We start from the raw sequence: 72,089 nt of genomic DNA on the forward strand, positions 1-72,089 counted from the left end.
TCAAGTTGCTCAATTAAGCCTTTCAAACTGCTTGTTTTTAGTTGGCATCTTATTTTCTTTTTTTTTTCCTCCAATAGATGACGGTACGTTTAATACTGAATGAAAATAATATATTATATAAAGATATTATAAAATAATATTAGACTAAACTATAAAACTAAAAAATATCAAGGTCAATTTTGGTTCAAATAAATATTTTACGGACAGAGGATGAAAATCTTACATTAATGGCGCACGTTAAGTCTTCTCTCTTGGTGCATGTTAGCTGGGTTAATAGCGGTTGAAGTCGAGGCCATTTTTTCTTTGTTCTTGCTTCTCTTCTTTACTGATTCTGGAAAATTTCTTGGGGGGTTTCGTTGGGCTATGTATGGCGAGGGACTTACTGATTGGAGAAAGCTCTTTGCGGCAGGGATCGATCAGGAATTGGATTTCTTTCCATCGACGGTGGTCGAGGGTTCTTGTGTAGTGAAACCGCCGCGAGATGTGTTTGAGGAAGGGATTTTGGAATGGAGATACGCATTAGTTGGGCAATTCATAGGTTCGGCTCTGAATTTTGGCTCCCTTCATAAGATTGTTGCACTGATGTGGGGTGAAGCTTCTTCGGTTAAGGTGAGTCTAGCTGGATCGAACCTGTTTTTTTTTCATTTGTTGATTCATCTACTAGGGACTGGTTTTTAGAGAACGGTTCGTGGCATGTTCAGCATAAACCAATTTTTCTTAGGAAATTGGAACCAAACTTGAAAGAATTACAATTTGATTTGTTTCGAATGCATGTTTGGATACAATTATACAATGTTCCTTTGGAACTATTCTCGAAGAAGGGGCTTAGTTATATTGCAAGTGCAGTTGGTAAACCTCTTCACATGGACTCGATTACAGCTGCTAGAGAAAGGCTCGAATATGCTCGAGTTTGCGTAAAGATTTATGATGGGTCAAATATCCCAGATCATATTGATTTTTTTTTTTTGTGATGAGTAGCTAGAATTAAGGTTTTTGTACCTTGGATGCCTAATTCCTATGTAGATTGTGGTCAGTTTGGACATTCAGAGAAGCTTTGTCCTCAAGGGAAAAAAGTCGAACAAATTGGGAGTGTTAAAGGGTCGCAGGATGTTAAAAAGGATGATTCTGCCACTAATGGTGAGATTATAAAAGATATGGGTTCTAGAATGGTTATGGTTGGAAATATGTTTGCTGCTACAATCTCTAATACAATATCAATGGGGTCTAGTCCTGGTAAAGAAAGTGGTTATTCTGCTAATGTGAATGCTCAGGTAGCTAATCAGAATGTTCAGGAGAATGTAAGTGTTGTTATTGTTGATAGTAATCCTACCGCTAACACAATGTCAGTTGGGACTTGCCTTGGGAATGATAAAGGTTGTCCTGTTATGGTGGATGTTCAGGTGATTAAGCAGACTGAACAAGAGAGAAGTAGCATTCCAAATCCAGAGCAAGAAAGCAATCCCCCTATTAAGAGAGGTAGAGGAAGACCAGCTAAAGAGGGTAAGGTTATTGGGGGAGGATCAAGAAATAAGTTTGAAGTCCTTAATGCTATTGACCCTGATAGTTTGATGGAAGTACCTACTGAAGATTCTGGTAAAAAACAGAGGGGTGCTTCTCTGGGTGTGGCAAAAATAGTTCAGGAGTTGAAGCTGAAGAAAAAAGAACATGTTGATAAAGTTAAAAGAGCTGAGGAAAGAGGTGGTGCTTCTTGCTCTTCTACTGTGTCATGCTAATATGTTTATGGAATGTAAGGGGATTTAACAATCCCCTCAAGCAAGGTAAGGTGTTGAATTGGGCTTTTAGAAGCCAAATTAATATCTTGTGTCTTCTTGAAACAAGAGTTAAGGATAGCAAATCTAGAGATATTTTGAATAAAAAGTTTGGTGATTGGAAGTTTTGCTGTAATTACAGCCATGCTGAAAATGGTCGAATTTGGGTTCTTTGGCAGAAGAATTTAGATTGCTCTATTAGTTATGTTTTTGAACAAAGTATTACTATAAATGATAATTTTGGTGGAAATTGTTTTTATATTATTGCAGTGTATGGATCTAATGATAGTACAACCCACAGGCAACTTTGGACCCAGCTTAGCTCTATGGAAATTACAGTGGGAAATACGGCCTAGTTGATAGGAGATGACTTCAATGTTATTTTAAGAGCTGAGGAAAGCTCGACTCCAGTAAATTCTGGTATTAATGCTGATATTTATGAGTTTCAGAGTTGTGTGGAGGAGTTGGGTTATTTGACCACCCTTTTATTGGTCATTTATTTACTTGGTCGAACAAACAACAGGATACATATCTGACACGTAAACTGGACTGTATTCTTGTTAGCCCAAGCTGGATTGAAGCATTTACTGCCTCTGATGTTGAATTTCAAGCTCTTGGTGATTCAGATCACTGCCCTGCTTTAGTTTGGCTACACAAATAAGCCCTTGTTACTAAACCAAAGCCATTTAAGTTTTTCAATTTTTGGGTAATGCATCCATATTTTATGAATCTTGTTCAGGATTCTTGGCAAACCCCAGTTGCTGGGAACCAGCTCAGATACTTTTTCTAAAGCTTAAGAGGTTGAAGAGTTGTCTTAAAGACCTTAATAGAACCCAATTTAATGATATTTTGGGTCAAGTACAGAGAAAAAAGAGAGGAATTGATGAATATCTAACTTGCCAATTTGGATCCTACTAATGTTGGAAATTATATTAATATTGAGTTGGAAGTAGAAAGGGAATTAAAAGTCCTTGAGGAGGCTGAACTACTTTTCTACAAGCAAAAGGCAAAAGTAGATTGGATTAAAGATGGTGACCAAGGAACCCGATTCTTTCATTCTATAGTGACTAGCAAGAGGAAAAGTGGCACAATTAGAGTCTTATATGACCATAATGGTGCTAGGCTTGATAATTTTGAAGACATGTCAAATGAAGTGATCAGATTCTTCAAGAATCAATTGGGGGTGGCTGACCCTGAGGTTAAATGATGTAGTGTCAGAATTATCAAGGATTTGCTTGATTATTCCTTACCTAAGGGTGCTGCAGATGCTTTATGTAAGGATGTCTCTAGGGCAAGAGAATAACAAGTACCCTGGTCCTGATGGTTATAATTCTTATTTCTTCAAAAGAACTTGGCCTATAGTTGGGGAAGATTTTCTGGTAGCTATCAGGTATTGTTTTGACAACTCATTTATGCTCCATTCTTTCAATGCAACTACTGTTGTTCTTGTACCTAAGGTTCCTAATCCGAATATAGTAAAGGAGTTTAGACCCATTTCTTGCTGCTCTGTGATATATAAGACCATTACTACAATTTTAGTGGGTTGGTTGTCTACTGTTTTTCCTAGTATGGTCTTTTTGAACCCGTCTGCTTTTGTGAAGGGAAGAAACATAGTAGATAATACCCTACTAGCTCAGGAGCTTGTTAGGGGTTATACAAGGAAAAAATCTCCCCAAGATGTGCTCTTAAAATCGATATACAAAAAGTTTTCGATTCTTTAAACTGGAGTTTGTGGGTGTTATTTTGCATGCTTTGGGGCTACCTGAGAAATTCATTGGATGCATTTGGGCATGTTTTACAAATCCTAGCTACTCTATTGTTTTCAATGGCAGCCTTGTTGGATATTTTAGGGGTGCTCGGGGTGTAAGACAGGTGATCCCCTATCACCATACATTTTTGTCCTTGTTATGAATGTTCTATTAAATCTTCTGAATGTGGCTGCTTCGAAGGGAGTTTTTAACTTCCATCCTAAATGCAAGAGGATAGGTCTCACCCACCTTTGCTTTACGAACGACCTTCTTATTTTCTACAAGGGTTCTATTGATTCTGCCATTGGAGTGCAAGCTGTGTTAGATGTATTTTACTCCATGTTAGGGTTGAAGTTAAATGCTAGTAAGTGTGAGATGTATTCTGCTGGGATTTCTGCTGAGCAGTGTGCTGTTATCAAAGAGATTATTGGTTTTAATCTGGGAAACCTCCCGGTAAGATCTGGGAGTTCCATTGGTTACTAGTAAGCTTGCTGTGAAGGACTGTCACTGCCTCATTGATAAAAATAAGGGTAAAATTGAATGTATGGGCTAATAGACACCTTAGTTTTGCTGGAAGACTTCAACTTGTTCGTTCTGTTTTATTCAGCATGGCAAATTACTGGTGTAGACAGCTTATTCTATCACAAGCGATTATTAGGAAAATTGAACAGTTGTGTTTTTGATTTTTCTGGAAGGGGTCTGACTTGCCTGTTAAAGGTGCTAGAGTTAGCTGGAAGAAAATCTGTTTAACGAAATCTGAAGGGGGTTGGGAGTGCAAGATGTAGGAGGATGGAATAAAGCTTGTATTGTGTATTTAATCAGGAAATTACTGGTTAATGAGGGCTCTCTCTGGGTGGCTTGGATGTGTTCTTATGTGATTAGGAATGCTGATTTTTGGCATATGAATATCCCCACAAATATCAGTTGGAGTTTCAAATGTCTTCTAAAAATTAGGCATCATGTTGCTCATCTCTTTGCTAGTTCGGTCTGTGAACTTAATGCGAGGCGAATTTGGGATGATCTGCGCATTACAGCTCCTAAGGTCTCTTGGCATCAATTGGTCTGGTTCCCTGGGTGTATCCCTAAGCATAGCATCATTGTGTGGATGGCTATATTAAACATACTTCCTACTCGGGTAAGACTTTTAAAAATGGGTTTAAATATTAAAAATGATAAATGTCTACTATGTGGTATTGAGGCTGAGTCTAGAAAACATTGATTCTTCGAATGTAGTTTTGCTAGAGAGTTATGGGGTTCTATTCTTGCTTTATGTGGTGTGTTCCGTAGAGTAAGTAGTTGGGATGGGGAATTGGTATGGGCTACTCATTGTTTTAAAGGAAGGTCTCTCATTGTGAAAGTTCTTAAACTTGCTTGGGCCGGTAATGTGTATGTCATTTGGAAGGAGAGAAACAATAGGTTGTTTGGGAGTAGAGCAAGATCGATGGATGATGTGCTAAAAGATGTTAAAGAAGTTTTTCGGATCCGGCTGGAGGATTGGACTTTTAGCAAAACTGACCCGAGAAACGTCGCCCTCTGTGTAAACTGGGGTATAGCTTAAGTTGGGTGTTTTGTTCCATTGTTCATTCACTATTGTGTTGGTTGGTTAGCTTTTACTGGCTTCTCAGCTTATGCTAATTTGTTGTTTTATTGAACTCTGTATTTTGTAGCAGGTTTCTTGTTTTTTTGGGAAATGAAATGGAATTATCTAAAAAAATATTTTAGGGACTAAATTGAACTTAAATAAAATCTTAAAGACTTTACATATTATTTTCTTTTTTTTATTAAATTCAATAAATAAAAAATTATCATGTGACGTATTCTGATTGACTATAATATTTCAAACGATCTTGAAAAATAAGACGCATATTTTTATTTTTATAATTTTAGAGTAATGTTTACTTCAAAATGATTAAGCGCTGAATGATTCAAATGCTGAATGATTCAGAGGCTCTGTAAGAATTAGCTCTGAATGTGACATGTTGTTTGATAATAGCTCTGAATCATTCAGAATGTACTTTGATGTTGAATCATTCAACATTGTTTTGCTGAATCAATCAGCACTGAATCATTCAGAGGTGAAAAACAAACACGCTGAATGCTGAACGCTGAACGGTTCAGCATTCAACGCTGAATGATTCCATTAAGAGCCAAACAAACAACCCCTAAAACATCTCAAAAAATAGTTTTGGAAACAAAATAAAAAAAGTACCCTTAAGAACAAAGAAGCTTTTATAATGAACGTTGAAAAATAGAATAACTAAATAATATCTTAAAATTAAGAATATTTTAAAAAATATAATGTACTGAATAAATTTTTATAAACTTTTTTATATAAATATTTTATTTAAACAAGACAACAACGTTAAATATAATAAAATCTTATATATTAGAAAGTAGCAATGCTCAAATAGAGAGATTAAAAAGTAGCAGTGCTCAAAACAGACATTAAAAAGTAGCAATGCAGAAATAGAGACAAGCTTCTTCAATGTCCAGAAATCACCCAAAAACATTAATAGCTTATACAAATTTCAGATGCAAAATTGATCAAACACAATACAGCTTTATAACCTGCTCGATCTTCGCACGACAAACAGGGCAACCCCATTTCTTGGCTTTGATCTCGTTCAAGCATGACATACATCCGGCAACATGGCCGCAGGGAACACAAGCCGCCTCCGATGGAGCATCCAAACATATCGTGCATGAAGAAGGGCCTCCATCTTCTTTTGTTTGACCAGCACTAGCAGGTAAGTTTTCAGCTGTGATGGGCGTTGAATCAATTGATGGATATTTAATTGGACCATCAGCTACAATTTCGTCTGTGGCCGGTGGTGCTGTTGGGACTGAATCTGCAGATTTTACCCCCGTAAGGTTGGACGACATGTTACTATCAAGGATGTTGGTGCTTGCGGTTGTGTTGCTACTGGAGCCAGCTTCGGTCATTTTCCATTCACTACTACTTGCTTTTGAAGGAGGAACCACTATCGGTCCTGCTGAGCCACCTAACCCGCTAGTACTTGCAGCGGCCCAAACCATGGATGAACTAGCTTCATTGCCGGAGTGAAAATCAAAATTGGGCGTCTCTGCAATAGCTGACTGGATGGAGGCATTGATTGCCATTGCTAATTCTAAATCTTCTTCATCTGCTGGTGCAACTGCCGGAGCAGTCGGAGACTGAGAAACATGCAGAAATGCAGGACCCCTGGCCTGCATATTTCCGATGTCATAATAAACATGGAGACTGTGTGAAAAGGTATTATAAATAAAATGTTTCATATTTCTAAAAGTTGGGTGAATGGACAACAAAGTACACTGTTTTTACTCATTACTGCATATAAGCTGGCTGCAACTCGACAGTCCACCCGAAAAACAAAACAAAACAGTACCCTTGTAGAAGTTGATATGTAATTTCAATGAAAATTTTATTCATGTGTATAAGATTATGTGACAATTCCATATCTGTTAAGATACAGTAACTTCTTTTCGAAAACCCAACAATCTCCAACAAAAAATTCTTAGTACTATTTAAAAAAAATTAAAGTAAATGTAATCCTGATGGTAAAGGAATTGCTCCTTTCGTTGAAGTATAATATACTTTATGCAAGGGCGAGTAAAGTACCTGAGGAATCCCTTTGCATGCATCACAAAACCACTGCAGCTGCTGTCGGTCATTTTCATTGCCTGGTGCAAGTTTAATGCGTATTTCTGGAAAAGAAACAGATCATGTTGAGGTGAATTGTAACATAGGAAAAAACATTTATCATCAAAAAATGGAACGCATAATTATTTGTAGTACTATCCGGACATCAAAGCAAATAAACAATGTTCATCTAATTATAGGCATAGTTGTCATAAGGTGAAAAGAAACCCAGATATCTAAAGAAAGTCTACCGAACTGGGGTACGGTGAAGCTGCAATTTGAAGTCCTAATGATTTCCAGTACAAAATACTCTGGTTTTATCCTCTTACATGCAACTTGAGTATATTTCAGGGTTTTATCTAACAACTGGAAATGATTGAAAATTACCATGCTTACGCCTAACTATTCCAGCTTTACACCTCGCCTCTCGGGAGGTGTAAATAGTTCGTCTCCGCCTCCCGCGTCTTGAGACTATGCATAATGATGAAAACAATCAAAGCATGTTGATTCAGAAATCAATCTGATCTCAAACTCCATAATATAGCCAGAAAAGATTGACAACTAGAAGTATTGGCAAGAGAAATTACTGCTGGAATTATCGACAATTGCCACAGAAGGATCAGGCTGGTTGAGCTTCGGCTCCTCCAAATTAGCTTTCCACAATGAAATAACTGTACGTGGTTGGGCTTCCTGTTAAGTCACCAATTACCCAGTAAGTGATGGAAAAGCATTTAAGGAGAATAAAAAGTTTAAACAGGACAATCTAAAGCAGCGCGCTGCCTCCATATATTTTATATCCAATACCATAGTAATCAATTGAAAGTAAAATCCTTCAATATATACAAATAGGACATGTATGGGTATAATAGCATTATAAGCATTTAAAAAAGCCGAAACTTGATTAATAAATCGGATACTGGTGGTTATAACAAAAAAAGCCAAAACTAACTTAATGATCAGATTCAAGCCAGTTTAAGTCAAGCTTGAGGATTTTATCTTATGATTTATTTCAGCTATCATTCTAGTAAGAATTCAAGTTGATAAAAGGCATAAGCCTGATTTAGCTAGCTTGAAGAGCATATTATTTGGCTCATTTTACCTCCTTTTGCATCCTTAGACTTGCATTGCCATACTCATAAAGAGACAAATTATACTTGCAATACCTGCAAACTAGAATATATGGCCAGCTCCAACTTGAAGGGTTTGCCATTATTTCGGGAACCAGTAGGTAGAACAACAGCCCAACTGCATTAAAAGCATTAATGAGATGATACACAAATTATTAGGAAAGAGAAAATGCTATTTCTTGCAAAAATGAATTGAAATTAAAAGGTATTGTAAACAATAATACTCACACTTTTCTTGAAAGCAATTGAGGAACAAACATTTCAATGAACCCTGGCCCATAGCACTCCCTCATCCAACCAGAGAATAAACATGTGTGATCCTGCACGGCATCAGAGAAAAAAAATCTCACTAAAGGCAGCACGTAGTTATACAAGAAAATGTAAAAGTTTTGAATAGATAATAAAATTATGATATTGGAATGGACTTCGATTTATACCTCAATTGCTCGCACAACATTGACGTTTCCTTTCACCCTAGCAACCTCTAGAGGTGTTTGACAATCATCATTCATCACCAATGGATTAGCTGAAAATTCAAAAAAGTCACTTATCTACTCTAGAAATTTAAAATCAAACGTATTCCTTCTGTAACAACTAATCACTTGGTTTTAGCATAGTATGTAACAGAATTCAATAAAACATGAACCTCCATGGGAAAGAAGTAATTTGACTGTATTTTCAAGGCCTCTCTTTGCTGCATGGTGCAAGGGTGTCCCGCCAAGCCTACCTAAGCACAGAAAAAAAAATCAGCTAATATACAAATCATTTTGATTAAGCCTCCAAAGCTTTTTTTCTATGAAAACCTTATAGCTGCAATTTGGTTAACGTCCATGAGAAAACTACCAGAAATGTTTTCTGCTTCAGCAGGCAAAATGGGAAACTTAAAGAAACAAAGGTCCTTGACAATCATATCTTGCTACTAGAAATTACTATTATTATTTTCTTAAACCCCGAATTAAACAAAACCCAATTTTTTTCCTCATAGAAATGAATATATTACATAAACTCCCTAGGAAAATAATAATAAAATCGACAAGAATAGAAACCTGGACGATAAGCGTTAACGTTAGCACCGAGTTCGATCAAAGTTTTGGCTACACCAAAAAGCTGTGGATTCAAACACGCTAATATCAACGGCGTTTTCCCCTCTCTATCAATCCACTGTCAATCCAAACCCAGAGAACAGATTAATTGATCGATGAAAGCCTAATAATCAGTGATTAGTGAAGGGGGAAAATCAAATGAATTAGTAGCTACCTCAAGGCCCGCGCCTTCACGTGCAAGAGATTTGATCCCTTCTGAATTACCATAATTGACTTGATTGTATAGCAATTCGTCTTTCGATTGTTGTTGCCCCATTCAACAACAAAAAAGCTTCTTGTTCTATTTTTTGTTCGGTACGATGGAAAATTGGGCTCGTTATTTTCCCAGGAAAAAACTGTTTCCTGGAAAACGAAGTGAAAAACAAGTTCCAAAGTTAGGATCGAGAAACTGAGAAAGATTGTGAGCTTTTTAAAAGGGAAAACTATATTGTTATTAAATTTCCTTATGAGATTCTTAACAGAGAAGAAATTTCGAAGTCATGGAACAATAAATATTAGGATTAAATACATCATTGCCCCCTAAACTATACCATTTATACCTAGTTGTCCCCTAAAGTGTTTTTCGAGACCTTTTGCCCCCTAAAAACACATAGGTAAATTACAAACATAGTCACTCAGATATTATTTTGATTCTATTTTAGTCAGTAAACTATTTTATTTTAAAATCATCACTAAACTTAAGTTTTTATTTCGATTTAGTCACTCAATTCAATTAGATTTATTTTTTAAATTTACAATATATAAAAATTCATCTATATCACAGATTTTTTACTCAACCCATAAATTTAATGTATAATAATAAATAATATTATAACGTAAATAATATACAATATATTTAATTGTTTGTACTTAAATTTTTAATAAAAAATATTAAATTAAAATATTACACTCCTAACTTTAACCTTTCCGAATGTATGTAGTAAATAAATTAGAAGCTGTATTCTTCCATTTTGTAAATATACATGTTGAGTAATGTTCAAGCTTCCATTTTGATTGGAAAAATATATTTAGTTTAAACATATACATTTTTATTTAGTTTAACTATGACTTTTTATTAATGGGTAAAATATATCAAAGGTCTGTAAACTATGCTTAAATAATATTTGAGTTATTACAAAATAATCATTATGAAATTATAATAATTATAATATTTTAATGATCAATTTTATAACAATTAGACAAATTTAATGATAAAATCGTAATATTTAAAAGTTTAATGACTAAAGGAATTACCTGTGCATAGATCAGTTACGTTTGGCTCGATTTACCCTTTATTTATTAGTTTTATAGGAACCGCTGGCCTAAAACGCGGTTGATTTAATGAGAATTTTTGGAAATGTTTCGTATGTTACGAAAAGAATAGAATTGTTGATTATATAATTACTACAGGGAAATTCTATAACAAAAATTATATTCACCTTTAATTTTATAGAATGAAATTTATCAGGGTAATCGTTTAGTTTCTCAACTCACTTTTTGTTTTATTTTTATCACCTAACTATTATTTTTTTCTCTAAACCATATATAATATTACGTTTTGGTTTCATTTTGGTCACTAATCGTTAAAAAATAATAAATTTTTTAAAAAGATATTGTATTATAAAATTAACTCGTACACACCGGGACACGAACATGAACCTCGTTAAAAAACCTCCATACATTCAAATTCTAACCAAACACATGACTTCCTTTTGGTTCCATCTGCATCAAATATGCGGTCCTACTCAAGATTAAAGGCAATATAACCCTCTTGAATACTCTCAACTAACCCCTCTGAGCAACCATAAACAAAGCGATAATGTTAATCACATCATAACACACTTGAAATATGGCAATTCCAATACAAGCTTGCTTACTCAACAATCAGATTGAAAGAGGTTCAGGAATCGAATCTTCAATTCTTGATCTATGCTATGAAAGAAAAAAAGACACATAAGAGTAACGACAGCAATATTGGAAAACGTATAAACTGAAAGAATAGATTTGAATTCATTGATTTCTCACTTACAAGCACACCATTTTATAGCTAATGAAACTAGTTTGTTAAACTAACAATATATGCTAACAGACTAAAAACTTTGGCGCCTAAGCTAACTAACTATACTATAGTGCAAGCACGTACACAACAGTTCTGTTATAGCCTAATATTCCCCCTACTTTCTCAACCTTCTTGATGAAAAGATGAACAATTGAATCAAAAGTGCTTATACTTCCTCCCGTTCACTTAAATCAAAAGTGTCGATGTTTCCTTTCATTCTTTTTGAATCGAAAGTGTCGATGCTTCCTTTCGTTCTTCTTATTCACCTTCATTTCTTTCTTCTTCATCCTTTTATACAAGGACAAGGACCTTTTTGTTGGGACATACAAAAGACAAGTGTTATAAACTACATGGTTACCCTCGAGAGTATGGTTCTCATTCTAAGACTTCTCATGTTGCGTCTATTGATGTAGTTTATGAATCTTCAGGCTATGTTTGTACTAGTAATGCTGGTAATGTCAATGGTACTAGCAATAACAAAAGTACTGCAACTGATTACTTACCACACAGCAATGTCAACAACTTATTGCCATGCTTAGCACAAAATTGTAAACTGCTTCAGTTTCTGATATACCCTCCGCATCCATTAATCTCTCCATGCAAGGGACTTACGGGCAGCTTCCTCGATTGTAACTCTAACAGGCTTTCCATCGAATAGTTTCTAGGCAGTTACATTGGGTGCACAAGAAGACAGTAAAGGAAGCGAGCCATCAAGAGCTTGGCGATAAGGGATTGTACGTGCATCTTCTTTACAAAGTAAGACTTCATTTACCTCTGAAAAAGTGACGGCGTGGAGAGGAATTGAAACTCGGGTCTTTTCGCGCCAACGGGAAAGAAGAAAATAAACTACGGAGAAGAAAAGTGTGAGGAACACCACATTCGTTAGATACAAAGGAAGGGGTAATGCATCAGAAGCTTGGGCGGTATCTTCCACTACAGGAATCCCCTTCGTTTGCCTGACAGTATGAACTGGTTTAGTCTCCGTACGCCGACGGCCTTCCGTTTTAAGCGGCGCTGGAAACAGAAGCCGGCAGTAACAGAGGAGGATGCAGCGGACGAACAAAAAGGGCATGACCGTTTGGCGAATGATACCATATTGAAAAATGTATAAGCTGAAAGAATAGACTGAATTCATTGATTTGTCACTTACAAGCACGCCATTTTATAGCTAATGAAACTAGTCTGTTAAACTAACAATATATGCTAACAGACTAACAACTTTGGCGCCTAAGCTAACTAACTATACTATAGTGCAGGCACGTACACAACAGTTCTGTTATAGCCTAACAAGCAGCTCAATAGTTTCACTGAGGAACTACTCTCTGTCTCCTACCAAGGGAAAAAACAGGGGTAGACCTGCAACACATCAAACTAGAACGAACCCAATCTACACCCCTCAAGCCTTCATCCATATGTACGGATGGACTCCTCGGACACCTTGTTGAGCCAACTCATGGGCCTCTACATTACTTTCTCTATGCGCAAATCTTGCCTTCTAGTGATGCATAGCACAAATCTTATTGCACTTTCAAACAATTTCTTCAAAAGCCATGGACACGTTATTCAGCTTCTCAATCCATTTAACAGCCATCAAATAATTTGATTCTATTGTCAAAACGTTATCCTCTACCCATCTAGAGGAGAAAAAACTTGGCATGTTTCTAAAATGGCAGCTAGCTCCGCCCCAATAGGGTCCGACATTCCGATATGTCTCGAAAACCAGATGAGGGTCTTACCTTTATGGTCTCGAAGAATGGCTTCGATTCCAGCTGCACCTACGCTGCCTTGCACTGCCGCGTCTACATTGAACTTTAGATTGCCTTAAGAAGGAGCAGACCAAGAACCTACAATCGACCTCGAATGTTGCTTCGTTTCTAATGATAATGTCGATAGACGCCTTATGAAATCACTGATGGAAAACATCACTTCTGGCCACTAATTGCTTCTTACCCAAAATCCAATTCGCACTAACACTAAATCAAAGATGCTTGTCACATCGAAGGTTTCATTCTTGAAAATTACCTCATTACGTGCCAACCAAATGGTCCAGACAATAGCAAAAAAAGTGAGCTTTCACTACGCTTTAAGAGACGGTTTTACCAACAAATCTTCCCACGATATAAATAAGCTTCTCAGGGAACCCGGTATAACAAAGCTGATGCTCCAAGAAGAACACCACTCCTGCCATATTTCCCAAGACAGTTCACATTGGCAAAGGAGATGGTTCACCGTTTCTTCTATTTTACCGCACAATGCACATTTTCCAGAATCTTGAGAAATCACTCCCCTTTTTAAGAGTTCAAATTTAACCGGAATCCACACGAAGGCTTCCACGATTGGTGGAGCAAAACCTGCCCAGATAGACTTCATGTACGATCAACATTAACCCCTTCGCATGTAATTTTCTCGTAGTAGCCTTTTGGAGCATAGGAGCCCGAAGAATTACCCACCCATTTTAGACAATCAATACTTGTTGAATTACCAACGTCGGAATTAACAATATCCATAAACCGATGCCATTGATCTACTTCCCAATCAAACAACTTCCTACGAAGCTCTATTGACCATTCTCATGAACTATTTGATTTGAATCCAAAACCCCACACTTTGTCATCTTTCTTCAGAGTTAATGCTAAAATTCGCGTAAACATGTCATTGAGAGACAGAGCTTCTGTAACACCCCAAACTCATATTCGACCTGAATACAAGTCCAAGATGTCACATTGACTTTTCAAACTTTAATTCTTAAAGAAAAATCCCAGGAATTTAAAACTTTCATTAAAACAAAATACTTTAATTTACATAAAAGAGACCACTTAATACAAAATCGATCAGAGCATTCGTAATTAACCACTTATTACATACCAACACTTTATATACAACAAAATACCTACTTTGTCAATTACTTCTGATCTGATTTCATAGTAATGTTGTTGTCCGTGCCACTGCTATTCTGAATCTTCTTATTTCTTGGTACCTACGTGTAAATCACTTACACGCTAAGTCATAGACTTAGTGAGGCAATAAATGAATATGCAACAATATCTTCATGAATATGCATTCTTACCATTTCCTTCATGACATTTCAATATACATGTATCTATTACATAATAACATATATAATCATATCATGCATGTACAAAACTTACCTTCTTGTACCACTTTCACTTTACTTTGTATTTCAATTGCTCATGTATATTATTGAGAATAGAGGTATGTGAGTGCATTGAGGTTGTGCACTAATGCTGTCACCACAGCTCGTATCAATTCCCTCATGGGGCACCAAACCCTAGTTCAGTATTCGTCCCGAAGGACTATCATATATATCCCGTAGAACCACTACATCCCGAAGGACTACGTCCCGAAGAACTATTATACCCTCGACTCTTGGCATACTAATTACACCTATAGCTCTCATATCGTATACTATGGGCATTATTCTTATATTTTATATGTTCATGTACTCATTTCATTTCTCTTGTGATCATGTAGCTCATGTCATTTCTCTTGTGATCATGTAGCTCATGTCATTTCTCTTGTGATCATGTAGCTCATGCCATGTTCTCATATCACATATCATATCATATGTGTATTTGCATTTATTCATATATATACATCATTTATCCAATCACATGAACATATATATGCCTTATGCATGTATTACAATAATTATCATGTATGCATGTTCACAACTACTGTACTATGAAAATCAATATAGAAATTAGACTTATCACAAGTCTTATTCCATTATACTATACATATAATATGCACTCACCTTAGCTTTGCTTTGATTCGATTCTAATCCTTTGATTGTTCCGGAATAAGCTTACTTTTAGTATATACATAATCACACATGGATCTATATCAGTATTATAGCTAATATACTATAATGGTTCACTCTTTAGATTAAGATAAATGTCAATTTCCTCTTTTAATGAAGGTATGCATCGATGCACTACTTGTGCATCGGTGCATAAAATGCATTCGATGTTTTATTATTAATAGGATGCATCGATGCATGCCTTATGCATCGTTGCACTAATTGCATTCAATCTTTTTATTTTAAAAAAGTGCATCGATGCACTACCTGTGCATCGATACACCTTCAACCAATTTCTGGGTTTTAACCTTGATGCATCGATGCACTATGAATATGCATCGATGCACTATGAACTCTGCCTAGAATCCTCTTTTTGAACCCGAAAATTCATTCATTTTGGATTAAATCCTTCATGTTTAATCCTCTTTTTCATTCCTAACTATAGTACACATCCTTAAACCAATTTATACTCATTTATTTCATCTTAAACCTCCAAATTCTATCATTCATATATAATTCAAGAATTACATTAATAAATCAACATGTTTGAATTCCACTTTTAACACTTCGTATATCTTAACTAGATTGATGACAAGTCAAATTTAACTTTCAATTCTAGTTATGAACTCTATTCCAAGATTTCATTTAAGAACTTCAAATCTTAAATCTCTCCTAACTCAATCATCCTTTAATGTTAAGATAACTTAAGCTTTCCTTAAGCTTAGTTATCATCTAATAATCAAAACCCAATATTAAATTTAACGAGAAACTCAATAATCAGAAATCTTACATTTGCTTTTGTTCACACACACAATGAAGAAAGAAGAAGAAGAGAACTCTAGAAGTCTTGGGTGTTTTCTCCCCTTCCACCCACGTGTATCCTTATATATACATAATTATCCTTTCTTTAATTATTTTTCCTTGCAATTACTCTATTGTCCTTCCATTCCTTCTTCCTATCAATTCCATCCTACACAATAATTTACATGTAAATCTTTATACTATTCATTCATTTTATTCTAACCACCAAATTCTAAGACTTTACAATTTAGTCACTAACCCGGTATTGAGGATGTTACAACTCTCCCCTTAAGAAAATTCGTCCTTGAATTTTCATTATGCAAAGAGGTAAGGGTACTTAATCCTCATGTCCTCTTCACGTTCCCATGTTGCTTCCTCTACTTTGTGATTCCTCCACAAGACCTTAACCAATGGAATAGTCTTGTTCCTTAGTTGCTTGACTTCGTGAGCTAATATTTGAACAGGTTCTTCCTCATAAGTTAAATCTGGTCGAACTTCAATTTCTTCAGTAGTCACAATGTGGGATGGATCATATCGATATTTCCTAAGCATTGAGACATGAAATACATTGTGTATCTTTTCCATTTCAGGTGGCAAAATTAACTGATATGCTACTGGTCCTACTCTCTTAGTAATCTCGTAAGGTCCAATGAATCGAGGACTCAACTTTCCTTTCCGTCCAAACCTCAATACTTTCTTCCACAGAGACACTTTCAAGAACACTTTATCTCCGACTTGAAATTCAATCTCTTTCCTTTTTAAATCAGCATATGATTTCTGTCTATCAGCTGCAGCTTTCAGATTATTCTGAATTACTTGAACTTTTTCTTCCGTAATCTGAATCAACTCAGGACCAATAACTTCTCGATCCTTAAGTTCATACCAGTTCAAGGGTGTACGACATCTTCTTCCGTATAGAGCTTCACAGGGAGCCATTTTGATGCTTGACTGATAACTATTGTTGTACGCAAATTCAGCAAGTGGTAAATACCTTTCCCACGATCCTTTGAATTCAATGACACAAGCTCTTAGCATATCCTCCAGAATCTGAATAGTTCGCTCGGATTGACCATCGGTTTGAGGATGAAACATTGTACTGAAGTTCAACCGAGTTCCCAGTGCTCCATGTAATGACTTCCAAAATCGTGATGTGAATCTAGGATCTCGATAAGAAACTATGGAAATAGGTACACCATGTAAACGTATAATCTCTCTAATATACAGTTTTGCATACTTATCTATGGAGAAATCAGTTCGTACCGAAATAAAATAGGCTGACTTAGTCAATCTATCTACGATCACCCAGATTGAATCCTTTTTGTTCGGAGTTAAAGGCAACCCCGTGACAAAATACATCATTATGTTTTCCCATTTCCATTGAGGAATTGAAATTGGTTGTAACAATCCTGACGGAACCTGATGCTCAGCTTTGACTTGTGGACAAGTCAAACACTTTGATACAAATTTCGTAATGTCTTTCTTCGTTCCCGGCCACCAATATCGACTCTTGAGATCCATATACATTTTATTCCCTCTCGGATGCATTGTCAATGGACTACAATGAGCTTCCGTTAACAAATCATTCTTTAATTCATCATCATCCGAAATTACCAATCTTTCTCGATAATACAAATTCTCATCAGACTTAATCTCATAATCCGTACCCTCTCCATTTCTTATCTGTTGTATCTTCTTTAAACACTTTCCATCTTTAGCTTGCAATTCTTTAATTCGATTTAGCCATGCTAGCTTGACAGTCAATTCTGCACAAATTGCACCATCTTCTCTTAACGATAATCTAGCATCAAGAGTTCGCAAAGCTGCAAACGTCTTTCTACTCAAGGCATCAGCTACCACATTTGCCTTTCCGGGATAGAAATCAATCACAACATCATAATCCTTGAGAAATTCCACCCATCTTCTTTGTCTTAAATTCAAGTCTTTCTGAGTCATCAAGTATTTTAAGCTCTTGTGATCCGTATACAAGTAGCACTTTTCACCATACAAGTAGTGACGCCAGATCTTTAAAGCAAACACTACTGCCGCCATCTCTAGGTCGTGTGTTGGAAAATTCTTCTCGTGCGGTTTTAGTTGTCTCGTAAAATCTGTAAAACAATCTATAAGTGTGAACTATGATCTTCTTATGACTTTGAATCTATTAAAATATCATCAATAAACACCACAGCAAACTGATCCAAATAAGGTTGGAATATATTGTTTATTAGATCCATAAAAGCAGCTGGTGCATTCGTAACTCCAAACGGCATCACGATAAACTCATAATGACCATATCTTGTTCTAAACGCCGTTTTTGAAATGTCTTTCTCTTGAATCTTTAATTGATGATAACCCGAACGTAGATCAACTTTTGAGAACACTGAAGCTTCCTTTAATTGGTCAAATAAATCGTCAATTCGGGGAAGTGGATACTTGTTCTTGATGGTCACTTTATTGAGCTGTCTGTAATCGATACAAAGACGCATTGATCCATCTTTCTTTTTAACAAATAGAACAGGAGCTCCCCAAGGTGATACACTTGGTCTAATAAACCCTTTGTCTAGTAACTCTTGTAATTGAATCTTTAATTCTTGCAACTCTTTTGGAGCCATCATGTATGGTGTCATTGCAATGGGCGTTGTTCCCGGTATTATCTCAATCTAGAATTCTACCTCTCTGTCCGGGAGGTAAACCTGGCAACTCTGCAGGAAATACATCGAGAAATTCTCTGACTATAGGAATTCCTTCAATCCCTTTCTCCTTGGTTCTAACATCCAGCACATTAGCAATGAACCCTTGACATCCTTGTAGCAATAACTTCTTCGTCGACATTACTGAAATTACATTTGCCAATGGATTCCATCCTTCACTAAATACCACCACATCTACCCCTTCTGGACTTCTCATCGTTACTCTTTTCAATCTACAATCGACATTAGCGTAATAACGATATAACCAATCCATTCCCAGTATCACTTCAAATTCGTCGAAAGGTAATTTCATCAGATTAGCAGGAAATTCAATTCCCTGAATTTGTATGGGACACCCTCGGCTCACCAAATTTATCCGGGCACTGTGCCCTAATGGGTTCGTCACTATCACCTCATTGCTAGTAGTTTCTAACGGAATATTCAATTCTTTCACTAACTTACTAGTAATGTATGAATATATAGACCCCGTATCAATTAATACAATTACACCTTTATCAAACAATAGAAAGGTACATTTTATAATATCTGGGTCATCACAATCCTCATTGGTCTTGAGGTTGTACACTCGAGCAGTAGAGTGTATCTCCTGTTGAGCAGAGGATTCCGATTAGCTTCTTCCTCTGCCTCTACCTCTTCCTCTCTGGCCTACAGAAATAGATCTCTCTAGCTGTGTAGCTTCACTGGTTAACATTGGACAATCGCGAAAGAAATGCCCAGCGTCCCCATATCTAAAGCAAACTCCAAAAATCATCTGGTATAACCCTAAATGATTCTTTCCACAATATAAGCATTGTTTGGCTTGACTCTGATTAGATCTCCCAGCTTCAGATCCCACTGACTGAGTTTGTTTACCTCTTATCTGATTTGATCCTCTAGCGGAGGATGCCACTGACTCTGATCTAACTTGGGGTCGAAAACCAGCATCTCTGCCCCTTTTTGATGGTGCGGAACTTAAAGAAGCAACCGTTCTTTTGACTGTCTGAGCTTTCAAATTTTCAAACCTCTCGTTCTGAGCTCTTTCCAGAGCCTTGGCACGGTTGACTACCTCTTGAAACGAGGATAAATTCAATATAATTAATATTTCCTTCAACCGAGGACGTAACCCCTCTACAAACCACTCACAAGTATCCTTCTCCGTAGGAATTAACTCGGCAGCAAAGCAGCTCAACTTATTGAATTCACACTCGTACTCATATACAGTGTGATTCCATTGCTTCAAATTCATGAACTCTTGCTTCATTTGACGAACAAATTGATCTCCGATGTACTTATGCTTGAATTCTTCTAAAAATAATGACCAAGTTACTTGGGCGTTAGACATCCTCAATGTAACATTGGTCCACCAGATCCTTGTTTGTCCTCTCAACAAGGAAATTACTCCATCCAACTTCTCAGTATCGAAACAATGAAGTCCCGTAAGCATGACCTTCACGTCATTAAGCCAAAGGTCCGCAGTAACAGGACCTTCATCGGCTTCCCCTCTAAACTCTGGAGCTCCTAATCCCTTCAACTCTTTCGCAACATTCATTTTTGGAGTTGAAGTAACAGGAGGTTGGAAACGCTCAATACCGCATCTAACGTTCTAAAGAATACATCTTGATCATTTACAGGCATTCCAGAGGATGTCTGTTCTTCACTCTGCCTGGCCAGGGCAGGTGAATTACTAGTTTCAGCGGGTCTATCATCTCTCGCTTCATTCCTAGAACTACCTCGTCCGGACATCTATAAAAATACTACCATATAGTTCTATTAGCAAAACAACATACTTACTATTCCATCAGATCAGAAGTTTCCACTATTTTGTTGGTATGTATACATTATCAGACACTCTAGACTCCGGTTTATGCCGAGAATCGACTAAACCGTAGCTTTGATACCATTAAATGTAACACCCCTAACTCATATTCAACCTGAATACAAGTCCAAGATGTCACGTTAACTTTTCAAACTTTAATTCTTAAAGAAAAATCCCGAGAATTTAAAACTTTCATTAAAACAAAATACTTTAATTTACATAAAAGAGAGACCACTTAATACAAAATCGATTAGAGCATTCGTAATTAACCACTTATTACATACCAACACTTTATACACAACAAAATACCTACTTTGTCAATTACTTCTGATATGGTTTCTTAGTAATGTTGCTATCCGTGCCACTGCTATTCTGAATCTTCTTATTTCTTGGTACCTACGTGTAAATTACTTACACACTAAGTCATAGACTTAGTGAGGCAATAAATGAATATGCAACAATATCTTTATGAATATGCATTTTTACCATTTCCTTCATGACATTTCAATATGCATGTATCTATTACACAATAACATATATAATCATATCATGCATGTACAAAACTTGCCTTCTTGTACCACTTTCACTTTACTTTGTATTTCAATTGCCCATGTATATTATTGAGAATAGAGGTATGTGAGTGCATTGAGGTTGTGCACTAATGTTGTCACCACAGCTCGTATCAATTCCCTCATGGGGCACCAAACCTTAGTTCAGTATTCGTCCCGAAGGACTGCCATATATGTCCCGAAGGACTACGTCCCGAAGGACTATTATACCCTCGACTCTCGGCATGCCAATTACACCTATAGCTCTCATATCGTATACTATAGGAATTATTCGTTTATTTTATATGTTCATGTACTCATGTTATTTCTCTTGTGATCATGTAGCTCATGTCATTTCTCTTGTGATAATGTAGCTCATATCATTTCTCTTGTGATCATGTAGCTCATGTCATGTTCTCATATCACATATCATATCACATGTGTATTTGCATCTATTCATATATATACATCATTTATCCAATCACATGAACATATATATGCCTTATGCATGTATTACAATAATTATCATGTATGCATGTTCACAACTATTGTACTATGAAAATCAATATAGAAATTAGATTTATCACAAGTCTTATTCCATTATACTATACATATAGCATGCACTCACCTTAGTTTTGCTTTGATTCGATTCTAATCCTTTGATCGTTCCGGAATAAGCTTACTTTTAGTATCTACATAATCACACATGGATCTATATCAGTATTATAGCTAATATACTCTAATGGTTCACTCTTTATATTAAGATAAATGTCAATTTCCTCTTTTAATGAAGGTATGCATCGATGCACTACTTGTGCATCGGTGCATAAAATACATTCGATGTTTTATTATTAATGGGATGCATCGATGCATGCCTTATGCATCGATGCACTAATTGCATTCGATCTTTTTATTTTAAAAGAGTGCATCGATGCACTACATGTGCATCGATACACCTTCAAACAATTTCTGGGTTTTAACCTTGATGCATCGATGCATATGCATCGATGCACTCTGCCCAGAATCCTCTTTTTGAACCCGAAAATTCATTCATTTTGGATTAAATCCTTCATATTTAATCCTCTTTTTCATTCCTAACTATAGTACACATCCTTAAACCAATTTATACTCATTTATTTCATCTTAAACCTCCAAATTCTATCCTTCATATGTAATTCAAGAATTACATTAATAAATCAACATGTTTGAATTCCACTTTTAACACTTCGTATATCTTAACTAGATTTATGACAAGTCAAATTTAACTTTCAATTCTAGTTATGAACTCTATTCCAAGATTTCATTTAAGAACTTCAAATCTTAAATCCCTCCTAACTCAATCATCCTTTGATGTTAAGATAACTTAAGCTTTCCTTAAGCTTAGTTATCATCTAATAATCAAAACCCAATATTAAATTTAACGAGAAACTCAATAATCAGAAATCTTACCTTTGCTTTTGTTCACACGCACAAGGAAGAAAGAAGAAGAAGAGAACTCTAGAAGTCTTGGGTGTTTTCTCCCCTTCCACCCACGTGTATCCTTATATATACATAATTATCCTTTCTTTAATTATTTTTCCTTGCAATTACTCTATTGTCCTTCCATTCCTTCTTCCTATCAATTTCATCCTATACAATAATTTACATGTAAATCTTTATACTATTCATTCATTTTATTCTAACCACCAAATTCTGAGACTTTACAATTTAGTCACTAACCCGGTATTGAGAATGTTACAGCTTCCGCCCATAGCTCATCCCAGAAATCAATTCTTTGACCATCGCCTAGTATAAAAGCGCAAGTTACCTATAAAAGCGTCATTTGGGTTGGAAAGCGGTCGTGCGATATTTCTCTAAATCCAAGAGGTTTTCTTACATTGGGGAAAACTCGGAAGAAGGTTTCTTGAGTCATTGTTCATTTTAGCATCAATCGTCTTTCTCCGCATGCTATTCGGTTCACTATTGGACCTCCACAACCATTTATTAAGAAGCGACTTGTTTCTAACAATTATGTCAAAGACGCCTAAGCCTGAAGACGCCTAAGCGACTTCTTATCTAATGTAACATTACTTTATGATGATATATCAATGTTATTATTAATTTTTTAACTGTAGGTAGTCAAATAAAATCAAAATGTAACATTAAAAATAATTTTAAAACAAAAAATATTCGAGTGACTAAAATAGAACAAAAATAATAATTTAAGTATTAAATATGTAGTTTACCCAATTTATAAATAGTGATTAAATTTTGTTAAATGTTGATTTTAAATAGATATATTTTTTATAAATTTTAAATCTAATCATAATTCTACTTAAATGGTAAGTGCAGATGAGTCTTTAAGAGAAGGAAGAGGGTCTATAGCACATGATTTAAGGAAATATGAGGGAACAAAGATAGGTAAGACCAATAGACCAAAAATGTTTACTCTTAAAGATTAAATTTTTAAAAAATTATATAATAGACATTAAATTTTAAATTTTACTATAAAATAGGTACAATACTATTAATTATCATTAAAGAAGTGACCTGACTAACTAAATTAATAAGAATGTCTCATGTATCTCTTTAATTATAACTATATTTTATTTTAATGTTAATTTTATTTAAAATAATTTTTATTAGGTTCGTTGAAATAAATTAAATATTATTTTTAATATCATATTATAAATATTAAATTTGGGTCATATAAATTATTTGATATGTTATTAAAAGTTTAGGATTATTTCGATTATTTTTGTTTAAATTTAAAGTATTTTCTTATTAATGTTATATTATAATTTTTCGGTTGTATTTTTAATTTTTTTCTAAAAAAATTAGAAAATTGAATCACATCTCTTAATAAAAAAATAAATTCATTATTTGATAATTGAATGTTTTATTAATACTGGGTGATTATAAGGTAGTATATGTTCGATAGATTCTCAACCATTTGATATTGAACATTCATATACCTACCTTTGCAGATATCGTGATCAAATTTGAGACCTCAAGAGATAACAATCAGTCTCTTTAACCACTCAATCGTTTGGTTTGTGTGATAATGGAAACTTTTGAATTTTGAATATTATAAATTAAAATTTTTATAAATACAACAATAATTAAATAAATGAATAGTTTTAGAATAATTTGATGAATTAAAAATTTCGACAAAATTATATTTTTTTAAAAATACTTTTAAATTTTAAAAATGAATTATTTTCGTATATTTTTTTAGAAAACTGACTTTTATAGAAAAAAAATTATTAATTAAAAATTTCAGGGTAACTGTATGTCGATATTTTATTGTAAACTCATCCATTAATGAAGTCTATAAACTCTGGGTGTTTGGTACATAGAGTGGAAAATAATTTAAACTTAATGTCTAATAAAACCTTTACCATAAGCATCAGCATGCAGCGACGTGATCAGATTAAATTCCAACTGCCAGTGAGCATTGTACTCAACGGGTGATCAACCTCATATGTGAGTTGTTAAGAAATCCAACTACCAACGTCGCATCCAACTCTACCTTTTAATTTAATGAATATCTGCAACTAAACAACCATATTTTGGCTATCAAAATTGTCACTTTCGAAACCTTCATCTTAGTTTTGAAATCATACATGTATAATCATGAATTTATCACAAAATTCTAACAACAATAATATATCAATAGAAAATAAAATTATTTGAAATTATTTTTTATGTTTGGAATGATTTGTTAGATGAGATCTAAGTATTTCTTGATGAAAATATCTTCTTATGTATTCATCGTCTTTCGGCTATCTTTATAACACATATTGAAATGTCTCAATTGAGTATTAGAAACTCAATATATATTTATTTTAGCGAAGTCAATGCATGTATAAAACTTGATGCGAGTCTAATACAAGATTTTTAAATTATATATATTTTTATAATTTTACTAATTATTTACAATTAAATTCAATATAATTTTTTTATAATTTATTTTATATAATTTAGGGTCAATTTTATTATTTATTTTATTAGTCAAAATTATGTTAATTTGTTTTTAAAAAAGTAGTTATTTTTCCAAGTAAAGTTATTATTTTTTTATTGATAGAGTGATTACAAGTTGTAATATTTGTTTTAAAAGCTCTCAATTATTTGACAATAAATGATTCGAATACCTTGTAATAACTGATATTCGAACCTGAAATCTCTAAAGATAACAACCGCCTCTTTAACTACTAAGGTCTCTTGGTCGTGCAAATATTATTTTTTCTCCAAGTAAATCTAACATTAATATAAAAGACACTTAGTTATTTATTTATTTAAAATTTTTAAAATATATATACAAACATTTTTTAGAGTTAATCGCATAATATGTCCCTAAACTATAATCTCTATTTTTAATTAATATCTAAACTTTTTAATATTTTAATTTTATCCCTAAACTATGGTTATCATTCTAAATTAGTTCGTAACCTTTTGAAAATTTCAATTTCATCCCCAAGCTATGACCTTTAGTCTATATTAGTCCCCATACATTTTGAACATTCCAATTCATCAAAACAGGTAATTAGTTTCAAGAATAATTTAAACTATTTTTTTCAAAAATAAAATAATATAACTTGGCCTAACAATTTTAATATTATACTTATGTGAAATTATTTCAAATGAAAATTTAATTATTAATAATTTATTAAAATTTAGGATTAGAGTTATGATATTATGGAGAGGAAAAAATTAAATTGAGAGGCTCATCTTCATAAAAAAATCTTCGTAATTTGATTTGGATTAGTTGAATAATAGATTGGGTATTAAGAATTATAACTAAAAAGTAATTTATGCAAATATAAAGCAAAGCCTAAGTGGTCATCTTGGTATAAAAATTTATGCAAATAGTAGTTGAAAAAAATAGTTGCATACATATTTTTTTTAAAAAAAAAAAGTTGCGTAAATATAAAATTTGGATTTGTAAAACAAAAAATATATATTACAAGTTCATGAATGGTCAATTTTATTATAAGCACATAAATTAAGCTTTGCAAATACAAAGAGAAATGTACCGTAATAAAATAAGTTGTTGTCATTATCATCCTTCTCATAATAAATTTGTTAGTTTGCGAATTTTCTACTCCATCCAATCCACCAAGTGTTTCCAAGACAATCTTTCCATTCGCCTCTTATTTTTCTGTCTGGCCACCCACCACCAAAAGGTCTTCCAATTGATGTCGTCATTGTCACTTTGAATGAAACGATAATCTTCCTCACAAGACTTTGCTTTTTGAACTGGTTTTCTTTACAAGTGTGCAATGAAATCTCCTTCACCTCCAGCTTTAATGAACAGGTCGTACCAGAATTCAATTGAATCATCATCAAGATTCTGGTGAGCTCCAATCATCGAAAACGAACCTACTTCATCGGAGACCGCTTCGATGTTTAACGGCGGAGTGGTCGGATTATCGGACCAGAAACTTTCATCAATTATGGGAAACATTCCCAGGAAACCACCATGTTTTCAGCCTGGACGTTGTCAGCTTCCCTATGATCACTTGTGTCTGTAATGGAGGAAACTTCACATGATGATGATGGTGATGGGACCTCGTCACTCGATTGGCTTGTGATGGACGTCTCGGGTTCGATCTTGTTTTTGGTCTTGACATTGCCTGGTTTGGTCTGATATGGCTTGAGTCTCTTCTTCAAGTGAGTGTCCCACACATTTTTTATCTCATTGTCTGTTCTTCCTGGTAATTTCGCTGCTATTGCTGACCACCTGACAGTTTTCAAAACCAAAATTTAGTCTTCTTTCTACTCTTATTTGAAAATTAAAGTCCAATTGATAACAATTTAATTGATTTCACTTATATTTGAACAAGTGGAGGAACTAAGTTCCTGGAATCAGAAGCTTAAGGACTAAATGTCAAAAGTTTCGAAGATTACAGGGATAGGGGGATAATTAGACCAGTAACGCTTTTTGTAGGCATACACATACCTATTCCCTAACATTTCATGCAGTTGATTGATGGTTTCCTCCTCTTCCAAAGTGAAGTTCCCCCTCTTAATATGAGGCCTTAAATAGTTTATCCATCGTAATCTGCAACTCTTCCCGCATCTTAGAAGGCCTACACAAACAAGTTCAATCACAATTATCAGATAAACCCTAATCAATGTGTTGGAAAACTTTTCCAGAAAAATTACTCTATGAACCATGAATTTAAATTATTGGCGCAGTTCCGTTTTCGCTTACGCCGCATTATTATGATTATTAAAATAGAAATTACTATTATAAATATTACAGTAGTATAATAACGATTTCGGAAGATATTATTACTGCTATTCCGATACCATATCCTTAATTAAATTCCTGTTATGAACTAAAGAAGAAAGAAAGGAAAATTACCAGCTTGTTTGGGTAAGGCTCGCCAATTTTCTTGATAGATTTCTCAATTTGTCGTGTAATGGAAGAACGCAAGTGCATTCATCTGACAAAAGTTTCAGGTATTTACCAATTAAACATGATTTTTTTTCAATTAAATTATAATTAAGCAGACGTGACAATGTGACGTTTTTTAAAAGCAAAAAGGAAAAGAAAATGAAGCATCCAAAGAAGCTTTGAAAATGACATTTCATTGTTGGGTTCTATGGTTTTTTTCAACTATGTAAAGAGAGTACTATGATGTTCACATGGACTGCTTTTGTTATTTATTTTTTGAATAAAATTGGTCAAATTGAGACGATTGCAACAAAAACGACAAACTGTTTCTTAAAACGCACGTGGCTTAAGCCCTCGAATAGTATGAAATGATGACATGTTCATTGGGGACATCGTTTAGTTCTGTGAAACTAAAAAGTTTTAGATTTGAGAAGATTGAAAAAAAAAAATAACTTCACATGAACGTTAACGATGAGTTTATATCGAAAATATGTGGTTTATCATTTTTAATTTGAATGAAGAGTCGTAATTAGATATATTAATGTTGAGTAAAAAGAATTATAGATATATTAATGTTGAGTAAAAAGAATTATAGAAAAAAAAGATGTCTCTTTAAAAAAATCATTCTTATTCGTTGAATTCTAAAATAATAATTCGACAAACACTAGGAGGAGGAAAATAGTACTTGATAGTTTTATTAGAAATAGAAACCAATACAACTTGACCACAATACAATTTTGCTAGATATCGACTCCAAAACCTTACACCAGAAACTTCCTAAAACTCTAAAACATAAATAACAGGACCTAGAAGAAAACAGAACAACCAATTCATTCTTCCACATTTGCATTTCTTTGAATGTGTCGAAGAATCACATTACGCTCCATCACTAAAGAGACAATCTCCCTCACAGTTGGCTAAAAGGAAAGGCCGAAATGGGGTGGGAAGCATGATTTTTTTATCCATTCTAAAGCTTTAGAACAATCACTTTCCAAAATCAGATGCCCCTTTGATGACCACTCTGACTCCACAAAAAATGATAATCCAGCTCTTATTGCCAATAGTTTGGACATGGCAAGAGGACCAGGCCTTATAGAATCCGAAAAGGATCCAAGGAAATTGCTGATTGAATTACCAAGCCTCCAATACCTCCAGCACTCCAATCCATCAACATTAACTTTAAAAAAAAACCCGATGGAGAAGGCGCCCAAGCGGAAAGAGGAGAAACTTTCTTCTTAAAAACTGAACAGGTATCCGCTAAAGAGGTAGTCCATGTGGAATGATAAATAATAGAATTTTACCGAAAACCATGCTATCAGTCTGCATCTTGTTAGAAAAAATAACTTGAAGTATCTAGAACCCGTTCTAAAAGATTAAGGAGTTCCTAGATAACCATATTGACCAAAGCACAGCGTCAGAAATGAAGTTCCAGATTGTAGAATGAGGGACTAACTTAACCCAGGCTACTAGAAAAGTTGGATTATTAACAAGGTTGAACACACCTTCTTAAACCCCTCAGACCGATGCAGGTAACCCGATCCGATCTGGAGTGTCACATTAGGGTCACCAGAGCGACCCACTGTAAAAATAACATAAAATTTAAAACTTTTCTTAAAACTTGTAAACTCATAAAATCATTTGTCACTATTAAAAAAATAAAACAGATTTTCGTATATAAAACAAAATACATTCAATGGCTAAAGAAAAATGGGTAAACCATGAGTTTAGTCACTAAACTTCCTGCACTTCTTAAAATGGTCTGCCAACTTTACGATTTTATAATTTAATCCTCAATTTTCTTCCAAAATATCAATTAAATCCACCACTTTATAATTTCTAAAATTTAGCCCCTAAATTGGGGTGTTACAATTCTTCCATCCTTAAAAGAATTTCGTCCTCAAAATTAATTCATGTCACATTATTGCATAAATGAAACTTCCATCAGTTCTTTCATATCTTCAAGTAGTTTTTACAAAAGTATGTGTCCTCTACTAATCCTTAACCAGCTGAGTATACATTCTCATCATAATTCTCCCTCAGTCTAAGTAAATAATCAAAACAACTTTATTCTTGTGAAATCAATTCAACCTTGGTTACGTGAATAGTTTCATAGAGCAACAGCATATCACAATTTCATTATGGAGTCGAGTCAGAATTTTTCAGATAAATAACTCTCACATGGCTCGTGAGGTACTTCATAGTGTTTAGACAGATGTTACTGGTATTCCTTTTTGTACAAGTATAGCCTTAACGGATAGAAATTTCGATTTACTCGTTATAGATAGGGACTTAGCCCTAGAGTCCCGGCTCAGAGAGGTACGATTGTAGTCTAGGGGCATGTACTGATCAGACATATTTTGACATTTGACCGGCCGGTCTATCTTGAAAAATTTTAACTCAAACCATAGCTCTGATACCATTAAATGTGGTCCCCTAAGACCGATGCGGGTAACCCGCTCCGATCTGGAGTGTCACATTAGGGCCACTGGAGCGACCCACTCTAAAAATAGCAGAAAATTTAAAACTTTTTTTAAAACTTGTAAACTCATAAAATCATTTGTCACTATTAAAAAAATAAAACAGATTTTTAGACTCGTATATAAAACAAAATACAATTACATGCCTAAAGAAAAATGGGTAAACCATGAGTTTAGTCACTGAACTTCCTGCACTTCTTAAAATGGTCTGCCAACTTTACGATTTTATAATTTAATCCTCAATTTTCTTCCAAAATACCAATTAAATTCACCACTTTATAATTTCTAAAATTTAGCCCATAAATTAGGGTGTTACACCTTCCAAAACTGCATGAATTGGTACTATAATTCTCGCGTAACTCTACATGATACAAATAGATGGGATACAGACTCAATGTTCTAGACGACATAAAGGGCATAGATTATCATCCATCTCGAGGACTCCATGTTTTATAAGTTTAGTTTTGACAATCACTTTTTGATGAATTACCTACCATACAGACGACTCCACTTTAGGGGCGCAACCCCAAGCTAAACCCAATTCGACCATATAGGATCAGATTTAGTTGAATCAGACAAAATTCTGATGCAGGATTTAACCGAGTAGGAATCTTTCCCATTGCCAGTCCAAACGAAATAATCCTCCTCTAAGGAGCCAAAATTAAAATTACATAGTGAAGACATTAACTCAACACACTAGTCAAGTTCCCAATCACTTAAGTTCCTACGCATTTGAATGTTCCAGATCCAACTCGAAGAGCTAAGAGCCCTAAACTCGGTGATTTTATCATCTTTGTTATATGATAGGGCGAACAGCCTTAGATATTGAATCATTAGAGGAAGTCTACCCAGTCAATCATCATGCCAAAAAGAAAATTGGCCACCCATTGCCAACTTGAATTTGGAAGTGTTTTCGCAAACATAAACCATATTTGTCATTCTTTGAAAAGTTTTTTATCACTCCTTTCCATATCTAAGAAGCTTGAGGAAACGGAACATTATCCATCGAGATGGATCCAATATCTAAATTATATTTGCTGCACACCACCCTCTTCCACCATGATCTCTTATCATTTACAAATTTTCAAGTCAACTTCTCGAGCAGTGCTCGATTCATTATATTCATATTTAGAATTCCCAACCCATCTTTATCTTTAAATTGACAAACTGTTGACCAATTTACTCAGTGAATTCAACCCTTCTCATTCGAACCTCCCCACAAAAATCTTGTCATGATGGAGTTCAATTTCTTCTGAACCGACATGGGCATTCTGAAAATTGACATAAGGAAAATAGGTAGCGAGCTTAGAATCGGTCTCTCAAGCACATCTCTTCCTACAAGAAATAGGGTGTGCACTTTCCAGCCTGCTAGTTTTTTTGTAAAATCTTTGAATCACAGGCTCCCACAATGAGACTGAGTTATTTTTAGCACCAAGAGGGATTCCAAGGTACTCAGAAGGGAAGACACCAACTGAACAACCTAGAAGTCGATGCCCAATCATTGAGAACTTTATCTTCTAAATTAACGCCAAATAGTATGCTCTTGCAGATATTTAATTCAAGCCTTGCCATCACTTCAAAGATACCTAACACTATTTTAACATTTTTAATCTGACAGAGAGTAACATTGCAAAAAATTAGTAAGTCATCTACGAACTGAAGGTGAGAAAGCATGAAGGAATTCTCGGGTTTCCTAACAGCAAAGCCATTAAAAATACCTAAATTAACTGCCTTGGTGAGCAATAAACTCAGCAACTCCCCACCAGATTGAATAAGAGGGGAGAAAATGAACAACCTTGACGAAGACCTCTAGCTATTGGGAATTCCTCAGTGGGTGATCCATTAACTAGAACGGAGATAGAGGCGGAGGAGATGCACTTCAAGATCCACGAGCACCACCGCCTATCAAACCCCATCTTATCCAGGACTTTCAATAGAATTGGTCAATCAACCATGTCGTGCCCCTTTGAAGTCCACATTGAAAGTAACTCCTTGAAGGTCTTTCTTTCTTCAATAATATATGCCTTCATTTGCTATAAATGAGTAGTCAAGAATCTGTCTTCCCAAGATAAAGGTGAATTGTGAAGGACAGATGATGGAGTCAATGCACATTCTAAGCCTCTTGAAAAGCACCTTTGAAAGGATCTTATATATTCCCCCGACTAAGCTTATAGGTCTGTAATCCTCCAAACATTTCAGGTTGGATTTCTTGGGAATGAATGTAATAAAAGAATGGTTGACCTCTTCTTCCAAGACATTTCCAAATAAAAATCTTTATAAAATTTCAGATTAACATCTTGAGACTTGGCCAAATTTTTTTTTAAAATCCAAATTCAACCCATCCGGGCGAGGGGCTTTATTGCTCTCTGAAGAAGCTATGGCTTCCCATATTTCTTCTTCTAAGAAAGGCCTCTCCAAGAATGAACTCTAGACCTCAGTAAGCTTGGAGAAGATGAGGTCAATATTCTCAACTTCCAAGGTGGATGTCGAATTGTACGTTTTTTTAAAGAATTCAAAAACACATGATTTGATTCGGTTTGGATCAGAAACAATCCTACCATTGACATTCAAGTTCTTTATATTATTCACTTTTTTCCTATTTGAGGCGCAAAGATGAAAAAATATGGAATTTCGATCCCCGTCTATGATCCATTTAACTCGTTCCTAAGCTTCATCAATTAAACCAACAACACTATTTGGGACCCTTGTTGCATTCCCAACTCCATCTCATGGATCATCTTTTCTAGTTCCGCAATCGATTCATAAAGCTTAAGAAACTGTTTACCAGACCACTTTTTAACCGCTGCCTTAAATTTTTTTAAGATACTCATAATGCCCCTTCTTCTATTATCTTCTTTAAGGCCTTGGATTGTCAATATCATCATTTCTGGAAATTCCTCTTCCTCTAATAGGTAATTGAACAATTTGAAGGGTTTGGGACCCCAACCGAAACCACTGTTTTCTAGCATTATGGTGTTTTGATCCGATAATGACTTCGGTAGTAATATCTGTACTAAGTTAGGAAAGGCGACCGGGAACCTAGCATCCAATGAGTAGCGATCGAGCCTAACAAAAGTAGATCTTCTCTATTGTTGCACTAAGTGAAACGACCCCCTGACAAAGGTAGATCGATAAGACATGCTTGGTGGACAAATGATCTAAAAATTTCAAGTGTGCGGAATTTGAGATTTTCTTTTTTCTCGTCCGAGCACATGTAAGCATTGATGTTGCCCCCCCCCCCCCCCCCGACAAAATAAGCAATTCAAATTTTCCATATAGGAGAGTAAATCATCGAAGAAGCTTTCCTTTTCAGAGTCAGTAGCTGGTCGTAAACATTAATCAAACATCATTGGAAAAGGCTTTCTTTGAACTTTGCACATATCATGATAAAACTCCTATGAATATGCTTATCCAGGAGTTCAAATTGGCTTTCATCCCATAAAATTAGTAACCCTACTACAGGTAGCACTGCCTTGCAAGGAATTCCCTCCAAGTTTTCTTAACAAGGCAGGTCTTATTGATTCTAACTTGGTCTCCTGAAGCAAAAGAAAGATTGGTTTATACTTCTATCAATCTCCTCACAGCTCTCGAATTCTCTTTTCTCCCCAGCCCCCTGACATTCCAAGACATTAAACAAAGCTTCGACACAAAAAAGACAATAACCTACAATCCAGGAGAGAATTATCTCCTAACCGCCTTGTTCATTTTCTTCTCCAACTCCATCACTTTATCCACTAACGACTTTTTTCCACCTTTGAAGGATATGTCCAGCAAGTTGCTCACCTCTCATATGTCCAAGGCTTCTTGAATGTATTTAGAAGAGATGGGGGAAGAATTGGTTGAGATGTTGTCATTTTCCAATGAGGCCCTAATCGCTCTTTTTTTGGTTCATCTATAAACTTTATCAAAAAAGCTCATTTATTGCTCTCCAACAGAAACTGCTCTGGCTAGTCTAATATTCTACCTAAGACCGGTCAATTCCCTCGGGCTTCTTCCTAATTAAGGCCCAGTGTGAAGATTAGCTCCATCAGAATAAGAGATTCTGCTCCTACGAGCTGAGCAGATGGGCTCATCTGTTGTGAATTTAAGACTTCTCTAGAACACAGCTTAATTTACCACGTTTGAACTAATTGCACCATCTTGAAAAACTGGCTCCATATCATTATTGAAATCCACTTCCCTAGCCGACAATAATGATGGACGTCTAGAACCTAAAGAAGAATTAATGTCAAATTCATTCCCTTGGCTGCCACTTTTCCTACCATCAGCGAGCCACGTGGCCACTCTGTTTTGAGACTCTACAAGTGACGGTTGGTTATCCACGCCATCCTGCAAATTCAGGCCGCTGAATTGTTCCTCCTCCGATGATTCTTCATTCCAGATATCCTCATATTCTCCTGATTCTTGATCCAGACAATTATTCAAATTCTTCAAAGCCATTCCAAGCTTAATTTTGACCATGAATGATCTCCCATATGAGGCTAAAGTGATTGACCCAGGAATATCGAAGGGACTAGCAATCCTATCCTGGCAACCAACAGACCTCTCTGTTTCTAGTCAACTCCTGGATGCAGACCAAAGACCCCCACTTTAAAAAAAAAAAATACTGTCGCCAACAATTAAACGGGACACCATGTAACTCAATCGAACAAAAAGCTAGTGGGATTCCATCTTCCATGACAATGGGGCCAGCCAGTCAAACCAATATGATAACTCAGTCTTCTTATTATTCCACGTCTCCTTTAATGCTTCTTCTGACGAGAAAGTGATGATGCAGGTGTTCCTCGCATAACCCCATCTTGCAATCTTCACATCAATTCCATCATTAAACAAGGCCTTCTGAACAAAATCCATCTCCAAAGAGGTTTTAATAATCTATGTTAATGAGAACTTCATCTACTCGTTCTCTTTTGATAAGATAAACATCTTCATCAGGTTCTTTTTCCCATTTGCAACGTGTAAGTTCCCCATTCTGGTCAAGGTTGTGAGTGTTTCCGCCCTCCTTTTATTATTAACCAGGGCTTCTTTTTAAGACCTGTCATCTCTAGTGCTTCTCGATAAAACCTCTCGACCCTTGTTCTTTCTTATTTCACCTTCGGTTGGCTGTTTTGATTCTTCAGATAACCTTCCAGTAGGGGTTTTTTCTTTTCGAATCTTCTGGTACTTTGCAGCCCCGACTGATAATCTTCTCCCATCTATCCACGATTTGTTTACTTTCGCAATAGCATTGAGAATATCCTTTTCGTGAGCGAATTGAACAAAGCGAAAGTGGAGACTCTATACCTTGGTTTGTTGTTGACACTCGGAATGAAGACCCTAACAACCTTATCGTGATAGTCGAATAGCTCCCAAAGTGTGTTCCTTGTTACTCTCCTACTTGGATTATCCACAAAAGCTGTCCATACCTCTCCGGTGGAAGAAGGCCTTTTCATATTCTCTCACATTATTTTATTGGAAAGAGAAAATGATGATAGGAATATGTTGAGCAAAAATTTCAAAAGAAGAAGAATTTGAATCTTTCTTATTGTGTGGCATAGAAGTTTATATATTGTCTCCACGTGGATGATGAAGTCAGACATAAGGTTATAATTATTATCCATAAATTTAACAAAGTAAAAAAATGTAATCTTTAAGTAGTACATTTGGTTCTAACTAGTCTTCAGACAGTGTTAATGTCTTGTTTTGCGGCAATATATTTTTCACCGCAAATTTATATTAAATTTTCTTTTTAACCTCTGATTTGTTTCAATTTAATCTTGAATGTTTATATCTTTATTTTTTATTATTTGTATCATTAATATATTTTTATTATAATAATATATTTACTTGCATTACTGTAATTAATATAATATTATTATAAGTATGTAAATATATTTTATTACATTTTTAAATATATTTATTTTTTCTTTATTGTCATGTTTATTATTTATTAATAATATACATATTGTTTTCATTATTTTTTATCTCCATTTTTATTTTATGTTTAATCATTATTTATACATTATTCATCATTATTTTATTCACACGTTATCATTATTTATTAGTTATCGTTATTAATATTATTTTTGAATTTTTCTCAAGATAATATTTATGTTTTTTATTTAGGTATCATTTTTTTTGGTGTCGTAAAGGTTCTTTAACTTTTCCTGCACGTAACTGAATCTTAAATCAATTTAGAATTTGATTTTAAATACATACCAAATTATAGATACTCAGTCATTCCTAATTAAAATGATTGATATCAAGTCCATCTAATTAACAAAGGATTCAAAAGCAAACATTTTTGAAGCACCGCAAACGGCTTCAACAATGCCTATATGAATGTTGTGTTGATGTATAATAGTTTAAGTTTTCAATTTTAACATGATTATGTATGATGTATATGAGAAGATTAAATTACTCCTAAATATGTTTTGTTATTTTTGTGAACTTTTGTATGATCTATGTTCATTCTCGATTAATAACGATATATGTTTTTATGTTGTATGAATACAGTGACGGAGCCATGTAGACCCCGGGGATCACTGCTCCCAATTTTTTTACCATTAAAAAAATAATAATAATTATTAATTTGGATCTTTAAATTTTAATTTATTTTGATTTTGCCTCCTATTTTCTATTGTTAATTATATTTTGTCCCTGAACTAAAACCTGACTTTGTCCCTGTATAAATATGGTGATTGAATGTTTGAATTTTTTTATCATATTCTAAAGTAACTCCTAAAAATGAATCTATATCAGATCACTTCTGAATTTATTGAGTATCTTTAATAATTAAAAAGATATTTTTCCTACGTGACGAAAAAATATCATTCTGTAAATAATCCAAAAAAACGTATTATTGAAGTAAAAATAGGTCGAAAGCATACATATTATTTGGTAAGTTTCTTCTGGTTTAATCTTACTGGTTTTGAAGGGTTGTGATGTTTGTAGTTCCTTTTGATTTGTTTCAAGTTGGTGGTCAGGTTAGTCTTGCATTGGTTAGGTGTAGAGTCTTACCCGTGTCTCTCTTTTTATTATTTTATCCTTGTGTATATATTTACTTGGTTGTTTTGCGGTGCATTATGGGGTGTTTTTGGTCTCGTGCAGTTGCTTCTACGTGCTATTCGTGTTGTAGTGTCGTGTTTTCTTTGCTGGTAGTAAGTGTGGATCTTTGTGTTGCATCGTTTAGATGTGTCTTGATTATATGTATTATTTTCTTTTACTTAAATTTAAAGATATTTTTAATGAGACATATAATCAAGTTGACTTATTAATTTATAAAATTCTCTTGCTGATAAAAAATATTTAGGTAAAAAGAAGTCGAAAACGTAAGTGGCTAAATTTATTCTCTTCTCTAGGCTACTTTACTGCTTCAACCTAGGTGATTTCTTCCTTCTTCTCCCCCCTTCTAATTAGTTATTATTGGATGTGGCATTTGTCGTGCCCCTATCTTATGATGAAACGATACGTCTGATGTGAGTTTTGCATTGATGGTGGATTTTAGTAAATTATTTAAGAAATGCAAGTAGGGTAACTTTTCTATTATGTTGTATATTTTAGGGATTATTTTCTCATTCCACTATCAATTAAATAAAAATAAATTGTGAATATTTCTTAAAATATTTTATTAATATAAATGATAATTGTATCTGTTGAAAATTCAAAGGGTATGCACCGAAAATTGAAAGCAAAATCCACCGAATAGAAATTGTCAAAAAGTAGATGATTTTGTTGAATTTTGGTAAAGGGTAAATTACCCAATTTAGTCATTGTACTTTAGGGTATTTATAAGATTAATCCTTAAGCTTCAACTATAAATACCTTAGCTCATTTAGCTTCAAAATCATCCCAAAGCATTCTAGCTTTCTCCCAATACTAGAGAATTTAGAGAGTTTCTTAAGTGTTGTTTTCTCCTTTTTATCAAGAGAGAATTATCATTGTTTTCTCCTTGGTAGATCGAGAGAGGTTGTAATTCCTATTTTCTCATAGTGAAATTCTTCTACCGTTGCCCGTGTTTTTTACCCTATATTATTTAGGAGTTTTCCACGTAAAATTTGTGTCTTCTTTATCTTTATTTTTATTTTCTCAAATTATCAGTTATGATTTTGCTCTATCCGATAGCCGTCTTCCGCAACAATTGGTATCAGAGCCAGATTTGAGTGTGTAATATTTGCTTATTGTCTTTGTGGTTGCCACCAAAAGGTGGATCATCCAACATAAGAAAGTAAGAAGGTATTACACATTCTTTGAAGGTTCCAGAGAACTATTCACGATAGTAAAATAGTGGGAGCTATCCGTAATAGAAGCTATGACAACGAAATTTGATATTGAAAAATTTAATGGGAGAAATTTCTCATTGTGGAAATTGAAGATGAAGGTCATCCTGAGGAAAGACGGGTGTCAAGCAGCTATCAGTGAAAGACCGGTAGATTTCATAGATGACAACAAATGGATTGAAATGGACGAGAATGATATGGTAAACTTTCATCTAGCATTAACAGATGAAGTATTGTCAAGCATCGTGAGAAGAAGACAACTAAGGAGATATGGGATCATCTCATCAAACTGTACGGGGCCACATAGATGCACAATAAAATTTTCCTTAAGAGAAATTGTACACTCTCTGTATGCCAGAATCTACTTCAGTGACGGAGCACTTAAATACACTTAACACTTTATTTTCTCAGCTTACATCCTTAAGCTGTAAAATAGGAGAAGAACGTGTTGAACTTCTACTTCAAAGTCTACCAGATTCATATGATCAACTCATCATCAACTTGAAAAACAGTAATGTCATCAGTCTAGTCTTCGATGACGTTGCAGCTGGTGTTCTACAAGAAGAAAATCGGCACAAGAACAAGGAAGACAGACAAGTAAATCTGCAACAAACAGAAGCGTTGACAACGATGAGAGGGAGATCAACAGAACATGGCCAAAGCAGCAGTCACAAATATGGTAAATCAAAGTCGAGGAGAATGAAGAATTTAAAGTGTTACAACTGTGGAAAGAAGGGTCACTTGAAGAAGGATTATTGGAGTCTAAATAAAAACTCCAATCCATAAGGCAATACTGCAAATACTTCAGATGATGGAGATGCTCTATGCTATGAAGCGTCAACCACCGTGGAAGGCAGAAAAAGATTTGCAGATATATGGCTCATTGATTCAGAAGCAACATATCACATGACCTCAAGAAGACAATAGTTCCATCATTATGAAACTGTCTCAGGAGGATCTGTGTATAGTTGCAATGATCATGCCTTAGAGATTGTTGGCATGGGAACCATCAAATTGAAGATGCATGATGGAACAATTAAAGTTGTTCGAGATGTACGACATGTGAAAGGCCTGAAGAAAAATTTATTATCCTACGGATTTTTGGATAATAATGCAAGCAAGATTGAAACACAAAAAGGAATCATGAAGGTATTTCGTGGAGCGATTGTGGTGCTGAAAGGCGAAAAGATAGCTGAAAACTTATACATGCTAAAGGGAGAGACTTTGCAAGAAGCAGAAGCCTCTGTTGCCTCATGTAGTTTAGATTCTGCAATGCTATGGCATCAGAAACTTGGACACATGTCAGAACAAGGAATGAAAGTCCTTGTGGAGCAAAAGCTACTTCCAGACTTAACAAATGTATCACTTACTTTATGTGAGCATTGCATAACAAGTAAACAGAATCGGTTGAAATTCAATACGTCAAATTCTAGAGGTAAAAGTGTTCTAGAATTGGTTCACTCTGACATATGGAAAGCACCAATTACATCCCTAGGTGGAGTAAAATACTTTGTCTCATTTATTGATGACTACTCCAGGAGATGTTGGGTGTACCCTATTAAGAAGAAGTCAGATATGTTTTCAACTTTTAAAAACCTCAAAGCACGGGAGGAACTTAATTCTGGAAATAAGATCAAGTGTTTCAGAATAGATAATGGAGGAGAATACACAAGTGAAGAATTTGATGACTTTTGCATGAAAGAATGCATCAAAAGACAGTTCACAGTGGCAAACACTCCTCAATAAAATGGAGTGATCATCAGCAGGGATGTTATCTTTGTAGAAGATAAGCTACAAAGAAAAGAATAAGATAATATCACTGAAAAGTCAGAGGCTACACAGATACATGTGGAAAAAGAGTTTGAACAAGGAGATTCTTCTGAAGCAGAACCAACACATGATGAACAAGAACCAGAGAGTTTTGAAGCTCCAACAACTCGTCAATCAGATCGTGTGAGAAGACGTCCCAATTAGCACTCAGATTATGTAATAGAAAGAAATGTTGCATACTGCCTTTTAACAGAGGACGGTGAGCCATCAACATACCAGGAGGCAATAAACAACTCAGATGTTTCACTGTGGATGATGGCGATGCAATAAGAAATTGAAGCTCTTCATAAAAATAATACATGGGACCTTGTGCCACTACCACAAGGAAGGAAGCCAATTTGTAACAAATGAGTCTTCAAAATCAAGCGAAATTGTGACGATCAAGTGGAGAGGTATCGTGCAAGACTGGTGGTCAAAGGATATGCTCAAAAAGAATGTATTGATTTTAATGAAATATTTTCTCATGTGGTTCGACTAACAACAGCTCGAGTAATCTTGGTAATGTGTGCTACATTGAACTTACATCTAGAGCAGTTAGATGTTAAAACAACTTTTCTTCATGGAAATCTTGAAAAAGAGATTTACATGCTCTAGCCTGAAGGTTTTGAAGAAAAAGAAAAGAAGAACTTGGTTTGCAGGTTGAACAAATCTCTGTACGGTCTAAAGCAGGTGTCGAGGTGTTGGTATAAGAGATTTGATTCATTCATTATGTGCCTTGGATACAACAGACTTAATCCAGACCCTTGTGCTTATTTCAAGAGGTCTGGTGATAACAATTTTGTTATATTGTTGTTGTATGTGGATGACATGTTGGTTGCAGGACCCAACAAAGATCATATTGAAGAATTGAAGGCACAACTGGCTATGGAATTTGAAATGAAGGACTTGGGATCAGCAAACAAGATTCTAGGGATGCAAATTCACCGAGACAGAAGTAATAAGAAGATTTGGCTTTCACAAAAGAATTACTTGAAGAAGATCTTGTCAAGATTCAACATGCAAGATTGTAAGCCAATTTCTACCCCTCTTCCTATTAACTTCAAATTATCCTCCAGTATGAATCCTAGTAGTGAAGAAGAGAGGATGAAGATGTATCGAGTACCGTATGCATCGGCAGTGGGAAGTTTAATGTTCGCTATGATATGCACAAGACCAGACATTGTACAAGCAGTGAGAGTGGTTAGTCGGTATATGGCGAATCCATGCAAATAGCATTGGGATACAGTAAAGAGGATCTTGAGATACATTAAAGAGACCTCAAATGTTGCATTATATTATGGAGGATCAAACTTACTTATCAATGGGTATGTTGATTCTGACTATGCAGAGGATTTAGATAAAAGCAAATCTACTACAGGATATGTGTTCAAAGTTGTTGGTGGAGCTGTAAGATGGGTTTCAAAATTGTAGTCAGTTGTGGCTACATCCACAACAGAGGCAGGATATGTAGCAGCTACACAAGCCATTAAAGAAAAAATATGGTTGAAGATGCTATTGGAGGAGCTTGGGCACAATCAAGAGTATGTCTCTTTATTTTGTGACAGTCAAAGCGCCTTGCATCTAGCAAGGAATCCAACATTTCATTCAAGAACAAAACACATACGAGTTCAGTACCACTTTGTTGAATTATGTTTCGATATAACAAATTTAAAGGCAAAATGTTTTTGGACTTGAATTGAATTTATTCAAAGTTTTAAAAAGGTTTCAAAAATAATTCAAAGTCCATTAAATTCGGATTTGAGCAAAAATGCTAAAGGGTGTCAAAGTGCATCCATGCACCAAGGCTGCAACGACTAGTTTATTTGAATTTAATGAAGGGGTATCGATGCACCTTGATAGTGCACCGATGCACCATGTTATGGGAATCCTTTTTTTAGTAGAAAATCATCCCCAAACAGCTCCAAAACATCCCCAACGGCTATATACAACATCAAACACATTTCAAGCTAAGGATACTTGAAGAAGTAAGAGAACAACTATCCAAGCAATCAAACACAAGAGAAGAGTTTTTCATTCTTATTTCATCTTTCTCTTGTAAATATTTTGTTCTTGTGAGCTTAATTCTTGTAAACACCTACCTTAGAGAGGTTTTCTTGTTTACATTTCTTATCATTTTGTAAAGGGGAAAGGTTCTAGTTTAGCCCGGAAAAACTAGGGAGTTGTAAGGTTATCTATTTTATGAGGAGCTAAGGTAGTGGACGTAGACTTTGGTTGAGAAAGTCGAACCACTATAAATCGTTGTGCAATTATCTATCTTTCAATCTCCTTACTCCCTAAACACAAAACCATTCCGACCCCTCTTTGCAAACCATTCCGGTTGTCGATTCGAGCTTCCGAAAATCCCAACACACTTCATTCGTGAAAAGGTGGAAAAAGGAACGGTAGATATGCAGAAGATCCATACCAAAGACAACATAGCAGATTTCATGACGAATGCGATCAACACTGATAAATTTACTTGGTGTCGATCCTCTTGTGGCCTGTCAGAGACGTAAGCAATATGAAGGTACAAGGTAGAAAGAATAGTGTGAAGATATGATTGTTCCAATCAAATCTTCAAGTGGGAGATTGTTGAAAATTCAAAGGGTAGGCACCGAAAATTGAAAGCAAAATCCACCAAATAGAAATTGTCAAAAAGTAGATGATTTTATTGAATTTTGGTAAAGGATAAATTACCCAATTTAGTCATTATACTTTAGGGTATTTATAAGATTAGTCCTTAAGCTTCAACTATAAATACCCTAGCTCATTTAGCTTCAAAATCATCCCAAAGCATTATAGCTTTCTCCCAATACTAGAGAATTTAGAGAGTTTCTTGAGAGTTGTTTTCTCCTTTTTATCAAGAGAGAATTATCATTGTTTTCTCCTTGGTAGATCGAGAGAGGTTGTAATTCCTATTTTCTCATAGTGAAATTCTTCTACCGTTGCTCGTGGTTTTTACCCTATATTATTTAGGAGTTTTTCACGTAAAATTTGTGTCTTCTTTATCTTTATCTTTATTTTTATTTTCTCAAATTATCAGTTGCGATTTTGCTCTATCCGATAGCCGTCTTCCGTAACAGTATCATTATATTTTAAATTGTGTTGTTTTTAAATAAAAATAATGAAGTTAAAATAGTTCAATGTATATTATATTGATAATTGTACAGTAATATTTTAAATTTCGTTAATTTTAAGTAAAAATAACAAAATAAAACAGTTCAATGTATTTTTTTTTTACTAAAAACGTCTACTAATTTTGTTATTAAGTATTCGTAATCAAAGAAAATTAAATACTTTATAATGAAATTATGAATAATCTTTAGATCAAATTGTTAAAAACTATCAATTAACATTTAAGTTGTGAATTCAATATCTATTAGGAACAAAAATTTTCAATTTCTCTCTCCTCCCGTAATAAATATACTTAGGGAAACATTTTATAATGAAATTAAAGTATGATAGTAGGTCGTTGGCCTCATTTAAGGGTGGGAATAGGCTAGGCTGGCCTACAGGGACCTACATAAAGTCTGGTCTAGTCTGACCTATTTAATAAAAAAGCTAGGCTCAAACTTTTTTAAAAGCCTATTAAATTAAATAAACCAGGCTCAGACCTATTAAAAAGCCTTATAAGCTTGATAGATCGGCCTATATATATGTATATATACTTGTCATAATGGTGTCTACTTTGTAAAACGCGCCTAAGTTAGAGTGACTTAATAGGGATTTTACTCTAAAATTAACGACTAAACTAGAAATATTTGGCTAAACTATATGGTCTAGAAGGTAATTAACCCTAAATATAACCCTAAAACTAAACTAACCCCCTCTCTCTGATTTCTTTCTCTCTTTAATCCCTCCCTCTCCAATTATCTCTCATGAACGACCCCCCACCTTTGCTTCATTTGTTTTTTAGTTATATACTTATATATCCATTATAAACAAAGAGAAATAACAACAAAAGTAGAGTATGAACACAGTATGGGCGGCGACAGTATTTGATGGTGTGTTAGTGCAAGCGTCGGAAGAGGCTTTATGTTTTCCCATTACTCTGCACATGCAACTAAATTATTTTTTATAAGCATTTGTTGGATATACAATATTTCCCGTTTGCATGTGCAGGCTTTATAAAATATTTGCAACCCCGATATAAAATATTTTATAAGCAAAGGCTTTATATTTCTCTTTGTTTGCATGTGCAGGCTTTATGGGCGCCAACAAATACTTATAAAAGGCTGGGTCCAACAAATGAAGCAAAGGCCGTACTCTGTGTAGACACATTTCCGTCCATGTTTATAAATATATTTATATATAGTAAATATATCATATATATTTATAGTTTTATCGTATAGTACATATTTTTATATGGTACATATGATATTACAGTATAGTATAATACATATATTATATTATATGATATTAATTTTTTTTCTTTTGTTTCGTTTTGTGCTAGAGTCCAAATGACCAAGTTTCATGGCTGTACATACGAGGACTTATGAGCTAATTTGCATTGCAACTCCAATGAAGCATGTTCTAAAGCTTTTCTCTACAGGGGGTAATCTCTGCACTTTGGATCGGCCTCTTGCAGGCATCCATAATACCACGAACCCATACTTGGTTGCTCCGAATCTGTTTTATTGTATCACTTGGATGCTATGGTTTATTAATGATTGGAATTGCTGCAAACAAGTTTCTGGATAAGACATTTAAAGTTCGATTGGGCCGAGAATTGTATGGGAATTGCCTGGGAGTTAGAGCGGATGGAAACCCCGATTTAAGCGACGAAATTAGCAAACTGCTGATCATCCAACTTCCCAACAACCAAATCCCGTTTTCCACTAAACCCACGTATCCCAACCATTTTACTAAACTCCTAAAAATCCGGCAGTGCATCCTCCAGCAGCTTTCTTTTATCCTAAATAAATTCAACCAAACTTCGGGAGAGAAGGGGGATCAATAAAATGGCTGCAGATACGCTGCTTAGACTTTATGGTTATAATCAAAATGGGTCTTAAAGGAGGGAAACCCCTTTATCTTCTTCGACTCGTTTTCTGGGTTTTCGCCCTCGAGCTCCTTTCCAACTCGGATCACCGCATCAACTCCACCATCAACGGCTTGACGCGCGGCAAGATCAAGGACGCACGTACATGGATGAGCGCCGCGCTTTGCTACCAGTCCGACAGTTGGGGCGCGCTCATGTACATCAACAATACCCAGTCGGTGAACAAAACGCTGGCGTTTCTGGACTCACTGACTCTCAACGGAACAGCTGAAATTTCGGACGATAGGTAATTTCTCACTGGAGCATCCGAAACGGAACAAAAGTTACGGGTTTTGGTTATAGTAGTGAGTGTTAAATTAAGAGATGCCAATGGCGGCGGGGCCAGCATTGCCGACAGCCATGGGACCGATGATGCAAGCTGTGCCGGCGGTTCTGACGTTTTGGATAAGGATACGATCATTTCTTGGTTCCGAGGGGAATTTGCTGCGGGCAATGCCATTATCGACGCTCTTTGCGGTCACTTGGCGGAGCTTCAAGGAAGGGAAGAAATCGAAGTTCAGCCTCGGAGTTGCAGAGCCTAAGCTGGGTTCCCACATCTCAGGAACGACTAAAATTACATGCCAGAGTGGAGAGTTTGTTCTCGAGCTTCTTCGTGGTGTGCGGTTGCATTTCGATAATTTCATCAGGGACTTGAAGCATGGGGAATTAGAAAAAGTACAGCTTGGCCTGGCATACAATTACAGTAAAACAAAGGTCGAATGGCACGCTATATTGAAAACAAATGTTCCAATGCACATCAATTGATTGCTTTGCATAGAGGAGCCCATGTTTGCTTGACACCTCTGGCCAATGAATAGAAAATGTGTTATTTTGGCTTTATTTTGTGTGAGATTAAACAAATTTCCACGTGAAAGTGACTTTACGGTAAATTCTCATTGGTCCTTCAAATATTATGGGTAAAATCTTTTCAAGGCCCTCTGTCTTTGTAAATTTCCATAATGGTCACTAATACACTCTCTTTTTACCTTATTTCGATCTCTCAATTCTATAATAGTTGCGTTTTAGTCATTATTTTTTGTGTGTTTGGTATTTTAGGCTGATTTTCTAATTTTACCTCATGATTTATCTTTTTTTCTTTTTAGTCACTGTTTTACATTTAATTTAATTATTATTTAGTCCTCCATATTTCTTGGTTAATTTATTTATTATTTTATCTTTTTTTCATTATTATTATTATTTATTATTATTTCTAAATTTTATTCATATTTATTTGTCTATTTTCTTTAATTTTATTATTATTATACTAACATTTTTTCTTTTTTGCATATTTACTTTTATCTAACATATTTAAAATTTTAATTTTAATTTTAAATTTTCGCAATTAAAGACAACTGAAAAATTAATTGGTACCGAAAGGGCGGTTCAAGGGTGCTAATCCTTCCTTGACCGTAACAGACTCCCGAACCCGACACATTTTCTGGTAAAACGCAGATCATGTAAGATGGTGTTCGACCTATCTAAATATTTTTAAATGGTCGGTGGCGACTCTAACCATATTCAAGTCGAAGCCCAATTTCGTGCCCAACCGAAAGACGGTCGCGACACTGTGTCCAACAAATCAGGTATGGTGTTGACCTTGGGTACTGTGTAGACATGTATAGGGGGCAAAATTAGTGTTCAGAATACTTATATTATTTTTTTGGTACCAATATATATGTGTCCAATTAAATTAACGTTAGATTAAAAATTAAACATGCTTTTAAAAAGGCTATTAGGCCAGGTCAGACTTTTAAAAAGGACAGGCCGAGATAAAAATAAAAGTCTGTGATAAGCTATAGGCTAAGCTCAGGCATTTTAAAGTATGGTCTGGCCTATTTCTACCCCTAGCATCATTCATAAATTAAAAAAGAGTGATAGTAAAAGTCATTAATTTAAATAATGTTTAAGATAAATTATATATTAAGTCTTATATATATATATACTGATTTGGTCTCTAAATATGCTTTAAACCAAAATTAACCTTAAATTTTTAATTTTTGAATAATTTAATATAATATTATTCTTATTTATTTTTATTCAATAGATTAATCGCATCCAACAAGAATATGGCACATATCAATATTTAAGATAAAACCTTAAATAAGATTGGCACTAATTAATATTAATAAATTTTTAATTTAATATTAACATGTTTTTAAATTACTTTGAAATACATTGATATATTCTAAGATTTAGTTTTGCATGTTGTTCCATTCACTCCCTAAATGAAATTGTTTAATTGTGGTTTATAGCATTAATGAGTAGAAGCGGGAGGGCCTCAAAGCAATTAATCCCTTTCATACCAAAACATTTGGACCCTACCCCCATTTTGGGTCACAACCCGAGACTTAAGCGGGTCATATCTAACCCTAATTATAAAGTATAAATGAAAAAAAAAATCAATACAAAATAAGTGTTTAAATTATATCTTAAGATAATTATAAGTGTCTATTTTTTGTTAAAATAGATGTTTAATATTTTTTTTGTTATACTTTTAGGTATTTATAATTAAACATATTAAGTTTATATTTTTAAATTTTTAAAAAAATAGAAATGATATTTTAAATAATACTTTTATTAAAAAACTAATACCCGGCGCTCCCCCAATCCCCTCCGTTCAGGGGTGATTCGGAACCCATCTCCTTTTCTCTTTCACACCCCCAAAAAATAGGCCTCCGTCGTGTCAATCGTTGTACGTCGACACTAAGACCAATGAGAAAAGATAAACAAAGAATGAAAATCAAGTCTAGGCGTTCATGTAGTTAAAGCACTAGATTCCCGCTACTTTCGAAGATGGGGCTTAATTGGCAGGAGCATCTGAGGGATACGACACCGTTTGAAACGGTGTAAAAAGAATAAGTTGGCCCATGCAGGTTTCGAACCTGCGACCTTCGCGTTATTAGCACGACGCTCTAACCAACTGAGCTAATAGGCCTTCGAAAACATTTTTAATAATTTATAAATTTATAAAATATGGAAGGTAAAATGGGAATTAGAAGATCCGAATTCAAAAATCACTGGAAGGTGGGCATCTCTGACCTCTGGTTAACAGCCACACGCTCAGACCAACTGAGCTGTTCCAGGTATTTTTTTTCCACATAATCTAGAAATGTTTATTTGTTCGAATTATTTATACAGATGTGAAAGGGAGGAGGAATCTTCGGAAAGTGATTCTCTTATGATAATTAAGACAAATAGATATTGAACAATTATATTTATGTATAAATAAATAAATTTAAGAATATGTTCTTTTAAGATATATTCTCTTTGCTAAAAGAATCAAATAATATATTTGATATTTAATTTATATTTTAATCAAATTCATACATATTTTTATTGACCGGTTATTATATTTAATTTGAAAATTATATATTTTGATATTTAATTTGAAAATTATATATTTTGATATTTAATTTATATTTTAATTAAATAAAATATTTTATTAACTGAATTAGATCGATGGTAGTATCTATAACTTTAGGGTTTAATAGTTGGAATATTTATGTAGTATTATACTTAGTGTAAATTATATTCTATAACACTCAATTATTAGGCCGGTTATAAAAATTTAAATTATAATTTAGTCAGATAATTAAAATACTATCATAAGTATATCGGTTTATCGTTAAAATTAAAACGAAAATCTAACATAATTTGATATAATAACAATTTTGAAATCCATTAATTTATATATTTTATCCATACGAGTGTGCAATTTCAAAATTGATATTAACAAATTGCTTAAAAATTATAGAATAAGATTAAGACAAAATAAATTTTCAAATACTAAATGTTAAACTTGCATATATTAATTTAGAATTATTATTTAGGCTGTTACAAAACTGCCACCAACATCTAGTGGTTCCTTATCACTGCGTGTAAAGGGTTTCATAATTTACTTATTTTCTTCGAAGTGTTCCATCGACGACTTGTCCCCCCCCCCCCCCGCCACCAAAACACCTAAAAATAAACCATATTCATAATAATACTGGTTAATAATATATGAAAGTATCACATTCGAAAGACTAAAAGGTTAGTCGTAATAAAAGTATAAAGGTGATGATAAAGATAAGACAAACTAAGCTAAGTTATGGGAAACGATATTTTTAGAGCGACGAATACCATGACTTTGAATTCCACGATGATCTTAAAGTATCCAACGAGAATTTAACGAGGTGAGAATCAAACATCGACATATTAAGTTGTGAAGATGTCAAATGACGAATAATATTTGTGCAGAATCGTCTCGGATATTCAGGGAATTGAACGGAATTTAAAAATAAGCCCTTATATAATGAAAATTATTTGATTACATTAAACAATTAATTTAATATTACATTAATAAATTATAAAAAATGATTACGTTATTGGCCTAAATTATAAAAGTAAAATTGAAAAAAACTAGACATCTCGATTATAAAGATAAAAAAATGAGATTAAAAAAAATTAGAGACATCAATTATAAAGGTAAAAGGTGAGATTGAAAAAATTAGGGGCATCGATTATAAAGGTAAAAAGTGAGAGTAAAAAATTAAGGACTTAAATTATAAAAGTAAAAAGTGATATTGAAAAAAAATTAGGGGCCTCAATTATAAAGATAAAAATTGGAATTGAAAAAAATTGGGTAATCAATTATAAATGTAAAATAGTAGGATTGAAAAAAATAAGGACCTCAATTATAAAGACAAAAAATTAGATTACAAAGATTAAGAATTTCAATTATAATGATAAAAATAAAATTAAAAGACTCAATTATAAAAATAAAAATAAAATTATAAATTAAACTAAAATTGAAGAAAACAACAGTAGAAGAGGATGATGACACACATAATAATCTTTTATAAGAAAATAAGGTTAAATATATGTCATTAAACTAGGTTAAAAAAATCTATCACTAAAACTTTATAAGTTATCAGATAATTATTAAATTTATTATGTTATTATAAAGTTTTTGTCAGTACACATTATAAATAGTAATAAATTTTGATTAGTTTAAGGATCATTTTGTATAAGTTGGATAAATTTAATGATCATTTTATAATAGTTTGATAAAATTTAATGACCATTACGTAATACTTTGATAAGTTTAATGATTATTTTGTAACTTCAGAAACTTTAATGGTCAAAAAGATCATTTTGACTTAAGTTGGCGATAATTTGTGTACTTTACCCATACACAAAATGAAAATTAAACTATATAATTTCAGGCGAATTCCCGAAAAAATAATTAAATAATTCGGAGTGTCGCAGTGGTGAAAAAAAATGGATTCAATAGAAGGCTGGGATTTTCTGGATTATAGTTTCATCGAAACAAATACATCTACGGATGTATTTTTGCCCAATTACAGGTTCGTCTTTATTTTTTATTTATGAAAATAATTTCGATTTAATCTAGGTTTTTTTTGTCAGTAACTTAATGAATTAATGGTGTAATATTTTTTCTTGAGATTTAATTTCAATTTATTGTTTGATACTATTAATGTTTCAGTTGTGGTAGAGAAATTGAATTCTCATCCGGAAATGCTGTGCAAGAGAAGGGATTCGTCGATGGAGATTGCGCGGGGAAGATGTATTGTTCCAATTCATATTTTGATGATGTTTTCTTAGCGGTTTTAGGTTATTTGATTGTTGAATATAATACATAAACATGAATCTAAAGTGCGCATTTTCTTTGGACTGATAACTTGTTATCGAATTTGAGATCCATTGCAATAAAAAAACATTAGGATTTTCCTTTTCGAGTTTTTATATAGTTTTGTTTGCTTTATTGTTATAAGCCTTAAATTGATTGCATTTTTAGGCGACGCAATGGATCATGCAGCAAGCTAGGGACAAAAGCATGCCGTGAGAAATTAAGACGAGAGAAATTGAATGAAAGGCAAGTATCTTCCTCCATTAAATTCTTCAAGAAATTGTTCTAACCTTTGATATTTTCTTGTTATGATTTTTAAGCAAGGGTATTATTTTCATTGTTAAAAATTGTGATAATTTTGAGTTGATTAGTAGTTGTATACTTCATTTTCATCTCTTTCATGAAGGTAAGATATAAGTTAGCTCGATCGCGGGTATGCCTTCAAAGCACATTAATAAGCCTGAAGGTCTAAGAATGAGATTTTGTTATTCTCATGCAGGTTTGTGGATCTAAGCTCTATTTTAGAGCCCGGGAGACCTGCCAGGACTGAAAAATCCGCAATACTAGATGATGCAATTAGAGTTTTGACCCAACTAAGAACCGAGGCTCAGGAGCTCAAAGAAACAAATGAAAAGCTATTGGAGGAAATAAAAAGTTTAAAGGTTAGTTATACACACAAACACACCAACATAGACAAGTAATTCTCTGTAATCTGCTCAAATATCATTATTCAGTGAACTGCTAGTCTTTCAACTTTAATTTGTTAAGTAGCGTTCTTTGGCTTCTGACGGTGTATATTGCTGAATTTAATGTTGGTTTATCATACCATTTGGATCAATCAGTTTATTGTTTGATATTATGAGTTTAATTATTGTGCTCATTTGTGCCTCCATTGGTGGAATTGGAAACCTGTTTATTGCCACGTCTCATCATTATTGTAAATTTGATCATTTGCATTTGTATGCTACTTATGATTGAAAATACCATGGGGTTTCCTAGCTTATAAATCATGTTACGAAATCTGGTTTCTTCATCGTGGTGTCAAATATGTTTCTCCCACTATGTTCTGTAAAAACAAGTTGGCCTTTAACCAAGTTAGCAAACAAAAGTTGAGCTTGGAAAGCAGGCAGAGTAAACTCCAGAGTCCAGACTATTGGAATTAACCGAGGAAACAGACTCAGCTGTAACATGTATAGATATCAATCTTGTTGATGAATGATTTGTTCCGTTATTTCATATTGCATCATAAATAACTAAATAATATCTTCTGTTTGTTTCCCGTTTTCCTTCATTAACTTTCCAATACAACAGGCTGAGAAGAATGAAATTCGTGATGAGAAGCTTGCACTGAAGGCACATAAAGGAAAGATAGAGCAGCAGCTGAAAACAATGACTGCCTCACCAGCTGGGTATCTTCCTGCTCACCCAGTTGGGTATCATGCTGCAGCAAACAAGATGGCAGTTTTTCCGGGTTATGGTTTTGTCCCAATGTGGCAATATTTACCTCCTTCAGTACATGATACGTCTCAAGATCATGAGCTTAGGCCCCCAGCAGCGTAGTGTGCTTTTCTTCATTTTATAAACACTGGGACAATCTCAAATATGTTTGAGTATCCTCCCATGATTTTGGCCTTGGCTGATCGGTAAATATTCGTTTTTTGAATACTGTGAATTGGTGTAACTTGTTTTTGGAGTTTGATCAAGTTAGGCCAACCCACAGCATAATTTTTCTTATGAAATTTATGTTTGGGGATGTGAAGAAATGACAACGATATTCTACGCAAATTATTATCGAAGATTACCACCAGATTTTTGTATTTTAACCAGGAAAACAAGAGAATAAAAAGGGGAGGAACAGCTACAGGGAGCATAAAATCCAACATTTCTTCTATTGAGATTTGCGAAGGATAAAACTTCTGTACAACTCATTGTACCATAACGTGGATTGCATTCAGTTGAAAATTTTTAGTTTATGAGGTGAATTAAACTCGATGATAACATGTGTGTTATGTCGGTTATAGTCGGTTTACTTCTTTTGATTTAAACGGAGAGTTGTAGTTGGTTGTTTTCAGATGGTGATTGATATCAGGTTATCATTGGGGCCTATTGGAGACGAGGAATAATGTATCATTTTTCTAGTCTTGCATGGAAGTTTATATCTTGACTTTTAATGTTAATGTGAGGTCTAAGATTATCATGACTCTACATAAGTTGGCATGATATATAAATGTGTCCGTCTGATACTAGATTTTGATATTGGAAAAATTTTGGGGCTTGCCAATAATCTTTATCAAAGATTAATTGATGGACAAGGGTTTCGTCTTTCGTAAGAATTTCCCGGGGGACTTCAATAAGAGGAGTTGTTGTTACTCGCATTTATTGGCGGAGAAAGTAAATTTTATTTAGAGGTATAACAATCGTTCCCCTTGATTGAGGGATTACCACAAAACGGTTTGATCTGAGACAAATATTTGATGGTGTTATCAATGACTAGCTAACTTTGCCATTGGAATGTTGATGAGTCCAACTATGCAACAATTTATAGAAATCGTTTCTAAACTGCTAGTAAAACTTATTGTAGTAAAATAATAACTTAGATTGATTGGCAAGTAATAATACAATAATAGAGAAATACAATTATTTATTGTGTCACTGTAGAAATCATTGTGTTAGAAATAATTTTGTATGGATTTGTATAATTATTATAATGGATGTTGTCCTTCAAGGTTAATGTAATCTTTCAAACCTTGTACACTCGAAGTGAGGATGCGAAATCCACTTGCGTTGTTTTTTTCAATAATGTTGTTTTTTTCAATAAAGATTTATATCTTTTATAGGTATAATAGAAGGATAAATTTATCAAATTATAATTATCTACTTCAATCATTCCCTAAATATAAGTAACTCATTCCTCAAACTTAACCCTCGCTATTTATATTACTCACTCTTGATGTTTGTGAATTAAGCAAATTGGATTGTGGGATTATTCTCACCTCTATAGTATCTGTTTAGATTAATTGATTAATAAATCAAATACCAGTGATTATATAAAAAACGATCACATTTATACCAAATGATCCCTCAATATACCAACGAAACCAACTGGACCCAATATTACCCTTGCTGCCCCATCGAAGTTAAATTTAAGACATCTCATTGGAGGAGGCGACCAAGAAATCCAACCATTGGGCTTCTGATATCAAACCATCACTGTTAACAGCCTAAACCCATTAAAGAGAACGTAATTTCGCAAGGGAAAAGAACCTCAGCAAATGACGAACTTTTCCTGTTGAAAGTGAGCCTGTTACGTGCCAGCCACAAAGACCAAAGAGTGGCAGCGCAACGCACCAGTTACCCCTGTTTCGAGATCCCAATCAGATCAATGTCCCAACAGCCTTACAAGAAGTTCAAAAATGGTCTCGGGCAACACCATATAATATTCCACCCGTCCATATAAAGATACCAGCTATTTATGGTCATTTCTTTTATTTTTCAACATACCACCCTTTTTTTTAATGTGAGAATGAGGCTGCAGCCATTACATTAACCCCTTATACGTATATGGGGGGGATTTATATCTCTAAGCAAAATAGGAATCAAAGGATCTGTTGGTTATCTAAAACAGCAAAGAGCTCATCTTGCGGGACATTGAGTTTGGTCATGAAGTCCGCTGCTGAATTTGCCTCTCGTTGCATTAACTGGAAATCAACGCTCCATGCATTATTGCAAAGAATGGCAACAAACCTTACCAGGTTATGTGACCTTGTTAAAGGAGGTGATAGCAATTTATATACGTCTGCATAATCCATCTGAACAACTCTTTCAAAACCAACTTCAAGCCTTCGAGGACACCCCAAAGTTCAGCTTGGAGAACGGATGAAGTTCCTAGCTGTTTGTTGAAGGCTGATAAGAAATTGCCCTCATGGTCTCGGAATAAGCCACCAGCTGAACCTAAGTTTGTCGAGAGAGGAACAGCTCCATCCGTCTTGATGCAAATTCCCCACAGTTCGGAGGTGACCATTGGATTGTTTCCTCGGTTGGGGACGAGACATGAGCAGAAGCTTCAGTTAGAGTTGCATAATATAGCCCAGGTATGGCTGATGTGAATCAAGGATGGCAGATCAATGTAAGCTCCCTGAAAAGGCAGAATGTTGCGTCTGTTCCATGCTTGCCAAATGATCGACAAGAACATGATGTTCCATGGACATTCATAATTTGCTATATGCCTCAAACAACTTAAATTAGCCAAAAGTCAATCTTCAATGGGGAGATCAAAAAAGTTATCACAGGGAAGGAACTGAGCTAACGAGGACCACAAGGCATGAATTAGTGTGCAGTCTCAAATAATATGCAATGTGGTTTCATTCGGAGCGTTACAAGCAAAGCAAGTTGAGTCTTAACTCAAGGCCGACGACATCTATTCTGATTAGAAAGGATTTTATCTTTCATTCAAGCCATAATAAACCACAGTCCACAGACACGTTTAGGACTGGCAATCTCCAAATAAGCTTCCAACGTTGATCATTCTCATTCCAAAGTGGTAAGTTATAAGCACTCTACAATTGTGTTAGAAGTATAACAATATGGGACACCTCAATGCATGCAATACCAAATAATTGATACGTAGAGACAAAACCAAATACAACCAAGAAACATATTCGTAAATTCTTTTTATGGTGATTCAACAAATATCGACAAAGGACAATAAACACCTCGATAAGATCTTGTCGCAAAGTTTGTGTACATGAATCAAGAATAAAACAAAACGATTAATATCATGGAAAAATTAAATAATCGAAAGGAGTATAAAGATAAATACACAATTAGAACCGGAACAACTGATTGGAAACGAGTTGAGGCCTGCAATGAGATGATCAGCACATAGTAGCACAATTGCTGAGATCACGAACTATTCTCTGTCTTCGTCTATCACCGGGAAAAAAACTAGAGGAGAGAAAACTAATGAGAGAAAAATCTTGACCTAATGAAGCATTAATGAGAATCTAGCAATCAAGCAATTTCCAAAATAAATGTTTTAATTAAAGGAACCTTTTAATATTTATCCTTTTAATTCCAAAAGAGATTTTGGAAAGATAGCTTCTATTTGAGGAAAATATCTCACATTTAGGTTAAAATATTTGCAACCCCACAAAGAGCCTGACCGGTTCAGACATTAACATTACCCACATCGTTCACCTCTGCACATTTATGAACCAACAATTGGTTTCACATTTTCCTCAACAACATTTGGATCAATTTCTCATTCAAAACTCCAAAATCGATGTGGTGATAAACTCTACAATCGATGATTGCATAGGATAGGTAAGTGTACTCCTTTGAACCTTCCTTGTGTCGACATATTTACTTTACTAGCTGACAAGTAGACGTGATATCCTTGAACTATTATGTCGTTTGTGTAAATGATGATATGATATACTTCACACAACTACCCCTATGACAAGAATTTAGTTCTCATGGGTATGTCCTTAAAGCCATGGACATCGCTTGGTTTTGCAAGAGTTTGAATGAACTATGGCCAATAGTCTCCTTAAAGCGGTCCCACTTCACTCTCACATAGGCGACTTATGTTGCTCGACTCATCGAAGCACACAATGGTCATAAAAAACTTTGCTTAGCCTATACCAATTTGATCACTGTTTACATCATAAGAATGGACTTGGGATAATAAACCCCTATAGTGATCGCACACGGTTTATACAAGTAGGTTGTCCCTTTGAACCTAGATATTGAGATCTCCAATCAACAAGGTAGATTTTTTCCTTCACATAAAGCCTTTAATTTACTGGTATTTAGTCTCATTCCTTTCAAATTTTCTCAACTTGATCTCAATATTAACCCTTCAGTTAGTGGATCTGCGATGTTATCCTTTGATCTTAGAGAATCAATAGTGGTAACTCTATTTAAGATCAATTGTGATATTGTGTTGATGATGTATATATTTCAACTTACCATTATACATAAATTTATTTGCTCTGCCAATTAATATTGCGGGCACAAACTTTGACCATTCAAGAATATCCTCCAAAAAATTCAAAAGGCATTCAACTTATTCTCTAGACTTGTCTAAATCTACAAACTCAAATTCTATTATGAATTTAGTTATATCCATTTTCTTGAGGATTTCTATGACATGACTCCTCATCCCAATGTGAAACTGTTAGGTATGACTCATAAATATACTGGTAAAGCTAATTATGTAATTATGTACCAAGTTTTTTTATTATAAATAGAGATGTAACCTAAACCTATGAGATATTGAATAAAACTTCTAGCGCCATCTAGGCACCGAGGACGTAAGCACATTGTCGAACCTCGTTAAAAATTCTAGTGTTCTTTCATTTTCTTTACCCAATTCTTCAACAGAAACATATTCACTTGTACATTTGATATCTTGAACATCATATATTCAACTGCGTTGGAGTATTCTTCTAAGGTAGCATGATATTGGGATAATACAATCCATACACTTAAGCATATATCTTTGTTTCAACCTTTTGTTGATTATATAGACTTATCTTTATTGATAGTCTTTGATCATCTTTCTTAGTTTTATAAGGGAATATATTATCAAAGAATGAGATATTCTTTGTTTCGTTATCACGTTCTTGTGAATCACGGGTTCTTTGATTTATACACAATATATCGATAAGTCTTGCTATAATCTACATAGCCAAAATAATCCACCGATTTGGAATTTCGTTCCCTTCAATAATGAGATCATTATCTTTATAAGACAACCCACATTTTAAAGAAATTGTAGAAAATTTTCTACATTTTTCATAACTCATATGGTGTCTTGTCTTTTTTTTATAAAAACCTTATTTAAAAAGTAATTAGTTGAAAACCCAACTTCCCTCATATATTTTGTGATAACCCATAACTTTTTAGCATTGCGTTCATCATTTCCTTTTAAGAACTAATTCTTCCACTTTGCTACTCAATTTAATTCAGGAGAGTATTCTGGTATCACTTCATGAATAATTTATTCACCACCATAACCACTTTTTACCATCTTAATATTTTTATTAAGTTGGTTATCAACTCCCAATTTATAGAGAATAAATTTCTCTACAGCTTCAATTTTGGTTTTTAGCAAATATATATATAACAATATTTTTGCTATCATTAATGAAGGTAATAAAACATTTATTCATTCTTATTTGTAAGAGTAGATCAAATAAACTCATTAAACCAATAAAAATTGAATTCTCAAAATTAAATTTATTTTCAAGATCTCACTTTACAAACATATCAAGATTTTCAAGAAATAAATTTAACGATTTCTTTCTTTCTATCAAAATAGAATCATGCTTGATTTCCAAGAAAATAAATTTAATCCAATAATTTATTTTCTTTTACAAATTAGGAAAATCCAACGATTTCTTTCCTTTTACAAACAAGAATCATACAAGATTCCCAAAAAATAAATCCAAAGATTTATTTCCTTTTACAAAAGAGGAAAATAAATCTAACGATTTATTTCCTTCTTACAATACAGGAAAATAAATTCTACGATTTATTTCTTTTTACAAACTAGAATCATATTTACTTTTAAAAAATATAATCATTTAAGATTCTCAAAGAAATAAATTAAACTATTTATTTTCCTTACAGAGTTAAAATCATTCAAGATTCTCAAGGAAATAAATTCAACAATTTATTTTCCTTACAAAGTTAGAATCATTGCAAGATTCTAATGATGAAATAAATCTAGTGATTTATTTCCTTTATATTCTATTAACCGGCGAAATTAGTAACACTAAAATTCGAAATCCAATAATCGAAATCGAAAGGAATTAATCCACTAATTTTAATTTTCGCAATCCAATAATCGAAAGGAATTAATACTTTGATTTTAATTTTTACAACCCAATAATCGAAAGGAACTAATCTTTTGATTTTTTTTATTTTTGGCAACTCAATAATCAAAAGGAACTAATCCTTTGATTTTAGTTTTGATAACCCAATATTCAAAATCCTTGGATTAAACTCGAAACCATTTATATCTACAAAAATTTCTCAAAAGAAATTATTAATACAATAATTAAATTTATAGTATTTCCAAAACATAATCAATCAATATCAAATATATTTTTATTCATGTTATATTTAATATTTCATATTAAAAGTCCAAAATTTATATGATAATAATGCCATAAAAATAATATCATAAATAATATCATAATTACTGTTCATTTGCGGTTTTATGGCCGAAACCTTTCCAAAATAATATTCCCCAATAATACCAAAATATATAAAGAATCACATTAATTTTTTAATTTCTCCACATTTATAGGCAATAACTACATAGAATTTTTCCATAACCAAAGAATCATATTTATTTTTTTAATTGCAAAAAAAAAAAACAAATCACCATGCATTTGTGTAGTTACAAAAGTTGGTTTCTTCGCGAGCTTGCAAAACAATATGCAAAAAGCTCATGTATCATTGCATAGATTCAAATCAATCTCACTTATTTTCGATTTTTATTATCAAACAAAAATAACCTTTCAAACTTAGTAACCAACGTTACTTTAATGGCAATTTTCATCAAATAGATTTGTCTGCTTTGAAATTAAGCAAACATATTAAAAAGACAAGATAAATCCCAAAAATGAATTTATTTGTTTATCTAAATTTTTCCAAGATTTTTGAATCATCTCAAATTTATTTTTTCATAAAGGTAGAAGATAGAATATGTATTAAGATTAATAGAAATATAACAATCTGATACGACAAAATGAAATAATAATTAAAAACAAACAAAATTGAATAAAGTACATTAAATTGTACCAGTGTCATGCCACCATCAACACATGCAATACCAAATAATTGGTATATAGAGACAAAACCAAATACAACCAAGAAACATATTCCTAAATTCTTTCCATGGTGATTCAACAAATTGCGGCAAAGTACAATTAACACCCTTGTAAGATTTTGTCGCAAAGTTTGTGTACACGAATCAATAATAAAACAAAACGATTAATAACATGGAAAAAATTAAATAATCTAAAGGATTACAAAAATAAATACACAATTAGAACCGGAACAACAGATTGAAAACGAGTTGAAGCATGCAACTATGCAGTTTTCGGCCACTCCTTAGTGCTCGAGATCTTTGGTCATCTGTCTCTCAAGATACAATAACGAGATGATCAACGCTAAAAAAATGGGAGTTATTAGCATGTGCAATAGATGTCGGGCAAAGGGACGTCATTCTATACATATCTCGGAGTAAACGAACCCAAAGAGCATTCAGAGATTAAACGAGAGCATTATATATTTTCAAGAGGAAGGCAATGTTTGTACCTTTTATGTTATGAATACCCAGTCTACCACGATGTAAAGGTTGGCATAAGGAGGTCCAATTTTCCAAGGCAATACGATTTGACTCCGAGCTTACTCCCCAAATGAATTGACGCATAAGCTTCTCTATTTTGTCGCGAAGACTGATTGATAAGTTGTAAGCCTACAGAGACGACGGTATACTCAATAAGAAGGATTTCTCCAAGGTGATACGACCAGTAAAAGACAACGTACGTGTCGACTAGACATCAAGTCTATTCTAGATCTTATGAAGCAGAAAATTATAAAGATCGCCAAGTGCACCAGTGTGACGGGTCGAGACCCCAAAATACATACCCATCTCTGGAATTTCCTGAAACCCAAGGTGATTGCAAATCTCATTTTGAACTTCTTGGCATGTATTAAGGGAGAAAAAAATCTTTATCTTACTCTTATTGACTATATGACCCGAATATTGAGCAAAAGAGGATATGATAGAATCAATATTCACAGCATTTTTCATATCAGCTTTAGCATATAACATCATGTCATCAACAAAGAGCAAATGCGAGATAAGTAAGCCATGTCTAGCTAATTTGAAAGCTGACCATTGCCCATGAAACAGAAAGCGAAATGGATTGGCTCAATCTCTCCATGGTTAAGTTACAGAGATAAGGTGATAAGTGTCACCTTATCGAATACCTCTACGCGTTTTGAATTCCCAGCTAAGCTCACCATTTCATTAAACTACATAGGAGTAGAAATACAGTGTAAGATTAACCGAATAAGATCATTTGGCAAACCTTCATCTATCAAAGTATCTTTAATGAAGTTCCAACGCAAACGATCAAAGACCTTCTGGAGGTCGACCTTGATTGCCATCCATCCAACGACACCTTTTTTGCATGCATAGAGTGCATAATTTCTTTATTAATTATCGTATTTTCCGAGTTAATATGACCTTTCAAAAACCTACTTTGGTGACCACCAATGAGCTTTGGAAGGACATGTTACAACCGACGAACAAAATTTTGATGATTAGCTTGTAGAGAACATAACAAAGACTAATCGGACGAAGATCTGCAAATGCTTCCGGATGAGTGATCTTTGGAATTAAGACAATAGATGTTCGATTAAAAGCAGGGTCCAAATTGTACCCATTAAAAACCGAGCGAATCATGGAGCAAATCGAAGGTCCAACAATACTCCAGTTCTTTTGATAAAATTTTGCATGAATATCGTCGACTCCCGGAACTTTGAGAGAAGTCATAAAAAAGAGAGCATCTTTGATATCCTCATCCGAAATACAAGATTGCAAGAAGGAGAGGTCGGATTCGGACAAGGTAGGGTAAAGGCCAATAGAGGATAATTGCCATGTAAAGATGAACCATCAGCAAAAAGCTTTTCAAAATAACTCGAGGCAACATCTCTTTGAGCGGTATTATCATCATGGCACCATTCTTCTCCATCTATCTTGATCATATGAATGGTATTTCGCCTCAATTTGCAAATAGCCTTAGAATGGAAGAATTTCATATTTTTATTAGCCTTGAAATAATATATCGTCTTTTTCAACCCGAAAGAAAAATGCTTTCACAAATAATATTTTACCATGAATTAGAAAATCTATATAGCACGGGTACAATATTTTAGTGTCATACTAAGGTATCCTATATGTCCCAAACATGAGTACAGGATTAGTACATTTTGGGTAGGTTCCATGGACATTTTTTAAGGGGTATGATTAAAATTAATTGGGTAACATTGGAGAGGTTATCAAATACGTATCGGAGACGATATTTGATCTTCACGGGCATACCATGATTATTTTTAAGATTTAAATAATAATAAAAAATATATAGATGAATTAGGATATGATTTTAATTTTATAATTAGGATTTAGTTTCTTTACAAAGAAGAATTCTTTGAATATAAAAAAGATAGTAGTGTAACACCCCCAACCCGTACCCGACCCGGATACGAGTCCGAAGTGTCACATTGACTTTTCAAACTTTGACTCTTGACAAAATTCAAAGAAAATTTAAAACTTTCCTTAGAGTAAAAGCAGTTTAGTTACATAAATTGACCACAATAACCAAAATCGATCAGAGCATATTTAACTCAATCAATTAGTACATGCCAACTATATTCAAAATAACAAAAATCATTTAACTCATCTATTTTCTGATCTGAAATCTTGTAAGGGAGATGCTGACCTGTATTGCTCCTCACAGCTTCCATATTCACTTTCTGTAACCTGCGTGTGAAACACTCACATGCTAAGTCGATGACTTAGTGAGGCATAAAGAAAACACATCTAATGGAATTCATACCCACTAATCATGCATGACTGTTTTATGCTATCAAATTATACAACTCATTTACATATACATCAACATATATTCATGTATATTATGTAACAGATACCATAACTCCTATCACACATATATCATATCATGAACACATCATATCACAAATTATATACATATATCACATACATTGTTCTCATATCACCAAGACATATATGCACTTCTACCATGTCACGAGGAATACACATATCATTATATCAAATTATGTTCTCTTTTCAAAGCCCATGTACACATGTGAGAACTATAGATATGTGAGTCTATAGAGGTTGTGCACTATGCTGTCACCACAACTCGTATAATTGCACCGAAGTGCCACATAGAATTGCACCGGAGTGCCGCGTAGAATTGCACCGTAGTGCCATATAATAATGTCCATAAGGACTACATATCATTCCTTAAGAATCATATAAATATACTAGGGATCAAGTATGTGTCTCACCAGAGTTCACACATGTTTCAAAGAATACATATACGTCCCAAAGGACCACATATCATTCCTTAAGAATCATATACATATGCCAAGGATCAAGTATGTGTCTCACCAGACTTCACACATGTTCCAAAGAATACATATATGTCCCGAAGGACCGCGTAGACCCTCAACTCTTGGCATGCCAACTATATCCCTAGCTCTCAAGACACATAACATGGGCATTTTCTTTTATATTATCATTTCACATAACACATAGTTCAATTACTCATAGAACATTTTCATATGAGTCACATTTACATCATAGCTTATACTTTCTACGTATAGATCCATATCATATAACATATATCCCAAAGTGCATATATCATATCATATAGCTTAGATCATTTCTCAGATATTCATAAACATATATGTTCACATATGATCATATATGCTTCATATAACACATAGAAACACCTAGAACACTTTCTCATAGCTTATATCAATTTTCAGAGTCCTTTCATATTACCTGATGACATATATCATATAAATATATAATAACGGATATCATATTATCTACCTTATGCTCCATTTCTTTTTATTCCCTTAGATTATAAATTATGTCATATTTCTAAACATATATCATTTAATAGTATTTTTATTTAGGTACTAATTTAATCTCTTTACTTAATTCAATTTCATATATTCATTATAATCTTTTCATATAGCTCCATTATACTAATTCTCATAATAAATCATACCACTATGTACTTGTCCAACTCATGTTTCCATTATGCATATATTGTTACCCATGTTTACCTAGTTCATATCACTTCTTATAAACTCACTTTCATCATATTTCCTATTATTACATATTTTATCTCATAACCATGTATCCACATAGTCTTATATTTCATTATCATATTACATATATTTGTTCTCCTATGACTCTTAATAAACATCTATTTCTATTCCCTACATCTCTCGACTTATCTTCTATATTCCTATAATTTCATAACTTATTTTATATCATTTTCCCTTTTTACTCACATAAACCATCTATTTATTTAGTTCAATTTCTCATGACTTCCACAATACTCTTTAATAAAACTTTGTAGCTCTTCACTTTAATACATAAACCATAGTTTCCTTTAATTTATCAATCTTCTCTATATAACTTATGTATCCTTATTTATGCCCTCGAATTCATACTATTCTCTTAAAGTCTCCTAACATTTCTCGTATAATCACTTATACCATATCATATGACTTATACTTGATTATCTTATTCTCTCATGTTCATTTCATTTCTTATGACTCTATCATATAACTTATTCCATGTTCTTCCATTATTACATAATAAAGTCTTACATAAATCATATAGCATATACAAAGCATATCATTATCTTTAGTCATGCATACATACAATCAATGTAATACATATAATCACATATAGTTATAACCAACACATAATCATGTCTATGAATTCATGCATATTACTCTAGGAAATAGACTCATCGCAAGTCTTATTTCCATTAAACACTACATGTCACTAGTATGCACTCACCTTGGCCTCACTAGTCAATTCCAATCTCTTATCTTTCCCTTGATCGATCTTACTTGCCAAATGTTCCGAAATTGCTTTACGCGCAGAATCTACATAAATATACATTTTGAGGCAATCATTAGATACCTACACCTTGTAATTGGATACTAGCAACTTAAACGAACTTATTAAACTCATATTCACAATTTTCCTTTAGGGGGTATCGATTCCTTACTGGGGGTATCGATACCCTCATGACATTCTGGAATTCTGTCATTTGAGAGGGTATCGGTACCCCTTTGAATGGGTACCGATTCCCCCTAACCCAGAAATCATTTTTCAGCACGAAAATTACTTCATTTCCTCTCAAACACTTCATATATCATCCCCTTTCTTATTCTTAACTTACATATACATGCTTAAACTCATTACTACTCATTCAATACATCTTTAACTTCAAAATCTAATTCTCTACATAGAATTCAAGAATCACACTAATTTTTCTTCTTGTTCTAAATTCAATTCTATCACTTCATATCTCTTAATTCAACCATTGACAAGTCAAATTTATCTTCCAATTTAAGTAAATAACTCTATTCCAGAATTTTATTCAAAAACTCTTAATCTTTAATCCCTCATAATTCCACCATCCTTTGTTTTAAAGATGATTTAAGCTTTCCTTAAGCTTAATTATCATCCAATAATCATAACCAAACCTTTAGTTGAACAAATAATCAACTAATGAAGAAACTTACCTTTGCTTATGGCTTCACGGTGGACAACAAGAGAATGAAGAAGAGAAGTCTGGAACTCTCTCATATTTCCCACGTTTATAATACTCAAAAAAGAAGATAAAAATCTTTCCTATGAAAAGACCATTTTGCCCCTTTAGTTCATCCATCTTTGCTATTTAATCCAATATTAAAATTCTTTACTTAAATCCCAAGACTTTTAAATTTCATTTCTAAATTGAACACAAAACTTTCAAAATTTATAATTTAGTCACTTACCCTGATTTGGGATGTTACAAATCTTCCCTCCTTTAAAGAAAATCTGTCCTCAAATTTTCACTGCATGCCTTTATAATATCACGTCTTCTAATATTTTTATGTTGCTTCCCTTAATATTTCCTGCCACCGCTACAACCTACCATTTTCCCATACTCAATTCTTCATATACGTCCACATCTTTATAAGTCCATATAATATTATTCATTATATAGATAGCAACCCCAAATCCTTAGTCCTCACTATTATGGATCAATTGATCCTTTCCATCATTCTCTATGTGCTTTGCACATAAATCAAGCTTTTGCTCATTTCTTAATTATTGTAAGTATTATTATACACACAATCTTTTCATATAACCCTTACGTATTTGTTCAAAGAATAATCACCCATTCTCGTTCTTCTAATAATTGAAAATTGTATTATTTCAATATCAACTTATAACTTATATCTCAATATACCTTTTGTCTTACTTGATCGTTTAACCTCCATCTTTGTCTTTTCCTATCCCTTTATTCTTTTATTCCTTCCAACATCACAATCTCCTTATAACATAGATCACATCTTTTCTTCAGGCTCTCATACTCTTTTCATATCGTTTATACTTATCCCTGATTACTGATCTTCATCACATCTTCATAAATTTGATAATCTACTTTACTTATATAGAATCTCATTTTTTTTACCATCTCTTGTACTTGTATTTTCTTCCTCAAAGCTCCTTTTTAAACATACCAATACTTATTTCCTTGCCTACATCATATTTATATGATCAAAACCATATCCAAATCCACCTCATACTTGATTAACTTAACTTTATATTTTCTTCAAATCTTAGAACTTTATTATCCATACTATTACAATTAATCAGTCACAACTTTTTCAATTTAGGGCATAAGCCCTAATCAGACTAATCATATTCATCTTCTCAGTTGAAATCCAATCAGTGCAATTTACTTACTTATCCAGCCCACACTCTTATTCATATACAATATTATTCTCTTGTTTCCTCTATTACCTTACATTTCCGTGATCAAAATACATAATCGTGTCTCAATTCACACCCTACTTAATTAATTTACCCTGACATCATCTTCTAATCCTTTACCTTTGATACACTTATCATCACATAATTCTGTTAGTCATCACCAATTATTCCAACCTAAAGCATAAACCTTCATCGAACCATTCATATACATTCATTCCAGTCGGAATTATCTCAGCAATAGTTTACTTAACTTATCAAATCCACATTTGTTATGATCCAAATATACAACTGTATCCAGATCCACCTCATCTTTGGTTTTTATGTCCTGGCAATATCTCAAAATCTTATAATTCACATACATTTTCCATCACATAATCTGGTTAGCGTAATCTGGTTAGTCAACGCTAACTATTTTCATCTAGAATGCAAACCCTTATTATAGCCACACTCTTGCTTATACACAATATTATCCCTTTGTCTTAAATTCATAAACTCTATCTCCATATCTCTTATACACTTGTCACTGATGCATCTATTCTTGAATTCTTATACAAATACTCACCACATCCTTTGATCTTTTTAACAATCTTATAGTGACACTTGTTCACCATATTCTATCTTATCCACATAATAACAAAACTACTCAATATCGTGTTTCCGATTCAAAACAATGAAAACTTTCTATCATTATTCAGATATGATTTCAGCTTTCTGAAATCAACTTTTGATCTTACTAGGCATTTCCTGAGGTGTCCGCTCTTCATCCTGCCTGGCCAGGGCAGGTGAATAGCTATCACAGTCAGGAATATCACCTTTCACTTACTTCAAAATTATCACGATCGGATTTCTACTGTATTAAACTATTCTTATTATATTAGCAAGACAACATACTCCTTACACTATCAGATCAGAAAATTTTCACTCTATGTTGGCATGTACACATTTTATGACACTTTGGACTTCGGTTTATGCCGAGAATCGGCTAAACCTTAGCTCTGATACCATTAAATGTAACACCCCCAACCCGTACCCGACCCGGATACGAGTCCGAGGTGTCACATTGACTTTTCAAAATTTGACTCTTGACAAAATTCAAAGAAAATTTAAAACTTTCCTTAGAGAAAAAGCAGTTTAGTTACATAATTTGACCACAATAACCAAAATCGATCAGAGCATATTTAACTCAATCAATTAGTACATGCCAACTATATTCAAAATAACAAAAATCATTTAACTCATCTATTTTCTGATCTGAAATCTTGTAAGGGAGATGCTGACTTGTATTGCTCCTCACAGCTTCCATATTCACTTTCTGTAACCTACGTGTGAAACACTCACACGCTAAGTCGATGACTTAGTGAGGCATAAAGAAAACACATCTAATGGAATTCATACCCACTAATCATGCATGACTGTTTTATGCTATCAAATTATACAACTCATTTACATATACATCAACATATATTCATGTATTAGTAACAGATACCATAACCCCTATCACACATATCATATCATGCACACATCATATCACAAATCATATACATATATCACATACATTGTTCTCATATCACCAAGACATATATGCACTTCTACCATGTCACGAGAAATACACATATCATTATATCAAATTATGTTCTCTTTCAAAGCCCATGTACACATGTGAGAACTATAGATATGTGAGTCTATAGAGGTTGTGCACTATGCTGTCACCACAGCTCGTATAATTGCACCGAAGTGCCACATAGAATTGCACCAGAGTGCCGCGTAGAATTGCACCGTAGTGCCATATAATAATGTCCATAAGGACTACATATCATTCCTTAAGAATCATATACATATACTAGGGATAAGTATGTGTCTTACCAGACTTCACACATGTTCCAAAGAATACATATATGTCCCGAAGGACCACATATCATTCCTTAAAAATCATATACATATGCCAAGGATCAAGTATGTGTCTCACCAGACTTCACACATGTTCCAAAGAATACATATATGTCCCGAAGGATCGCGTAGACCCTCAACTCTTGGCATGCCAACTATACCCTAGCTCTCAAGACACATAACATAGGTATTTTCTTTTATACTTATCATTTCACATAACACATAGTTCAATTACTCATAGAACATTTTCATATGAGTCATATTTACATGTCACATAGCTTATACTTTCTCACGTAGTTACATAGATCCATATCATATAACATATATCCCAAAGTGCACATAATCACATATATCATATCATATAGCTTAGATCATTTCTCAGATATTCATATAAACATACATATCATATCTTGTTCACATATGATCATATATGCTTCATATAACACATAGAAACACCTAGAACACTTTCTCATAGCTTATATCAATTTTCAGAGTCCTTTCATATTACCTGATGACATATATCATATAGATATATAATAACAGATATTATATTATCTACCTTATGCTCCATTTCTTTGTATTCCCTTAGATTATAAATTATGTCGTATTTCTAAACATATATCATTTAATAGTATTTTTATTTAGGTACTAATTTAATCTCTTTACTTAATTCAATTTCATATATTCATTATAATTTTCATATAGCTCCATTATACTAATTCTCATAATAAATCACTATGTACTTGTCCAACTCATGTTTCCATTATTTATAATGTTACCCATGTTTACCTAGTTCATATCACTTCTTATAAACTCACTTTCATCATATTTTCCTATTATTACATATTTTATCTCATAACCATGTATCTACATAGTCTTATATTTCATTATCATATTATATATTTGTTCTCCTATGACTCTTAATAAACATCTATTTCTATTTCCCTACATCTCTCGACTTATCTCTATATTCCTATAATTTCATAACTTATTTTATATCATTTTCCCTTTTTACTCACATAAACCATCTATTTATTTAGTTCAATTTCTCATGACTTCCACAATACTATTTAATAAAACTTTGTAGCTCTTCACTTTAATACATAAACCATAGTTTCCTTTAATTTATCAATCTTCTCTATATAACTTATGTATCCTTATTTATGCCCTCGAATTCATACTATTCTCTTAAAGTCTCCTAACATTTCTCGTATAATCACTTATACCATATCATATGACTTATACTTGATTATCTTATTCTCTCATGTTCATTTCATTTCTTATGACTCTATCATATAACTTATTCCATGTTCTTCCATTATTACATAATAAAGTCTTACATAAATCATATAGCATATACAAAGTATATCATTATCTTTAGTCATGCATACATACAATCAATGTAATACATATAATCACATATAGTTATAACCAACACATAATCATGTCTATGACTTCATGCATATTACTCTAGGAAATAGACTCATCGCAAGTCTTATTTCCATTAACACTACATGTCACTAGTACACTCACCTTGGCCTCACTAGTCAATTCCAATCTCTTATCTTTCCCTTGATCGATCTTACTTGCCAAAATGTTTCGGAATTGCTTTACGCAATAAATAAATGTACATTTTGAGGCAATCATTAGATACCTACACCTTGTAATTGGATACTAGCAATTTAAACGAACTTATTAAACTCATATTCACAATTTTCCTTTAGGGGGTATCGATTCCCTACTGGGGGTATCGATACCCTCATGACATTCTGGAATTTTGTCGTTTGAGAGGGTATCGGTACCCCTTTGAATGGGTACCGATTCCCCCTAACCCAAAAATCATTTTTCAGCACGAAAATTACTTCATTTCCTCTCAAACACTTCAAATATCATCCCCTTTCTTATTCTTAACTTACATATACATGCTTAAACTCATTACTACTCATTCAATACATCTTTAACTTCAAAATCTAATTCTCTACATAGAATTCAAGAATCACACTAATTTTTCTTCTTGTTCTAAATTCAATTCTATCACTTTATATCTCTTAATTCAACCATTGACAAGTCAAATTTATCTTCCAATTTGAGTAAAGAACTCTATTCCAGAATTTCATTCAAAAACTCTTATTCCTTAATCCCTCCTAATTCCACCATCCTTTGTTTTTAAGATGATTTAAGCTTTCCTTAAGCTTAATTATCATCCGATAATCATAACCAAACCTTTAGTTGAAAAAATAATCAACTAATGAAGAAACTTACCTTTGCTTATGGCTTCACGGTGGACAAGAAGAGAATGAAGAAGAGAAGTCTGGAACTCTCTCATATTTCCCACGTTTATAATACTCAAAAAGGAAGATAAAAATCTTTCCTATGAAAAGACCATTTTGCCCCTTTAGTTCATCCATCTTTGCTATTTAATCCAATATTAAAATTCTTTACTTAAATCCCAAGACTTTTAAATTTCATTTCTAAATTGAACACAAAACTTTCAAAATTTATAATTTAGTCACTGACCCTGATTTGGGATGTTACAAGTAGACTTAACTTTAGTCTCAAAACTCCATTATTTCAATATTTGTCTTTCAGATGGCTTGAACAACCTACTTCATCATATTGTTATGAAATAAATTAGAGTACTTATTCCTTCGACCACTCGTTTAGGAGGAATAAGTTAAATCTAAGTCGTGTCGAAGATTTGATTTACATCCACTAAAATCTTACCAAAGAATTCTTCTAGTCACTATGAACTTTAATGGATATTTATGACATTTTTATGCCTTTTAAAATTTAAAATTTAATTTTATATTGATCATACTCTTATACTCGTACCTTATAATCCTAAAAAATTATCGTTTCTCGTCCTTGTATCCGTTCTCGTACCTATCAATGCAACATAGTAAAAAACAATACATTAACACATGAAACACTAGTTGCCCGGTATTAAATTGGAGACCAAACGTGAATCAAGATTAAAGCGCGATGTCCTTTACCAGTACATTATAGACTTGATCAATAAAATACTAAAAGTTGTACACATTAATATAAAACGTAAAGAAACTCAAACCAGCATGGATCCATGGTTTATACGGACGACAACCTGAAATGCTCAAGTGATCGAGTTGGAGCATCAAGACCTTTCCCATAGTAATAATGGACAAAGTCTTTTATAGTGATGTCTCTATAAATGGGAGGGTTTTCTTCCGATAACAACTCTTTGATACCCATAAATCTTCAAAGGATTTGGTGGGGGCATAATTACTTGAAGAAATACGCCACTGAAACTCTTAGACCTATGGATTTAGTCACCACCCTATGGTAGGTATTTGGTTCATGGAATGTAACATTACCTTCGAGAATAAGATTACCAGAATGTTACATTACCTTACACGTTACTGAGAATGTTACATTATGATGTTTGGTTTGTTTGACATGAATGTATGATTACAGTGTTTGGTTAAAGAATAAAAGATGATATTTTTTAACAAGTTGAATTCCAAATATTCAAATGAAAATATTTATATAAAAATTCATAGAAAATATATTATTGTATTATTTTCAATTTATATATTTTTTATTAAATTTAAATTCATAAAATTTATATAATTTTTTTATAAAATTTAAAAGATAAATGGTTAGGTTAAAAGAGTAAATATACCATATATTTTTTTAATCTTAATTAATATTTAAAAAGTTATGATAATAAATAAATCAAATTCCCGGTTGGGAATATTTTTGAAATAATTATTTAATTAATAAATTTATGATAATATACTATAGCTTTTGAAATAAAAGTAAGGGTATTTTTGAAATAAATATTTTATTTCAAGGGCATTTTAGTCCAAATTGAAGGGAAACAAAAATACCTAAGTCCACCA

At 33.6% G+C, this 72,089-nt stretch overlaps 2 protein-coding genes, 1 non-coding gene and 1 pseudogene across 5 annotated transcripts; 1 reads left to right on the plus strand and 3 right to left on the minus strand.

Moving 5' to 3' along the window:
- Positions 1-5,981: 5,981 nt before the first annotated feature.
- LOC120119360 (putative E3 ubiquitin-protein ligase XBAT35) lies at positions 5,982-9,819 on the minus strand. 2 transcript variants are annotated; one of them, XM_039139167.1, is made up of 10 exons: positions 9,542-9,817; positions 9,331-9,445; positions 8,931-9,011; positions 8,722-8,810; positions 8,513-8,604; positions 8,321-8,402; positions 7,745-7,847; positions 7,545-7,628; positions 7,137-7,222; positions 5,982-6,724 (listed from the first exon to the last, which is right to left on the minus strand). In XM_039139167.1, exons 1-10 carry the CDS (start codon positions 9,641-9,643, stop codon positions 6,062-6,064), a joined length of 1,497 nt encoding a protein of 498 aa, XP_038995098.1. In that variant the 5' UTR covers positions 9,644-9,817; the 3' UTR covers positions 5,982-6,061. The 2 variants fall into 2 exon arrangements, with proteins under 2 accessions (XP_038995098.1, XP_038995100.1); XM_039139169.1 differs by lacking the exon at positions 7,545-7,628 and having other exon boundaries at positions 9,542-9,819.
- Positions 9,820-26,337: 16,518 nt separating this feature from the next.
- Positions 26,338-31,872, minus strand: LOC120119206 (annotated as a pseudogene).
- A 16,053-nt stretch (positions 31,873-47,925) lies between these two features.
- TRNAI-AAU lies at positions 47,926-47,999 on the minus strand. Its single transcript has one exon. It is a non-coding gene; the product is annotated as a tRNA-Ile (tRNA).
- A 2,303-nt stretch (positions 48,000-50,302) lies between these two features.
- Positions 50,303-52,567, plus strand: LOC120119203 (transcription factor bHLH104-like). Of its 2 annotated transcripts, none has more exons than XM_039139063.1 (5): positions 50,303-50,412; positions 50,556-50,633; positions 50,865-50,942; positions 51,196-51,358; positions 52,008-52,565. In XM_039139063.1, exons 1-5 carry the CDS (start codon positions 50,327-50,329, stop codon positions 52,254-52,256), a joined length of 654 nt encoding a protein of 217 aa, XP_038994994.1. In that variant the 5' UTR covers positions 50,303-50,326; the 3' UTR covers positions 52,257-52,565. The 2 variants fall into 2 exon arrangements, with proteins under 2 accessions (XP_038994994.1, XP_038994993.1); XM_039139062.1 differs by having other exon boundaries at positions 50,311-50,412; positions 50,553-50,633; positions 52,008-52,567.
- Positions 52,568-72,089: the final 19,522 nt, after the last annotated feature.

The sequence above is a fragment of the Hibiscus syriacus genome, unplaced genomic scaffold, assembly GCF_006381635.1.
Source record: "Hibiscus syriacus cultivar Baekdansim isolate YM2019G1 unplaced genomic scaffold, ASM638163v2 tig00110332_pilon, whole genome shotgun sequence".
In the NCBI taxonomy this organism is placed as follows: Eukaryota; Viridiplantae; Streptophyta; class Magnoliopsida; order Malvales; family Malvaceae; genus Hibiscus; species Hibiscus syriacus.

Bases quoted from the DNA above. Each gene is read 5' to 3' on its own strand.
- LOC120119360 (XM_039139167.1), bottom strand. From the start codon at position 9,643: ATGGGGCAACAACAATCGAAAGACGAATTGCTATACAATCAAGTCAAT. The intron at 9,446-9,541 runs GTAGCTACTAAT...TTGGATTGACAG, and splicing joins GTGAAGGCGCGGGCCTTGAG to TGGATTGATAGAGAGGGGAA. The intron at 7,223-7,544 runs GTAATTTTCAAT...TTTCTTTTCCAG, and splicing joins AATAGTTAGGCGTAAGCATG to AAATACGCATTAAACTTGCA.
- LOC120119203 (XM_039139062.1), top strand. From the start codon at position 50,327: ATGGATTCAATAGAAGGCTGGGATTTTCTGGATTATAGTTTCATCGAA. The intron at 50,634-50,864 runs GTATTGTTCCAA...TTGCATTTTTAG, and splicing joins GGAGATTGCGCGGGGAAGAT to GCGACGCAATGGATCATGCA. The intron at 51,359-52,007 runs GTTAGTTATACA...CCAATACAACAG, and splicing joins AGGAAATAAAAAGTTTAAAG to GCTGAGAAGAATGAAATTCG.